The 66,092-nt window shown below is 35.8% G+C and overlaps 2 protein-coding genes and 1 long non-coding RNA gene across 9 annotated transcripts; 2 read left to right on the top strand and 1 right to left on the bottom strand.

Annotated features, from left to right (window-relative positions):
- Positions 1 to 14,360: 14,360 nt before the first annotated feature.
- Positions 14,361 to 27,603, bottom strand: LOC109000358. Of its 4 annotated transcripts, XR_004797596.1 has the most exons (7): positions 26,936 to 27,603; positions 23,962 to 24,000; positions 21,506 to 22,154; positions 21,154 to 21,382; positions 16,678 to 16,973; positions 15,718 to 15,766; positions 14,361 to 14,639 (listed from the first exon to the last, which is right to left on the bottom strand). It is a non-coding gene; the product is annotated as an uncharacterized LOC109000358 (long non-coding RNA). The 4 variants fall into 4 exon arrangements; XR_004797597.1 differs by lacking the exon at positions 16,678 to 16,973 and having other exon boundaries at positions 26,936 to 27,563; XR_001997508.2 differs by lacking the exons at positions 14,361 to 14,639; positions 15,718 to 15,766; positions 16,678 to 16,973 and adding an exon at positions 20,457 to 21,056 and having other exon boundaries at positions 26,936 to 27,558.
- Positions 27,604 to 45,749: 18,146 nt separating this feature from the next.
- LOC108995212 lies at positions 45,750 to 46,298 on the top strand. The gene has a single exon (XM_018970728.1). The coding sequence runs from the start codon at positions 45,750 to 45,752 to the stop codon at positions 46,296 to 46,298; it is 549 nt and encodes a 182-aa protein (XP_018826273.1).
- Positions 46,299 to 57,902: 11,604 nt separating this feature from the next.
- LOC108995222 (protein WVD2-like 1) lies at positions 57,903 to 62,787 on the top strand. 4 transcript variants are annotated; one of them, XM_018970739.2, is made up of 7 exons: positions 57,903 to 58,089; positions 59,402 to 59,888; positions 60,887 to 60,975; positions 61,065 to 61,158; positions 61,273 to 61,344; positions 61,567 to 61,677; positions 62,209 to 62,787. In XM_018970739.2, the coding sequence occupies exons 2-7, from the start codon at positions 59,406 to 59,408 to the stop codon at positions 62,566 to 62,568; spliced, it is 1,209 nt and encodes a 402-aa protein (XP_018826284.1). In that variant the 5' UTR covers positions 57,903 to 58,089; positions 59,402 to 59,405; the 3' UTR covers positions 62,569 to 62,787. The 4 variants fall into 4 exon arrangements, with proteins under 4 accessions (XP_018826284.1, XP_018826283.1, XP_035538955.1 ...); XM_018970738.2 differs by having other exon boundaries at positions 57,917 to 58,052; XM_035683062.1 differs by lacking the exon at positions 57,903 to 58,089 and adding an exon at positions 58,466 to 58,869 and having other exon boundaries at positions 59,384 to 59,888.
- The last annotated feature ends 3,305 nt before the right edge of the window (positions 62,788 to 66,092 follow it).

Genomic DNA, 66,092 nt, shown 5'->3' with positions numbered 1-66,092 from the left:
CGAGGAATCACCCTCTAGGTAAATGATAAAATGTCAAAAATTACATGATTAAATTGCTAAAGTGAGTGATTTGTTTAACCAAAATGTGAATGAGCATTTAATTATGTAGTAAATTTTAATTCTTGACTCAATATGAAATTTTGATATTTTACACTTGAAAAGAGTTGTAATGCAACCAGACCACATCATAAATTAATATCCCAAAATTTTACTCATATTATATTTGTGTTGCAGGACATTATGGAAAAAATATTAATTTACATGGGTATTTTTGGAAATACCCAACTGGTACAACAACATGAAATGGATCCATTCACGCACAGCAGCAGAAACGTGTACGGGTTGAAGACCACTCACAGCGGCTGAGCTCAAAACGCAAGAGAGGATGAAACGAAGCCACACTCACACGGGTGAAACGCACAGCAGAAGGGAGAGATGCTGGACTGGAACGAAACGCGCGGCAGGAAGGGAGAGCTCGAAACGCTGGGCTGCAGAGGTAAAACGCAGACACTCACGCTGCGCTGGAATGAAACGCGCAGCAGGACCAGAGAGAGAAACGCTAGGCTGCAGCTGGGTGAAACGCAGCTGAAACGGAAACGCACAGTATAAAAAGAAATTATTTTTGCTGTGCGCGGCTCTGTTCTTTTTTTCGGATTTTATTTTCCCACAGCGTCGTCTTCTTCTTCATTTTTTTATTTTTTAGTTCTTTTCATTGCTTCATTATTTTTTTATTCCGACTGTTTTTGTTCTTCATAGTTTCGGATTTCAGTAGATTTGAGGGATATAGTATATTTTCATTCAGTCATTTTCCTTAGAAACAGTAATTAGTAATGTTGGATTTTAATCTTTTTGAACATTTTGTTAATCTAGAGATGATAGGCTAGATTTTTAGCTTGGGATTCAATGAGTAACCCATGACTATTTGGGATTGGATTTTCTTCCATATTTAGTGCTTTTGATGATTAACTTGATGGATTATATTTCAATGTGCATCTAGAAAATATTAGAGTTCTTTGTTTTTGGTTTAGATCAATTGTAGACGTAAGGCACAATTGATACTTGAACAAGCAACATGACTTTGATGTTTTTCTTTCATTTTTCTAATGATTGTCATATAATTTGTCAAGTAGTTTTATTAAAATAGAAATTGTGGTTCATTGCTATAGGAATGAGAGAATGGTTGAGAGAAAATGAAAAGAGAAGTAAATCCATCACCAAATTAGTGGGCGAAAATTGCATCCCAAGTGTTTGTTTAATTGCTTCTTCCAAGTTTAAGTCAACTTCCACACGATTTCTTTAAATCTCTTTAATCTTAGCAATTTTAGAAAAATAGTTTCTCTTTTATTTTCAGCTTTACTTATTTTTGATCATCCCGACAATTTCACTCATAATCCATTCCACACTCTCTTAGTAAAGAGCCCCATTTAGATGTTAATATTGTTAGCGGTTAAGTTTTGAAATTTATTTCTCGTTTCATATTTTTTGTTCATTGCTAGCTCATTTAGTTTAATATTTTCTTATCATTTTAAACTTTCGTGTCACTCCAAATGGTAATATTTTGTCTTGCGAAAATGAAATGTTTGCTAAATTCTCATTGTCCCTGTGAATTCGATCTTGGGATTTACCCTTGTATTAATTTGACAGCTTCTACGCTTGGAAGTCAAAATTAAAAGCTGATCAGTAAAAACACAAGTATATAAGCATGGTGAGAAATCACCCTCTAAGGAATTACCATCTTTGCAAATCTCAAGTATACATATTTATCACCGAGGCTAGGAACCACCATTTTCTCAAGCACATAAAACTCGTCATATCTCATAATATAAACCCCACAAGGAATCACTTCATCGTTTGAGATATACATGACCGACTTGGGGATGCTTTCTACTAGGTTATTCAACTCAAAGACACACACATAATACGCCCAAAGAATCTCTTGACCAGTCTATCAAGTGAGAGTAATACGGAAGCATACCATCCCGATCATCAAGAGGACCCTTACTCCCCTTATGAAACTTGTGGTAACGTGTCATAGGAATGGCACAGGAACTTTTCTATCCATCCATGATAATTGACACACAATAAGATTCGTGCATCTAAAATTAGAACAGCATTAATCCAAACCATTCAAACCCAACATCTCAAAATTACAGTGTAAAGATAATCCATAAACATAACGAAGAAAATGTATATTAGTTTCATGAAAAGAAAGGAAGAAGTTACAGAATATGCAAGGCTAAATCTTATAATATACCCCCAATATTTACCCCACATTCTCAGTACTATTTTAGAAGCTAACCTACCTCAATAATATTTAAAATACTATGCCAGCATTGACATTGCTCCTCCCATTTCTCCCTTTGAAGTCACTTGCTTTCTTTGACGATTCCGACTCTAACTCTGACTCCGACTTCAAAGAAGCTCAAATACTTACGATCTCAAAAGTGATCTTTTCTCCCTTGTCCAATCCCTTTTATAGGGTGGGACCGTCACGTGTCCTTTTGACTCTAGGCATGCTTGACTAGGAGCCCTTTACGACTCATTTGGTTCATAAACTCATCTCAATTCATCATTATAACTTTTTTAAATTCCAACACAAAATATAATAAACAATTTAACTTTTTCAAATCTCAAAATAATAATAATAATAATAAATAATATTCTAACAATATTTTATCATCTCAACTCAACTCAATTCAACATTCAAACACAGCCTTAGTCTTAGTTGTCCATCTATAGGATGACAGAGACAGAGTGATGGGACAAGGCATGCATGTTCCTGCGGTTTGCCTTCAGTCCAATGCTGAGTCCTTCTCCAAATAAGGGTCTCCCACATGGCGTTGGACCATACCTCTGAGTTCAAATGATATGGCCTAAATATTCGTAATCTCCTTTTTCCACAGACTCACTCCCAATGTGAGCTTTCAAGTGGACTATGGGCCTCTGTGTACGACAATGCTGCCTTCTGAGCAAGCTCATGATATCAAGAAAATCCCTTATGTCCATATCGGATTTGTCCTTGACCGTTGCAACCTTAGGCTCGAAACTCATCCTCTGCACCAACCTTTCTCGCCTTTGTACTGTTGGTGCCTCCTCTTGCTTGACTGGTTGCGGGTGAGAAATATTTTGTATCACCTTGTGCTGAGGTATGTCAACCCAGCCTTCCACATAGTGCTACTCATCCTATTTAGACTAGTTGCATTCTGCAGGCTACCACTGCCTCAGCTTCCATCGTTCTAAGGAAAGGCTATTTTCTTTGCCTTCTACTTGTCTTCAGAAGGTGGTATGTCCCCTTGTGCTAGCTTGGTCCTCACATCGTCCCCTCAAAATTCGGTGAGGACCCTCCCTCAAGATGAAATTCCAAGAGAGGTGATCTAGGTGAGGTGTCCTTAAGGCCCCATTTGGATTCAAAAAGTGTTGCATATCATATCATCTCATCTCATTATTACAACTTTTTCAAATTCTCACACAAAATATAATAAACAATTCAACTTTTTCAAATCCCAATTCAACTTTTCAAATTTCAAAACAGTAATAATATTAAAAAATAATATTCTAACAATATTTTTTTCAACTTTCAACTTCATCTAAAACTATCTCATCTCATCTCTGAATCCAAACCAGCCCTAAGTGTTCTCTATCTACACCGCTTGAGGTGAGGAGCTATCCCCACCTCGATCCACCAACAGACTTCCATCATCAATGACTAGGACAAGAGCTTCCTCCTATCGTCTCCTTTGTCAGCTACTTGGTGCACCCAATCAGCACTACTCTCTTACATCCTAGATCCTCCGCTAGATTCAGCATCGTAGGGCATTGATGAATCCGCACCCTTGTCCTTTTTTTGTTCATCACTGTTTGAGTTGTATATTTCTCCCCATACTATGCTACAGCCATGCCATTGTCATCCAACATTTCCATTATTAAGGCCCTAGCCCTCCAAAAGTTTTCTTCATCTTGGCAACATTCCTACTCTACTTGCCAACATTTTTCTTCTAGCCTCACCGCTTTGCAACATTCTTCCATGAATCGACAAATTATTTATGGTGTAAGAGTTGCCTTTTTGTGTTGTCCTCTTATCTTGCACCATGATTATAGTTTGAGAGCTCTAGGCATTGTATTCTAAAGTGAAATCGAAGGCTTATTTATAGATGCACTCTTGCCTTTGAATTGCACCATGTAAACTCCTATTTCTCGCGTCTCCCCTTTGTACCTTCACTAAGGGTACAATTTTGGATTGTAGGCTTTCTTCCTCGTGTTAATCACTCAGGGTCTATGACTCGCATGAGTCTTTCCTCGTGTTAATCATTCAGGGTTGTTGGTTCTCAAAGCACTTTCTTAATGAGGAAACGGATAGCACGTTATGGATCCCTTCATACTCCTCTGGTAACACCACTCTATACAATACTAGGCCTACCTTATGCAATACTTGATAAGGTCAGTATATCTTGGGCTTAATTTTTCTCTTGGTCCGAATCTTTTTACTCCTTTCATGGGTGATACCTTAAGATACATCCGGCCACCTTCTTCAAAGGTCAACTCCCTCCTCCTTACATCAATGTAGCTCTTCTGCCTACCTTGAGCTGTAGCCATCCTTTCCCCTATCAGTTTGACTTGCTCCCTCATCGCTTGTATGATCTATGGTCCATTCACCCCACTTTGTCCCAACATAAAGGTGATGTATATCTTCTCTCGTACAAAGTCGTGTAAAAGGCCATCTGAATGGGTGCCCGATAGCTATTGTTGTAGGAAAACTCGATGAGTGGGATGTGACATTCCCATGGACCCCTAAACTCCGACACATATGCTCTCAACATGTCCTCCAGCGTATAGATTGTCCTTTATGATTGTCCTTCGATCTATGGATGGTATGCACTACTAAATCTTAGCTTAGTGCCCATCACTGGTCTCGATCCGACCCTATGATCTTGGGTAAGGGTGTAATCGGTCCAGTTTGGTCTGGTTTTAGACAAGAATTTGGATCAGTACTTCCGGTTTTACCAGTTCTGGTCTGGTTTTACAATTTTAATATACTATATTATATATTATATAATATATATATATAATAGTTTATTATAATATATAATACTATAGTGATAATATATTGTAGTATATTATAATATATATTATAATTGTATTCTAGACTAGAGTGATAATACAAAACTATTTTATATATAATTATATATTATATATAAAAATTTATAATATATATTAACTGGTCTGGTCTGGTTTTAAAAAAAGAAAAATTGGAACTGGACAAATTTTGACCAATTTAAAGAAAAATAAAACCGGTACCAGACCGAACCAAACTTGATACCGAACCAAACCCACCGGTTCGCTCTAGTCCGGTCCAGTCCAGTCCAGTCCGGTTTACCAGTTTTTTCTTACAACCCTAATCTTGGGCACTCCGTGGAGTTTAACTATCTCCCTTATATACAACCAAGTTAGCTTACTCAAGGCGTACATAGTAGTAACCAGCAGAAAGTGGGCACTCTTTGTTAATCTATCCACAATTACCCAAATATTACCCAAATATTACCCAAATTGCATCCTTATCACTGGGGTTCAGATTAACCTGACCACATACTCCATAGCTACGTCTTCCCACTTCCACTCTAGAATGGGTAAGGGATGTAAATCTCGGTCGGTCTTTGATGTTCAACCTTTATTCTCCTACATGTGGCACATTTCTCGATGAAGTAGGCAATATCTTGTTCAATTTATTCCCCCCAGAAACCATTCTTCAGCTCCCGAAACATCTTCATGCCTCCACGATGTACCAAATATGGCGAAGAATGGGTTTCGGCTAGTACTCTTTCCAAAATCTCCAAATTAGCCAGAACTACTATTTGCCCTTTAAATAACAACGTTTCATTCTCACATAAACGAAAATGAAAAAGTCATTTATGTGATGCCACCATACCCCTGCTTGGGATGGAACGGAAACTTGGAGTGTCAGGACATGCAACACATGGTTATATACCTCTGTTCATGACACTTAATATGCAATGCATCCTAGTATGCAACTAGCACTATTCAATAATCATAGTGAAATAAGGGTGACTTATAAAATTTTTATACCAGAATGAACTAAACATACCAAAAGATTTATTAACCATAAATAGATACTACATTTACTTAAGAGGTCCACAACGTAAGGCATAAGTTCAAACATAAAGTGGGAAACAGAATCTCCTTAATACAAAAACTACATCCATGTTCCATTGTCAAATAAAATCTCTCATCCACTATATGGTGTATAAAGTCATTGCTATAAATATTAAAATCAAATCTAGCCTCTTCTCAGGATCAGGCTCATCCTCAACCATCTAAAGCAAAAGGTTCATCTTGTTCGTCGTATACCGGTCCTAATACAACTTCTACCATCCTGGGGGAACTGGTGTGGCTGTAATAAAAGTTATTCTAAGTTACGAATTATAAGACTAAGAAAGATGTTCATAATTAAAAAGGGTCAAGAAAATGATATTTACAAAACTGCCCCTACATTTTTCAAAAATGCCACTTAAGCCCTAAATTTTCACTATTTACAATTTGACCCCAAATTTCACAAATTGCACAAAATTCATATTTTCCATGTTCCAAATTCAATATGACTTTAGAATTGCAAGAATCAGATAACTACTATGAAATTTCTACCCAACTCGGGGCATGATATTTGGTGACCATCTTAGTCATTCCGAGCCTATTACTTAAATATATGCATGTGTGATCAAATTTCATCAAGTATAAATCCATGAATATGATCGTGGAATATTTTTATAACCTAGATTCAGTTCACACGAGTTTATCCCAACACTTACGCATTGAATAACACCAAATCATCATAAAACCTTCAAACCTAGTGTATGCATGATGTTTCTAGCTTCTCTTTGTCAATGTGAGTCCTAAAGGCTAAATCCTAAATGAATCATGTATTCTAACTCTACAAATTATTTCTAGATGCTTATCACTCATGCTTTGGAAACTTAGCCAAGATTTCACAAGATAAACTTCAACCAAGTGTAAACCGAAACATGCTTGATGATCAACACAAGATATTGATTTATAAGGCTATCATGACATGTCTTTTTCCTCAAATTTAAACCTCCAATCAAACATTCAAGTCATTAGTAAAACATGTGAGATCATATCAAGACATGTCATGACTAAAATTTCATCCCAAAATAATTTATTCAAATACAACTTCAAATCTGAACCAAAATGCATCCTTTCAAGTTACACCTTATATAACTCAACCAAATCCTCACTCTCATGCCATAATTCAAAGCCTAACATGCCATTATAAAACCCATCATAAGATAAGGCAAGATTACTTATAGAAATCATGGCCCTTGAGTTCTCAAAACTCAACTCACTCTTCACTCACTCGGTTTCACAATACTCTCACACTAGGAGTATGTTGCTCTCATGAATGCTAGGAGAATGCTTGATGAAATTGTGTGAGGAAGTGAGGGGTGAAGGGGGGGTATTTATAGGACTCAATGGAAGGGTTAGAGGCAATGAGGGGCATGGCTTCGAAAGGTGAGGGTTATGAGTGGTGGATGTGGGCAGTGGAGTGTTGAGTGAAAAATTCAGTTGTGTCATGGCTTGGTCAAATGAATAGTGGCTAATGCTTCATAATTATACCATGTTCAAGTGCAATCATGTTTCGATAGGTGCAGGGCTGCATTGGTTCAGAATTGTGAGACAAAACAGACAAAGAAGCAAGTCATGGCTGATGGTTTTGGTTCCTCCCAAATTGTCCAGTTTTGATTCTTCTTTTGTCCCTTCTTCTTAGTCTGATTTGTGGGAAAAATTACCACCATTGAGTGGCCTTCCCAAGTGGGTAAAGAGGTATATGAGTGCTAGTCACTTGACTAGGTTTGAACAGAAAATGAAGGAAGGGGTTTGGTTGCACAAGTTTCAGTCAAAGTGATATTCATCAGCATTCCATTTGCCAATCAGTTTTGATGTTCATGGAAGGGGATTGGCCAAACATAAAATTGAGTGCTTTGAAGCACTTCCTTAGGGTGAAATGGCATAGGTGGTGGCGTGAGGGGGTGGCCAAAATAATTGCAGAAAATCCTTGAAGAAGCATGGGTACTCGGTTGGGACAAAGCTTCATTTCCTAGGTGAAATAGTTGTGATTTTGGCTTGTCTTATGGAATTGATTTTGGCCAAATCTTATGTCTGGTTTTAGGTGACATAATGAGGTTTGAATAGTGTAGAAAATTTTCATGAAAGCTTGTGGAAGACGCGGCTTTGGTGGCTTGTTGAAGGGTTACATTGTTTTGCACCAAGGGTGCCGATTGGTGGGTTGTGGTGGTATTGACACATACTTGCCTCAAGTGAGGTTGGATTAATTCTAATCTTCAATGGTTGTCTAAGAGTGATTCAAAACAAGTGTAAAAGAAAAAAAAAATTCAGATCTAAAATTATGAAGAAAAGGGTCTCAAGAAAACTATGCAAGTTATGATGCTTGAGTTACTATTTATGGGTGAGATGAATAGTAATCTTAACTCAAGTTAGGAGCCTTACTATGGTCGAAAGAGAATCCTAGGGGCGTGTGGTTGGCGCTTGGGTAAAATGGAAATCAATGGTATGGTGTATGTAGGTCTCATATGGAAGAGTGAAATGAAATGCAAGGCTTGGGCTTCAAATGTTGGGTCCTTTATTGGGCCACATAAACAAGTCTTTGTTGTGGGCCTAGAAGTGAACCTTTGCTTGATCTTATGTCCAGATTTATTGGGCCTTTCCTTGGCCTCAATAGTCCACTAGGTTGGGTCCTAACTTTGGGTATTTTCTAAATTGGGCCTATAGCATTGGATCTTAATAAGTTTGGTCCAGTAGTCTTTATGCTTACTGAAGTTGGGCCTAGTATCTTGTATCTAATAAGTTAGGCCCATAGTCTAGCCCTAGGGTTTCGGCCACCATACCCATCCTCACCCACTCACTTGCCACATGTCATTCTAGGGATTTAAGAAGGCTTTAGGTAGTGGGAGAGTCATTTAGGGAATATGCAAAGGAAGAAGAAGGATCCTCATGGGGAAAAGAGAGAGGGGGCGGCACCTTGCTGTCACCACAAGCCTATGTCACTTGTCATGCATCCACACACCCACTTTCTTGGGGAAATGAAGGGACTTCGAGGATTTTATGCTTTTGCACTTAGGGTACATTGAACTTGGATGGAATGGAAGGGACTTAGAGGACTTTAGGGTTTGGCTTGGGGCAAGACACACGCCACATGTCCAATGTGGCCCTTGATCTTCCCAAAGTCATCCAATGATATAAGAAGAGGAAGGGGTTTCGGCCAAGGGAAGGGACCACATGGCCTACATGCAATGGTCCATAAGCAACCAATGGGATTCGTTGGAAAAATCTATAAAATGGGGGAAAAGCCACACACCTAAGGGCTTTTTCTCTTTGCCATTGTCAGATTTCACTCTTTCTCTCTTCCTCTCCACACTCCCCTACCCGCCACTTAGAAGATTTCTCTTTTCCAAGTTTCAAACACCATTTTCTTACACTTTCTCCTCAAGCAAACAAACACTATTTTCTTCCCACAAGCAAGAAGTCATGACTCCAAGCAAAGAAGAATCACACAGTGAGAATCACACTTTCATCCATCTCTTTTCTCAAACACACATACACGCCTAACTCAAAAGTGATAGGAATCTCAAAGGGATTTGAGATCACCAAGAACACACTCACACGAAGGGTTGTTTCAACCTTTGAAATACTCTAGGTTTTTCCCAGTGGGGGGAGACAGAAAAATTGAGGACCCAAATCCTCATTTCTTCTTCAAGCCATCTGGCCATATCACATGCACACCACCCACACATTCATGACCTAGCTATGGTCGAATGAACTAAATGGTTTTATTTTCTAAAACCTCTAGACTAATTGCTTGAAGCACCACCATGAGCAAAATGATGAACCCTAACAACCACACACACACGTCAGATTAAGGTTTGATCCTTTGTTCTAATGAGTTACATCAACTCTATTTCAACTTGTTTATAATAACTTACGACGGATTTGTGGTGAGTAGACCCCCAACCTACCTCGGTTAATATTTGTATATGGTTGCGTGAACTTTGTATTCTAGTTGCTATGTATATACTTGTTACTCCATGATTACATGAATATATATATATATATATATATTTCTTCGATTTGTAGGAGAATATGACATGATCACATGTATATAGTATTTGGCTAGTGTAATGATTTTCCCTGATCAAGTGTGTATAATGATTTGGTTGGTATGATAGTTTTGTCATGATCTATAGTCTATAAGTGATTCGAGTTTGCTCATATCAAAAGACAATTTTTACATGCTTTGTGAACCTTGGAAGTTTCGGACATGTCTATGTGTATATGTTCAGATTGATCATTGTTATTTTGTTTATTATATGTTTTAATTGTTTGCCTACGTAACATTACGGGCATTAACATTGGTCTATGCATATGCATATGTAAAGTCATATTTGCATAATATGACCCTAAAATCATCCACATTGGCTTATACATATCCAAATATTTAGCTACCTATGAACAATGCTTATCCAAATTTGGATAACCACTATTCACCCTACAAATCATATTTTAATCATTATTTTCTCTCTCCTCCCACTCTCTCTCACAATCCTTTCATTTTTTATCTCCTTCAACAACACAACAAACCTTCACTTGCACATTCATTTTATTATTATAATATTTTTGTTTTCATTTTATTATATTTTTAATATAATATATATAAAATTATATTTTTTATTATTGCATTTGCATTATTAATGTCAAATGTATGTAGTGAATGCTAATTGCAAAATATATATAAAAAAATTGATTTTAGCAAAAAATTTATAATAATAAAATATTATTATTTTATTATTATTTTGTCTCAAATATATATAAGTCAATGTGGAAATTTTGCTTGAATGACAAAGTGGATATGCAAAAGAGATGATTTTGCATATGCATATACATAGACCAATGCTAATGCTCTGCATATAAAAGTTCTATTGTTGTCAAGCTATAAACATAAATGTGCTATGCTTGTTTTCATGCGTACACGGCATCTTATATGTCACATATTTTATGAAAAGAAAAAAATGTCTCAAGTCTCATGTCACATGCATTTGGATAAATTATGTTTTTCAAAAAAGGAGTCCGGACATGATTTTATCACAACCCCAAATGCTAGGATGGGAGAATGTCTTGGTGAAACATCTTTATCCACTCTAGAGTGCATATGAATAGAGTGGTAACTTCTAGGTCGACAAAGAACCGTCGGTGTACCACGAATGGATCTTTTTTTAAAAGATGCCGAAGCAAGGTAGCACCTAACCCTAGTGGGAGCCAAGAATAAGGCAAATAACACAACGAAGTACTATTGTGTTATAAAGAATATGAACATGATGTATTCACCACAGTGTACGGACCGTTGGCATACGGTAACTAGCAGGAATACATGGTGTATAGGGGAGCTATGATGTGTCCACCCATGTGTTATATGAAATAAACAAGTCATGAGCTCATATGATATGATATGTGTAATGATCAACATGAAAAAGATGTCAAAGATATTTTTCTGAAAAGTCTAAGGATCTTCATTTCATGTCCTGAAAAAGGTCAAGTTGCATAAGTCAAGTTTTACATCAAGTACATATCCATGCATTCATCTCATGGTTTACCACTGTATGCTTATGTTATATGTTGAATGTTGCGTGTTTATTTCCTGAGATTTCTCGAAATCTCATTGTGGTAGTTTTCACTACTATTCCTCATCTGGAATAGTAGAAGTTGTGACAGGACATGAAAAGATCCGACATGGGGGAACGCAAGAGGTCGATACCCCTGACAGTCATGGAGGTGCCGAAGAGCATTGAGAGCTCTTCTAAGCCCTCCCTAGTTCATAGACTAAAAGTCGCTGACCAATTTATGATTGAGATTTTACAACTCTTCGAGGAGCTAAGGAGGTTGCTTAATCAGGGCAAGGATAAATGAAAGGGTCAAAAAAAAAAAGAGTGGGAGAGAGAGAGAGAGAGAGAGAGCCCTGCTGTTTTGAAAGGGACCATATTACTTGTACTAGAAATGAATTAAGGTTTAAGTTTTTGGGAATGGTCCCTTGTTTTGGGTTGTTTTGAAAAATGTTATGACATGAATGACATTTGGGTTATGATTAGTTTTATGGTACCATGCTCTAATGCAATTGCGTTAAGCAGTACTTAGTTTTATTTGTAGTCTTGATTTATGCATACTGTTAGTTGAAATAGGTGTATTGCATCCTAACTGTCATGAATGGGGTATGTAGCCTTGAGTTACATGGCCCTATGTTTTAGTCTCTGTCCAATCCCTAACGAGGGCTGAGGGCGTCACACTCCGGCTCCGACTTCAACTCCAACAATTGTTTTTAGAGAAACTTCAACTCTGACTCCAAACTTTGAATTCTTTGACTTTGCCTGGAGTTTTGCTCACCCCTATGTAGTGCCATACGTATAAATGGTAAACCAAAAAAAGAGAATTGGACTGGCCAAAACAGGAAAAACCAAAAGTTTCAATTTCAATGATGAATTGGTCTGTATAGGTTCTTAAATATCCAAAATCAGTATATATCGGTTTGGTTTCAAAAAATTTCCAAAATCAGATCAAATCGGACTAGTTACACTCCTAAAAAAGATGACAAGGATTAAGCTGAAGTAATTTTTAAGCCCCACAATGTGAAGAAATAGTCTTTAGATCACACTATGGTTTACGAATATAATATGGTATAGAATCATTAGTTATGTTGCTTATAAGGTTTTTTTTTTTTTTTTTTGGTGCAGTTAGTTATCAGCCTAGGAATGGTTCGAACAAAATGATCTTACTCAATTGATGGGAACCACAGTTTGAGCCTCAAAGAATGCATCAAGCAAGATATGTGTGGCCAACTAGAAATATATGTAGGATTTTAGTGAGGCGCATATCTATGCCATCAACAAGACAATAGCCACTGTATTTGACTCTGTTGTACTTCCCACTTTTTCACATGATATATATCCATGTACTTCACTAACTTTATAAGTGTGTTTAAATAGATTCTTGGATCTAGAATCAAAGTTTCGAATTTCGTTTTAGAGACCGTCCTGATTGAAGTACTGGAATGGAATAATTTGATACTGGTACATTTTAGTGTACCGTTTCAAGATAGTCGTTATATAAATAAATTATACAAAACAATTATATATCAATAGAAAACAAATTTGGTTAACATATAAATATCATAAGAATAGGTCATACGCTTAACATATAAATAAATTCGATTAAAAAAAATAAAAAAGTTTGTACATGGCGATGAGCTTGGACCATCTCCCAGAGTTATCAACCCATTTATTCTAGAGAAATGCATGGGATCACGATTTTGGGTCCCAAGCATACCGAAACTTTTTTTTTTTTATTTAGTAATTAAGTGTCTTTAATGATTTTTATTTTTTATTAAATATTTAAAGATAAAAAAAAAAATTTAGGACCGAACCGGTATGCACCGATTTTGTATTTTCAAAAATTGATTACACAACGATTACCCTCCTAAATCGGTACCTCCGATTTTACTGGTTCCGGTCTAGTTCGGTCCGATTTTTCGATTTTAATAAAATATAAATTTATTATAAAAAAATCTGTTTTTTTCAAAAATAAAAAAAAATAAAAAAAAAAACTGCTTTAAAATGTTATTAGTATATATATTATGTTTAAAGCATATGATCAACGATACTTTTTTAATTTGGACATGATCTAAACATTTCGGATCGGAATACCAGAATCCGGCTGAAATAGACCTGGTCTATTTCTTAGTAAGCTAATCTTTAGCATCACAATTACTATCAACGGTACTTTTTTAATTTGGACATGATCTATCATTTGGACATCCTAACTAGCTATCTTTTCCCAATCAGAATTACTATCTGTCCTAAATTTATTTTGATATTCTTATAGCCCATCCTTGGTAGCTATCATTTGTAATATTCTATCATTTGTAATATTGCACTAATTGTCATGCTTAAGGACTAAAGAATATGTTGTATTTTCACATAACATATCATTTGTAATAGATTGGTAAATACAAATGTACTACAAGTGTGGATGATATAAGTTTTGTTGGTGTAAAATTGTTGTGCTTTTGGATTAAGTGCACCTGTCACATTATCTTTGGCCAAAATCAAGGACTTGTAGCAAAAACAATAGTGGAAAAAAAAATTTAAAAAAATTGGTTTTCAGGCAATAAACCCCTAGCAATTGCAATAAAAGAGATTATTACCTATGCTAGCAATTACTGATGTCAATCAGGAAAGGCATAAAAGTATTATAATTTCTACCGACAAGTTTCGCAAAAATGATAGCATTGCTAACAAGCTTTGATTCCTAGAAAATACATTTTCAGACAAAAAATAGAAAATTAGACCATTACTATCGACAGCACCAATTTAGGACTGTTCATCGGAGCCGAATTTTTTCTTGGCCCAGTCCGGAACCTGAAAACATTACTCGGTCCGGTCCGGGATGGAAAGGAGTACCGTGTGTCCCTACTCTGGGACGACTATCTAATAATCACCCCTCTGGTGCAGTTGTTGCAACAGTGTCTATCAGAGAGTCAGTTGTTGCTGTAATCAAATATCTTGACAATTTTAGCGAGTAAATGATATAAAGCTTTTTTTTTTTTTTTTGTCTATTTAATAAAAGGAACAACATTTAAATTGAGCATAGTTAGAATTAAAGGAACAGAACAAGAGAGAGTAATGACCCAACACATTTCGCTCTAATTTTTTGATAAAGAGGGACAGAAAGGAGAAAACTTTAAATATGCAAATAAGGAAAAACCAATAGACAATAGATATAATATCACAGAAATCCTTTTATTTCTATTATATAGCTCTATTTTGTCGTAAATAAAATTTTGAATCTCAAAATGTATTCCATAGGGCATGAAGCAGAGGAAAAAAAATAACGGTCTTTTTATTTCCTTTCCATTCCCCAACTTCCCCCAAAAAAAAATACATGTTTTCTTCTTTGGGGAACTAGTTTATTCGCATTCCTTCCAATTTAAATGCTCATTGAAACTTGTCAGAATATGCATAATGTAGCTGTCCTTCCTACAAATCTTTTTCACTTTTAATATCAATTAGGTTTTGTGCTAATATTCTATCAAGAAGTGCTAAGACCTTCCAAAAGTAAAACTCACAAACTAATGTGGTAAGCTTTACTTTTCACACATCATATGTTACAACAAAAATTGTTTTATAATTTAATGTACCATATTAGTTGTCCTTCCTACAAATCTTTTTCACTTTTAATATCTATTAGGTTTTGTGCTAAGACCAGAAAAAGATTTTCCAACGGTAAAACTCACAAACTAATGTGGTCACACATCATATGTTAGATCTACTTTACAACAAAAAGTGTTTTATAATTTAATGTACCACAACAAGCCATATTAGTTGTAAGCTTTACTTTTGTGAACTTTCTTTGTGAACCAAACGTTTCTCTATTCTTTCTTGTCACATAAAAATTGCATGTTTTAACCAAAAGTATATAAAAAATGATAAGATTAAATCATCTTCCCATGAATTGATGGATGAAATTTCTAAAAATAATATAATCAAATTCCCCTGCCGCTATCAAACATTGAGTAGAGAGAGAAATGGAGAAAGCTCAATGGGGGATAGTTTTAAGAACATGTACCCATTCCCAAAGCAGAAAGCTCAACCTCATTGTGTTGCTGTATTTACCTCTGCATCAAACAAAATATGAGTTACATTAAACTACTTGTAGAGGGATTATTATAAATAAAGAATTGCAATTGATAAAGTTCTTGTTCACTTACATGTCAAGCAAGCCCTATTTCTTATATTGAAAAGAACAGAGTTTTTACATATATGTAAACTACTTATAGAGAAAGAGAGGAAAAACAAATTTGATTCAATTTTTACATGTTTTCAGTTTTTACATGTTTTCCAGCATTTTGGCCAATTTTGGTTCAATTTCATGTTAAGCCTCATCTAATTCTTACGTTGATGTAAACCACTTGCATTGGCATGCATTCAATTCAGAGAGAGCCAGTTTTCTTTTCGTTCCACCATAATCATATTCAGTTGAATCTAAAACAAGATTTTCTTTCTACATATAATTGCAATAATCGTCACATTTACATAGATCAAGAACGATGAACAAAACGAGATTTTTTTCTACATCACATTTTCCAGCATTTTGGCCAATTCTGGTTCCAATCGTTGTTATGAAGCTAAGGCTGATGCGGTGCCGTTTGATGGCCAGCCATACGGTGCCGTTCTAATAAGGATAAATCTGGGCATTTTATTTTACGTTCCTTTATTATGCGTTGTAATAAAATGTGGTCCACATCTCTTTTAATTAGTAAGTTCTAGAAGTAGTTTTTTAAGGGTCAAGTGTGTCTTTTCCACCAAATTCCGTTAGGATGATGGCTGTAAAGGGATGCAAGGACTGTGTAGTGGGTATTCGGACAAACATTGAGCAGTACTGTAGTGTTTCTTTGGAGGAATTGGGACCTCGAATCCCCAAGGCGTGATCACCTTTTATCTTCTTCATCTTCCTTATTTTCATTTCTTCATTTTTACAAACAGTTCATACGCAAATCTACCATACACCATAACGATTACATCATACCTAGCCTCAACAGCACCCTAACAAATTGGTACCAAAGACAGCCGATCCAATGGCTGATGGAACACGGTCCAAGCACCACCAAGAACTTCTGCAACAACAGGTCGACACCCATGAAGAGCAGCTCCAGGAAATTCAGGAACAACTTGGTCAAATGGCTGATATGATGAGGACTGTTGTGGCCAACCAGACTCATCAACGAGAGCAGCATAATGAACGTGAGCTAGAACTTCATGAGGGATGGAGGAACTTTCACAGGGGAGTCCGCATGGAGTTTCCAAATTTTGAAGGTGGGAATCCTGCAGCATGGGTATTTAAAGCACATCATTATTTTGAATATCACCAAACACTACCGGCACAACGACTATTGATGGCATCCTATCACATGAATGGTAAGACACTCATTTGGTATCAAGATGCACTTGAGAGTGCTCTCTTTAATAACTGGGAAACTTTCACTCGAGCGCTTCAGATACGCTTTGGGCCCATAGCTTCTGATGACCCCATGGAAGCATTAACATGCTTAAAACAAACCACCACAGTAGCTGCTTATAAGGCTCAACTTGAGTCTTTGTCGAATAGGCTAAGAGGCCTTCCTGAACATCATAAATTAAGCTATTTTCTAAGCGGCTTAAAGGATGAAATCTGCCTCCCTATTCGGATGCTTAGTCCTATTAACTTGAACGCAGCCTTTGGACTAGCAAAAATCCAAGAGGAATACTTATTGAGCACTAGAAAACCATGGAGACCATTGGGTGATTCACATCAGTTTGCTCATAAGGAAGGGGGTCATTTTCATGGACAGCATAGTGGTAACTCTAAAGCATTAGTTCCTTATACACCAACAAAGAAAGTATCATCGATGCAAATGGAGTAGAAACGACGAAAGGGCTTATGTTACCATTGCGAAGAAAAATGGAACCCTACTCATGTTTGCAAGCAACCTAAGCTCTATTTACTTCAAGGAGAAGAAGAGACTACTGATGACAAGATAGAAGAAGAATTTTATGATTCTAAAGACATCGATGATAAGGGAGATCCTAACTCAGATGATGCCCCTGAAATTTCACTCTATGCAATAGCAAGAACCCCAAATGCTAACACCATGCATTTGGCTGGGCGGACTAAGGGCATTTCAATGGTGATATTGGTCGATTCTAGGAGTACCCATAACTTCCTAGAACCCTCCATTGCCAAACAAGCTAAACTTCAAGTGGAGGGATCGACCCAACTTTCAGTTCGCGTAGCTAATGGGGAAAGTATAAACAGCACTGGTCTATGCAGCAAGTTGGATTTGTCAGTGCAAGGTAACACGTTCTCCTCTTCATTTTTTCTGTTATCGTTGGGTGGTTGTGATGTTGTAATGGGCGTACAGTGGCTTAAAACTTTGGGCCCGATTATGTGGGATTTCTCAAAATTGTCTATGAAATTTTTCTATGACGGCAAGAACTTTTGCCTCTAGGGTATTCCACTTAGCACTTTGTCATTTGAAGGAAGTTCTAAATGGTGGAAAACTGAAGTGACTAAGGGCAGGGGGTTATTCTTACAATTACTCTCTGTAACTTGTGAGAATTCTCAAGATACACTAAGAAGAGACCTACAAGCAGTGCTGGACAGATTTTCTATAGTATTTGATGAGCCTAAGGGTCTTCCACCCTCATGGCTACAAGATCATAAAATAATTTTAAAAGAAGGAACCCCACCAATTTCTACTCAACCCTACTGTCACCCCCATTACCAAAAATCAGAAATTAAAAACATAGTGAAGGACCTTTTGAATTCATGAGTCATACGGCCGAGTTCCAGCCCTTTTTCTTCACCCGTTCTGTTAGTCCGCAAGGCGGATGGAAGTTGGAGATTGTGTATTGACTATAGGGCTTTGAACCAGCACACGGTAAAGGATAAATTTCCAATACCAATCATAGATGAACTGCTGGATGAGTTGTTTGGTGCTGTGGTGTTTTCAAAATTATATTTACGATTCGGTTATCACCAGATTCGTGTAGTACCAGAGGATGTTGCAAAAACAACGTTTTGCACGCACGAAGGACATTACGAGTTCTTAGTAATGCCCTTCGGACTAACCAACGCCCCAGCCACTTTTCAAGGCTTGATGAACAGGGTCTTTCAACCATTTTTTAGGAGGTTTGTCCTTGTATTTTTTGACGGTATACTCATTTACAGCAGGTCGTGGGAAGATCATTTAATCCATTTGCAACAAGTTCTTGACTTATTACAGGACAACCAGCTATTTGCCAAGCAATCAAAATGTAGTTTTGGGGTCAAGGAAGTTAATTATTTGGGCCATGTTATTTCCGTGGAAGGAGTGAAAACCGATGGGTTAAAGATTAGTTAGATGCTGAAATGGCCTATGCCAAAAAATCTGAAATCTTTAAGAGGGTTTCTTGGACTAACCGGCTACTACCGGAAGTTCATCTTTAAGAGGGTTTCTTGGACTAACCGGCTACTACTGGAAGTTCATAAAAAACTATGGCATCATTGCAGCACCTCTTACTACCCTATTAAAAAAGAATTCTTTCAGCTGGACCAATGAGGCAACCCAAGCTTTTAACCACCTAAAAGAGGTAGTTTCACATCCTCCTGTTTTAACACTTCCAGATTTTTCTAAGCATTTTACTATTGAATGTGATGCTTGTGGAGTGGGAATGGGTGCTGTTTTAATGCAGGAAAGAAGACCGGTGGCTTATATGAGTAAGGCGTTAAAAGGGAAAGCGCTATTGCTATCCACATATGAAAAAGAACTACTAGCCTTAGGGTACGTTTGGGTGTTGAAAAGTGTTGAGAAGTGTTGAGAATGTTTGTGAATAGTTATGAGTAGAGATTGGAGTGAGTTTGTGGGTCCCATTGAGAGTATTTTGAGTTGTTTGGATGTGTGAAGTATGTTGAGTTGTTGACTTTTGAGTAGGTAGTTGAAAAATGTGTGGGTCCCATAAATATTATAGTGATTTTATTTTTAGTAATAAATATTATAATGATTTTATTATAGTGATTTTTTAATATTAATAAATATTGTAGTGATTTTATTTTACTTTTATATATAATAAAGATAAATATTATTAAAAATAATATTTTTTTATTTATATATAATATAGATAAATATTATAATAATTTTATTTTCATATATATAATAGTCATAAATATTATAGTTTTGCTAAATTTTTATTTATATATTATAGTGATATTATTTTTTATTTATATACAATAGTGATAAATATTATAGTGATTTAATTTTTTATTTATATATTATTGTCAAAATATTGCTTATTTATATATAATAGTGATAAATATTATTACGGGTGTGCAAAATTCTAAAAATTCCGACTCCGTTCGTGACTCCAGAATTCGGAGTCGGACTTCGGAGTAGCTCCGAATATCTATTCGGAGTCGGAATTCAACAAAGGAATAGCTCTAAATAATAGTGATTTTATTTTTTATTATATATTATAGTAATTTTTTTATATATTATAGTGATTTTATTTTTTCTTTATATATTATAGTAATTTTATTTTTTCTTTATATATTATAGTGATTTTATTTTTTATTTATATATTATAGTGATTTTATTTGTTACAAATTTTATATATAACACAAGTGCCTATATCAAAATTATTTGAATGGACGACCGGGACAATAACATATTCAAAATTATTATGCATTTCGTAATTTGTTTTGTATCATAGGAAATTGTTTATATAAAAATTTATAAAAAAATCAATCTTTTTCTAAAAAACATGTTATGATGACAACTTGCAACTGCGCTATTATAATAAAAATTATAATTAGTTCATACATGCAAAAATCCCAAAATATAGAAAACATAAGAAATTCCAACATTTGCAAACATGTCCAAAAAAAATAAAAACATACAATACAATCAAATAAAAGCAAGTGTGAATGGGCCTCCCTATGTGCCCACATATTTATTGCGATAGAGTCTCTGGTACCAGCCATGGCTTGTGCTGAGGCAGATGACATGTCAGGCATATGTGTTGAATGGTCCGGGTTATCCTCAACAGTTTGTCCTTCAGCAAGATTCGGATTATTAAATTTATGCCATATCTTATCATTTGGTATAATTGATCGAATAATGTTATGCATGACACAACATGCAATGACAATATACCGTTGTCGTGTCACCTTGTATGGGTTCATTGATTTCAAAATTCGAAATCGTTTCTTTAGCACACCGAATGTACGCTCAATCACATTCCGGAGGGAAGAATGTCGATAATTAAAATAATCTTGATATCCAGATAATGAGCTATTGTTATGCCGGTCAGACCTATGATACCGCACCCTGGGGTACGGGGGCATAAACCCCCGTGTGCACACAAAGGCGGAATCAACCAAGTAATAATAACCTAAAAACCAAATCACAAAAAAACTATCATAAGGGAATCATACGTTACATCATGACAAAAAATGCTAACTCAATAAATAATGGGTAATAATTCTTACCCTCAGGAGGCAATGGGAAATCGATTCCTGGACGACTCAATGCATCCATAAATAGGCGTGCATCATGGGCAGTGCCTTCCCAGAACGTATATGAATGTGAATTTCATGTCGAAATCACAGGCTGCCAGTACATTTTGGCTAACTTGTTGATGACGAGACAGATACGCGTTAGTTGCCTCGGCAGGCACACTGCATCGATATAAGTACCGTTAATTGCACCAATACATTTCTGCAATCATATATTGAAAAATTGTGAGTTATCCCATTTTTAATAAAATTGGACCAACTATGGTCTCTTAATTTTGAACCATATATTTGATTTTTTTAAAACCAGAGTAAGAATATTTTTTACCTCAAACCATGGATAATGTTTTGGATTGCCTTGAATATATGGTGCTACCCCAGTAGTATGTGTAGGTGCAATTACATCAAGAGCAATATTACATAGGGCAACCATCACTACATACACATGCCGATTAACTGTTTCAGTAGAGTGTTGAAATCGGTCGGCTGTGATTTGTTGAACTTTGGCATGTGCGACTGTGTATGTAAACATTGCCAAAGCTTCCTCCACAGAAACCTCTCTTGTTGATGTTAGATATTCATTCGCCCGCAATGTATTGCATAACGCTTCAAATGCATATATCTCCATCCGAAATAAGTTCCAACAGTTATTCGGATGTCCATTGAGAATTGCAATTATATAGTCTCGTCCACGTAAGCCGATATTGTGTTCTGGCATTCGCTCAAACACTGGCAATGCGCTCTCCTCTGCTGCTGCGATTGTAAACATAAACATGTTATCCCAAATCGAATCATCACGCATCCTCGTACGTAGGTATTCGTCCCACATTGGAGGCTAGTTACTACTAGATGCTCCACGTCTCCGCCAAGCTTTGTAATCGTCATGGCTTGGAGGTTGGTTACCACTTGAGCCAGCTTCGGTGGGGTTATTTGCCTCTACTTACGGTTCATCATCTGACTCATTCCCAACATCCATTCTGTTGTGTGAAAATTGATTAATAATGATTTAACACTTGATCAATCCTAATAACTAGTAATTCTTTAATAGAATAACAATAAAACACAAGCCAAATAATTGAAGTTAATAAATTATAAGCATTCATAATCCAAGGTAATTATAACATGTTCATCTAAACCGTTGTCCATAAATCAATAAACAACAAGCACAATAAAAATGTTTACCTAAGCAGCTCATAAACAACAATGTCAATGACAAATAATATCCGCAAACATAAAAATATAATTTTCCCGACAAGAGACAAGCTACGTCACTGCAACCCCCAGATCCAATCAATTTTGCGGTTCGATGACATCATTAAGAATGCTTCAACTGCCTTGTCATGCATAAACTTTTCTACTGCTTTGTTATATTGATGTGCAGGGAGCGGCGGGGTAATCTCATCCAAAAACTTCATAGCAACACCTAACTTGCTATATGATGCATCCAAACCAAACTCAGTCTCATCGCCTTTGCTTCGCTTTCTACTACATTCTTCTAAAAACTGCTTATCCAACTCATTTCTCATTGCGGCGGTGGCGGCCATAACTTCCAAAGTTTTGCTAAATTGTGGGGATATGCTACTTCGAACCGGCTCCCTTCTTCGACGATGAGCTTGTCTGTCTCCCAGCTGGCGCATCGATGTTTGGCCCATCGATATCTATCGGCACGTCCGTGGCAGTTCCCAGTACGGGGCCCCTTGCCCTCACCTCCTCCTCAAGTCGGTCCTCCTCCTCACTCGTAGGGGGTTGCTGCGTCGACGCAAAATGGCAAACACCCGTCGCCACCGGCTGCCCAAAAATGGTGCATAGTAGATCGTAGTCTCGACAACCATTAGTCTTGAATTTCCTCCATTGACTACGCACCTAGCCCAAATAAAAAACTTATATTATAATTGTCATATACACTAGAAAACAACCTGAAATCAATCGAAGCATATAACTCGAACATGGACCCAACAAATTAAACTATTCTTCATAATTGTTTTACTTTTATTACGTTAGCCCAATGTTCGTCGGTGGCAATTACAGTTTTTGTATGTGGATTCCAACCCATTCCTGTTTGGCCCATTAAATCCGTGAACATTCGTAGCCTCTGCCTCAAGCGAGTGATTTTCCCCCTAATTTGTGAGGCATCAATTGCCTTCCTCCCAACTCAAGACAGCTGTTCTGCAAGTCTCAGATGATCACGGTTGGTGATCTTCGACCCAACCAATTTTCCTTCAATGGTCTCTTGGTAGAGAACGTCTACGAACATCTCCTCCAATCCCTCGGTCCACAACTCGTGATCACGCTGGACCTCAGACTCATCCATGGAGTGCTGCTCATTGCAAACATAAGTATGCGAGCTAATCCAATAAAATCACATATTCTCTAGGTAGTAGTTGACTAGTTAAAAGAATGTTCATAATATTTCTTCCAAAATGTGAAATAATAATAAATATGGTTTCACTAAAATATTCACATACAACTTTAACTCACATATTGGTACCATGGTAAAATAACATGGTACCAATGTTCCCTTGATAGCACTAATTAGAATAGTAACATACTTGTTTTACTAATTAGAATAGTAACCTAATTGTTTCACTAATTAGAATAGTAACATATTTGTTTTACTAATATGGTACCAATGTTAATTAATAGTCCAATGTATATGGTAAAAATCATGTGTACAATTAATAAGGCAAAAATACAAATTAAAATAGTCTAGTGCTTTGTAAACATCATGGCAACTAATAGCCCAATGCGCATGGATCCATTTTTAATAAAAACAAATATTCATACCTCCCTCGAAGCATGCGTTGAAGATCTGAGATAGTATCGCTGTAATAGATAAACCGCAAAAAAAGTCAGGCACAAGAGAAGCAATTTAAGTAAAATGAAATGCTAAATTGATGGTTTACATTTGAAACCAATATGGGTTTATTGAATTGAATGAAATTCTAAACCCATATTGGGTTTATTCAATCAAAATCCAAATAAAAACTGGTGTTCCCAATCAAAATCCATATTGAAAGCAACAATCCTATATTAGTCCAAATTGAGAGAGGAAGGGGGAGTCCACAGATAAATAGGGCGGAGCAAATAGTACCATTCCAACTAATAATGTGTAGGTGCAGATTTTTTTTTAGACCAAATAAAAACCGACGTTAATCAAATTGTATGCCATAGTAGGCAATTGGACAGATATACATCTGAAACTAGATGAAGCAGAATCTGTTTGCTTTAAAAACAGCATACATACAGGAGCAATTCTGTTTGCTTTAAAAACAGAAGCCAATTGTATAATAAAAAGTCCAGAATTCTGTTTGCTTTAAAAACAGAATCTGTCATCAGTGAGGTTTGCGCCAACTAGACTTGCACAAAGAGCAGCTGAATACATCTTCAATTCAGTATATTTCGAACTTAACTAAAAACAAAGAAAAACCAAGTAATGAAATGCATATAATTTTTTTTATTTTTAAAAAGAGAATCTGTTGTCAATGATGTTTGCAGCTTTCTTTATGATATATTTGATAGGTAGTTGGTCAATATGAAATCTTTACAGCAAACAAAGCTCTATATAATATATATATATATATATATATAAATTACCTATATATATATATATATAATATGACAATTTTTCGTAGATTAGGTTTTGGAGGACCTGTGTTGGGATAGGCAAACAAGGTAGTTGGTCAATATGAAATCTTTACAGCAAACAGAGCTCTATATAATATATATATAAATTACCTAAATATATATATATATATATAATAGTTAATAAAGCAACATTCATGTTCTGAGTTCACAGTGCAGGGGAGTCCAACAAAAACAGATTCATTTCAAACACAACAAACCAATATTAGCTTGATTTCATGTCATAAAGCAATATTCAAACAAAAACAACATTCAAACACAACAAACCAATATTAGCTTGATTTCATTCAAATCAAAAAAATATTTATGTTCTGAGTTCACAGTGCAGGGGAGTCCAACAAAAACAGCTTCATTTCATTCAAATCAACATAATCTACGATTGTAAAAAATAAATTATCTCAAACACCATAGATTAATGTTTGGCTTATAAGCAGTTCCCACTCCTATTCTAATGTACATATCACTATATATAGTTTCGAATAAGGAGGGTTTGAGTTTAAAGTAAAATAGGAAAATATCTCATGGATCAATCTAAGATAAGGGTTATCTAGTTATGGATATATTAGTGGGAGAATAATTCGAAATAGTGTTTTTGGGTATGATGTTCTTGAGGGAGACAGTAAAGTTGAAACCAAATCTATAGGCTATAGGGCTATATATATATATATATATGTTTATATATATATATAAACATGTTTAGTTAGAATTAGTGGAAGTGGCCATGACAGCCATTACCGAGGCACCGAATGGATTTTCCATCCATTATCCACCACTAAAGAGCTGGCTGTGCACTTTATGCTCTATGTATTGGTTGGAACAATGGAACAATGGACATACTAATTCTGAAGTTAGACATCAGAAAATGTGTTGGTTTAAGGGGAAAAAAAGGCTAACAACAATTGGGCAGCTAATTGTCTATTAAATTCGAATGTTAGGAGCAAGATAGTAGAGCATAGAGCATCAGAAAACATGTTTTGTGCATGTTTTGTGCAACAGCACAGAGAAATGAGAAATGATTGGTTTTCAAATAAATGAAGAATTTTTAGTTATAACAACATTACAAAAAAATACAATAAAAACCATTTCATATCATCCTTGTGGAGGAAAAGACAAGCAGCTTACTATAAAGAGTTATGCTTAGAAGCCGTGGTGTAAACACACTTGTTGTGGGATTCATTATAATTATAAAAAAATTTCAAACATCAATGCTTTTAGGAAATAACTAAAGAGTTATGCTTGCAAATAGACTTACTGCTATAAATCTACATTTACCATAAAAAAATTCCAAACCTTGTGTCTATTTTATCTCTATGAAGCCCAATCATTCATACCCAAAAATTACATCTCTAAGTTCTAAGGTGAAAGGTTCTGTTAAACTTCAATAAATTATTCAAACACTCCTAGGAAAATAGTAACGATCATGGAAAATGCTCAACCCAAATGTCCAATCCCTTCGTATTTTCACTGCATATATCAGTAAGAATTAGAGGGAAAAACCTCCCAACTACACCTGAGTTCTCCTTATGAAATGTAGTATATGATATTGTCCAATAGGAAACATATTTCTGATACAGCTTTTTTGCCATTGTCCCTATGGTGCAGAAGTGAAAATAGCATTTATACCACATGTTTCCTAACTCCATACTAGTTCTAACAGAATACTCAAAAAAATGCATGGCCTATCTACTCAACTAAGGCCTAATCCCAACCCTAATCTGATCATCTGTTTTGGCTTGTTTAAACTGAAGTAAACATGGCTTTATCCATCCGAAATAAGTTACAATACAATAGTAAGCGGGGTGCTTTATCTCTTCCCTCCCAATGTTATTATTTTCTATGACTAGCGATATAAATCCTCAAATAAACAAACAAATTACAAATCCAAGTTAAGAAATTTAACAAAGCCAAGGCTCAGTTTTCTTGTGTTATCGTTAATGCCATAACACAAAATTGAAAGCCTACTGAACAATACCCAAATCAGTAAGTATAGAAATAGTTCAGTGGCTCATAATTTCTGCAATCATAAAAATTTCCAAATATCTACCAAATTAATAGAAGACATGCCCATGGAAGCAGATTCAGTAAAGTAGAGAATAGGGATTGGATTTGTAGTTACCTTAAAGGATCACGTCTGAGGCCCCGTGATGAATAATGTGGTGGGATGAAATCTTGAGTGTTGTTGCTTTCGAACCCTAGACTTCGATTGGCTGGTACGTAATGTGGCTTTGGCCATGGGTGGTTTATAGTTATCAGGAAAATGTGGGATTCTAGGGGCACGGGTTGAGGAATCGAATCTTCCTCAGACAAAATACCCTGCCAAAACCCAGTGATATCGAAATCGTTCAGTAGAGATGGGATGGAGCATGGAGCACGCGTTCGGTGAGGGAGCAGCGAATCACGATGGAGAGATTCGATTCCCAACTCATCAGGTTCGCGTACTACATTGTGGACACAGAGAGAAAGGGAGAGACATGAAATGGTATTGCAGAGAGGGAGATAGAGGTCGAGTACGGGTGAGTCTTTGGTTCACTGTGGGGGGATTCTCTCCCAGCTGTGCGAGGACGACTCGGGTGATTTGGGGAAGAAGACCCTGCGAAGGATGAGGGGATGTTGTCCTCGGGGGCAGACTTTTTTCTTTTTACCATTGAGCTCAGTCCTTCGAAACACAGTAGAGTCACATGGGGTTGAAAGTTATTTACAAATATTCTAATCTGTTTGGATGGTGGAGTATCTCTATCCGTACAAGAACTATCAAGAATAGCTGAGAGTAGTTGGACACCCAAACAGACCCTTAGTCACGGCAGTGCAACGATGGAGGCCTTACTTGTTGGGTCAGTCTTTCATTATTAAGACTGACCAACAAGTCTTGAAGTTTTTACTTGAGCAGAAAATAGGCACGGCAGCCCATTAAAAATGGCTTACAAAGCTCATGGGGTATGATTTCTCCATTGAATATAAAAAGGGCAAGAAGAATAAAGTTGCGGATGCCCTTTCAAGAAGGGATGAAGATAAGGAACAAGGGGAGGGGTATTTAGCCATGGTATCATTTCCCATACTAGATTGGCTGACGGAACTAAAGTTGAGTTATTCTTCCTCAGCCGCGATGGTGACTTTACTGGACAAGTTGCAGAACAAGTTAGAGGTGCCTAAGGGATACTCTATTCAACAAGGTATTATTTTAAAGCGAGGTCGTATTGTGTTGGTACATGATTCTGATTTCAAAAATAAAGTCCTCCACTATATTCATGTTAATCCTCATGCGGGCCATACGGGTTACCTCAAGACATATCAAAGGGCAAAAAGGGATTTTTTTCTGGCAGGGAATGAAGAGAGACATAAAGCAGATGATCCGAGAATGTGATATTTGCCAAGTAAACAAGACTGAAACCGTGCCTGTTCCTGGACTATTGCAACCTCTACCCATACCTAGCCAAGCTTGGTCAGACATTGCACTAGATTTTATTGAGGGTTTACCCCTCTCTAATGGATTCAGTGTCATCTTGGTGGTAGTGGATCGCTACACCAAATATGGACATTTTTTTGCCCTAGCACATCCCTATACTGCGCAGCAAGTGGCTCAAATCTTCCTGGATGGGGAATTTAAACTTCATGGTCTCCCTAAAACGATTGTTTCAGATCGTGACACAATATTCTTAAGTTCTTTTTGGTGGACTTTATTTACACTATAGGGGACCACACTGAGTTTTAGCTCAGCTTACCATCCTCAGTCGGATGGTCAGACAGAAGCACTCAACAAGTGCCTTGAGACTTATTTAAGATGCTATATTGGCACTAAACAACTGCTGAAGTCTAGAGAAGCACTCAACAGGAACCTCTTCCACCGATGTTGTTGATCAACTGCTGAAGCCTAGAGAAAACATTAAGGAACTGTTAAAGGAAAATTTAGAGTGGGCTCAAAATCGCATGAAGTTGTTTGCTGACCGTAAAAGAACCGAAATGAGCTTCGAAGTGGGTGATTGGGTTTACCTGCGCTTCCAACCCTATCGCCAGAAATCAGTGGCCCTCCGCAGGAATCTGAAACTTTCGTCGCGATTTTTCGGGCCTTTCCAAGTGTTGCACAAAATCGGAACTGGGGCATATCGTCTGGACCTACCACCATCTTCAAAAATCCATCCAGTATTCCACGTCTCATGTTTGAAGAAAAAGCTAGGGTTTCAGATCCAACCTTTACCAACCCTTCCTCCAGTTGATAAACATGGGGATCTTCAACCTGAGCCGGAGATCATACTCAATCGACGCCTTAAAAGGCAAGGGAACAGAGCGCTGACCGAGGTACTGGTGAAATGGTCGAGGGCTTCCTCCGAGGATATTACGTGGGAACCATTGTGGAAACTTCAAGAACTTTATCCCCACCTTGTGGGCAAGGTTCTTTAAGTGGGGGAGAATGTTATGGTCCAGCTCGGGTGGGTTAGAAGGTGAAGACCCAGAGTAGGCGAAGGTGGAAGAAGCAACAGGTGGTGTCGGGCAGAACTGAGAAGTGTCGAAGTGAAGTCTTGAAGTGATGAAGCTAAGGCTGATGCGATGCCGTTTGATGGCCAGCCATATGGTGCCGTTCTAATAAGGATAAATCTGGGCATTTTATTTTACGTTCCTTTATTATGCATTGTAATAAAATGTGGTTCACGTCTCTTTTAATTAGTAAGTTCTAGAAGTAGTTTGTTAAGGGTCAAGTGTGTCTTTTCCACCAAATTCCGTTAGGATGATGGCTGTAAAGGGATGCAGGGACTGTGTAGTGGGTATTCGGACAAACATTGAGCAGTACTGTAGTGTTTCTTTGGAGGAATTGGGACCTCTAATCTCCAAGGCGTGATCACCTTTTATCTTCTTCATCTTCCTTATTTTCATTTCTTCATTTTTACAAACAGTTCATACGCAAATCTACCATACACCATAACGATTACAAGCCATTAATTCACCATCCTTACTTACATCATACCTAGCCTCAACAGCACCCTAATAATCGTTTACTGAATTTTGAGCATTGTCTTCCGCTGAGGAAAAAAAAAAATTGTTGGTGCAAAATCATAGATTAAGAACAACAAAAGAACCAAAATTAGATGGCATCTCACTCATCTAGCACAGATTTACTTCCCTTTAGTATCCTACATTTTCCTAAAAGCCAAACAAAACCAAAATAAACAATAAAATAAATAGATACATTTAAAAAGAACAAAACAAAGGAGGAATTATACCTTAGCTAGATTGACGTAGAGGAAGAGTGGTTTCTTGGTGTTGGAGACCTAAATTTTGTTCTTCTTGTTGGGCTCTGACTCTGCGGGTTTAGATATTGCAATTGCGGCCATCACGATTCTCTATCTCAATAATCCTCTTTAGTCTATAGCTCTCTCTTTCTTATCGAGCAGGAAAAAAATGGAAAAGCAGAGGGAGGACGTTACGGGCTAGTGCTTATATAGGGCGAGAGTGTGTAGGAGAGGTGGGGCCAATAGGGATGACACGTGGTGGGATTCTAGTGGTTAAAGTCTAGTTCAAAAAATAACGGAAAACTTGGGTTGTTCCTTGTGAACAAGTGGCTGTTATTTGATTGAAAAATGATCAACACACATCACTTTTTACAACAACACAACTATATTTTAAAATGAAAGGTAGTTTAGTAAAATACTTTATAAAAATAACATCACTTTATAAAAATAATCTCACTTTAAAACAAGTGGTGTAAAATATATTGTGAAATATATTGTGTAGATATCATTATTCTATTTGATTTGAGCAACTTGACGCTATATTGCTCTCTTTCAAAACTTGAATTGAATGGTTCTTTTGTTATTCCGATAGGAAAAACCTTTTCATCATCTATTTCTCATCATCTATGATGTAGTCTTAGATGATAGGTTCTAATGCAGCACAAGAGATATCAGGGAAGGATCAGAAAATTCAGCCATGAATGGTGGAAGATTGCAGTAGCTTTCCAAACGAGATCAAGATAGCCAAGTCTTTATTTTTTGCAGATTTTATTTCCATTCAAATAAAGTTTCCTTAGTTGTTAATTTTACAGCAAGCTCGTTTCCATTTTGAATAAGTTTCCTTAATTGTTCTACCTTCCTTTATATGAGGACTGAGTATTGTAATCGGGATATCATTGATTCAAAGCAAAAAGTATTACTTTGGTGTTTTTTCCAATTTATTTGGATTCCATTGTTTGTAGGAAACACAGATGTCCTATTTTTTTTTTTTTTTTTTGTCTTTGTTGCTTTCCACTACGCCAATTTGGCATCAGAGCATGGTTGTGGCTGGCTCAATGGCAAGAAATGAAAACAATCAATCCCAGAATGAGGGTCCTGGTGCGCAAGCCCTTTGGGAATCTATCCAAGCACAGAACCAACAAAACCAAGAACGATTTGAAGGGATCGAACGCATGCTACAGGAGATTCAAAGGTCTATCACTAATGTCCATATGGATGGCAATAGGGACCACAACGAAAGGAGGCTAGGAGGGGGCAGAGGATTTAGACCACCACGGCAAGACCATGCTGGAGATAACTCCTCCAGTGATGAAGAACTTGAGAACTTGGTGGGAGGAGGAAACCAAAGAGCTCGGGATGGTAATACCAACTTTAATATTAAAATTGACTTACCGTGTTTTAACGGTCATCTCCATGTCAAAAGTTTCCTTGATTGGCTCCTAGAGGTAGAAAACTTCTTCGACTATATGCAGATACCAAAGGCTCAGCAAGTTAAATTGGTGGCCTATAAGCTATGCGGTGGAGCATCTGCTTGGTGGGAACAAACGCAGAATAACCGAAGGCGCCAGGGTAAACAACCCGTCCATGTGTGGCCTAAAATGAAGAGATTGATGAGAGCACGATTTCTTCTGCTAGACTATGAGCAACTTCTATATCAGCAATACCAAAATTGCCGACAAGGTGCTAGGACCATCAATGAGTAAACTGAAGAGTTTTATCGCCTGAATTCTCGGAACAACCTTGCGGAAACTGAGGGGTAGCAAGTGGCGAGGTACATTGGTGGGTTGCACGTCACCATACAGGATAAAGTTACACTGCACGCCGTATGGACCCTATCAGAAGCAGTCAACTTAGCCATGAAGATTGAATCACAGCTTACCCGTCCCCCTACCAGAGCGCCGAGTGTCACTCCATCAACTAAAGGGGCCGAGCTGCCAAAATCCTTACAGCAAACCAATAGCCATAAAGTGTTTCCACTGCAACCAACCAGGACATCTCTCCAACGAGTGTCCCACGCGTAAGTCTATCAACCTGGTGGATGGTGATGATCCAACTAAGGGGATGAAGGGGACCTGGTGAACTGTGTTATCCAGAGGCTACTCTTGGCGCCGAAACAAGAAGATCATACCTAGAGGCATGTTATATTCAAAACCCGCTGCACCATCAATCAAAGAGTTTGCAACTTGATCATTGATAGCGGGAGCTACGAACATATCGTATCAAGGGTGCGGGTTTCCACCTTATAGCTGAACACACAGAAGCACCCTAAACCGTATGAAACTAGTTGGATCAAGAAGGGTGCCGAAACAATGGTAACTACCACCTGTCGTGTCCCATTTTCAATCGGTAAATTCTATAACGACGTGGTAGATTGCGATGTTGTGGAGATGGATGCCTGTCATGTGATACTCGGAAGGTCGTGGCAGTACGATGTGGACACCACGTATAAGGGGCGCGACAATACTTATACATTTTGGTGGCATGAACGGAAAGTAGTGTTGCTGCCCACAGGAGAACGACCTCATGATGCTACGGTGCTTGAGAAGAAAGCTAATTTCCTCACCATACCAGAAGACCAGTTCTTAATTGACGCAAAAGAGTGTGGGGAAATCATAACGCTGGTTGTGAAGGGTAGAGCAGAGGAAGCAGTTTTTGAGTCACCTCCACTTGTTCGGCACTACTAGAGGAATTTTCAGATATTGCTCCACAGGATTTACCAGTTGGATTTCCTTCCCTACGTGACATTCAACACTACATTGATCTGGTACCAGGCGCCAGTCTCCCCAATCTACCTCACTACCGTATGAGTCCCAACGAGGACAAGATCCTACAAGATCAGGTAGAGGACCTCATCCGTAAGGGACTCATTCGAGAAAGCATGAGCCCATGCGCTGTCCCAGCGTTGCTTACTCCAAAGAAAGATGGTAGCTGGAGGATGTGCGTGGACAGTCGCGCCATCAATAAGATCACGATAAAGTATAGGTTCCCTATACCACGGCTGAATGATATGTTAGATATGTTTGCAGGATCGAAGGTCTTTTCAAAGCTCGACTTGAGAAGTGATTACCACCAAATAAGAGTTCGGCCTGGCAATGAGTGGAAAACAGCTTTCAAAACAAAGGAGGGACTCTACGAGTGGCTGGTCATGCCCTTCGGTTTGTCCAATGCACCCAACACCTTCATGAGAGTCATGCACCAAACTCTCAAACCTTTCATCGGCAAGTTCGTTGTCGTGTATTTTGACGATATCCTCCTATACAGTCAAGATGAACGGCAACACATGGAGCATTTGAGGGAAGTACTTTCAGTTTTGAGGGAAAATAAATTGTACATCAATTTGAAGAAATGTAATTTTCTCACCAGCAGGTTGTTATTCCTTGGCTTCGTTGTTGGCACGGAAGGGGTGCATGTAGATGAAGAAAAAGTCTGAACCATCCTGGAGTGGCCTTCCCATCCACCATTACCCAAGTCCAAAGTTTGCATGGGCTAGCCACCTTCTATCGGCGTTTTATCCGAAATTTTAGCACACTTGCTGCACCTATCAAGGAATGTATGAAGAAGGGGCGATTTCATTGGGGCGAAGACCAAGATGTGAGTTTTGCTATCATTAAGGAGAAGTTGTCTACAGCCCTTGTTTTGAGAAGTTGTTTGAAGTGGAGTGCGATGCTTCCACCGTTGGTATCGGGGCCGTTCTCTCACAAGAAGGCAGACCTGCTGAGTTTTTCAGTGAGAAGTTAAATGAGGCACAATGCAAGTGGATTTTCAATGAGCTAGAGTTTTATGCAATCATCAGGGCATTGAAACACTGGGAGCACTACCTAATCCAATGCGAGTTTGTACTATACAATGATCACCATGCCCTGAAATTCTTCAACAATTAAAACCATGTGAACCGAATGCATGCAAGGTGGGTTACATCCATACAAAAATTTACCATGGTCCTTAAGTACAAGTTTGGGCAACACAACAAAGTTGTTGATGCTCTCAGCCGACGGGGAGAGCTTTTGATCACCCTACAGACTGAGATCACTGGTTTTAAACAGCTTAAAGACCTCTATGTGGAGGATGAAGATTTTGCAGAAGTATAGAGGGGGTGCAAACTCAAACAACCTGCAACTGACTTCGACATTCAAGACGAGTACCTATTTCAGGGCAACCAGCTTTGCCTACCACGGGCATCCTTACGTTAACTCTTAGTTTGTGAATTGCATGGGGGTGGTCTAGGAGGTCATGTGGGAAGAGATTAAGACCATAGCCTTAGTGGTCGAACGTTACTATTGGCCCCAATTGAGGAGAGACGTGGGAAGATTTGTTCAAAAATCCCCATCTGTCAAGTGGGGAAAGGGCAATCGCAAAATACTGGATTATACACCCCCTGCCTGTACCAGAGAACATTTGGAAGGATGTAAGTATGGACTTTGTGCTTGGTCTCCCACGAACTCAACGAGGAGTGGATTCTGTCTTTGTAGTTGTCGATCGGTTCTAAAAAATGGCTCATTTTATTCCTTGTCGAAAGACGGCCGATGCATCTAACGTTGCCCACATTTTCTTTAAGGAAGTTGTGCGACTTCATGGAATTTCGAAGTCAATCACCTCAGATAGAGACGTCAAATTCCTCAGCCATTTTTGGATCACCCTCTGGAAGAAGTTTGACATGAGCCTTAAGTACAGCAGCACTTGCCACCCACAAACAAATAGTCAAACAGAAGTGACCAACCAAACATTGGGCAACATGGTCCGATGCAATTCAGGGGACAAACAGAAACAATGGGACGTCTGCCTTCCGCAGGTGGAATTTGCTTTCAATAACAAGGTCAATCAATCAACTGGGAAGACGCCCATTGAAATTGTTTATACTCGACCTCAGAAGCACACCTTAGACTTAATTCCTCTTCCTAAGCTCCCTGGACTCAGTACAGAAGCAGAGAGCATGGCAACAAGAATCCAGCAAGTTCGTTCGGATGTTCGTCTTAATTTGGAAAGAGCTAACTCACGCTACAAGCAAGCAGCGGACAAATATAGGCGGCTAAAATTTTTCGAGAGGGGGACTTGGTGATGGTTCATCTTCGCAAACAACGTTTTCCTGCAGGGACCTACAACAAGTTGCAGAATAAAAAGTTTGGCCCATGTCGGATTGTCAAGAGGATTAATGATAATGCGTATGTTGTTGACCTCCCTGATAATATGTCGATCTCTTCTACTTTCAACGTGGCAGATATCTTCGAGTACCATTCACCAGATGAGCTACTCTACCCTAAACACAGCTGGAGGTCGAGCTTCATCCCAAGTGGAGAAGAATCTGATGTAGAACGCGAGATATCAGAGAAGGACCAGAAAATTCAGCCAAGAATGGTGGAAGGTTGCTACAGCTTTCCAAACGAGATCAAGATAGCCAAGTCTTTATTTTCTGCAGATTTTATTTCCATTCGAATAAAGTTTCCTTAGTTGTTAATTTTACAGCAAGCTCCTTTCCATTCTAAATAAGTTTCCTTAATTGTTCTACCTTCCTTTATATGAGGACTGAGTATTGTAATTGGGATATCATTGATTCAAAGCAAAAAGTATTACTGTGGTGTTTTTTCCAATTTATTTGGATTCCATTGTTCGTAGGAAACACAGATTTTTTTTTTTTTTTTTTTTTTTTTTTTTTTTGTCTTTGTTGCTTTCCGCTACGCCAGGTTCACAAGTGAAATATCATATATAATCTTCAATCATCTAATGACACATCATAAAATAATTAAAAGATTATGAGAATTAAGGTGATAAGTAGCATTACTCATTCGGATATAGGTCCAACTTTCTCACCACTTAAAAGATTAAGAATTATAGGATGAGTTAGCTTAAAAAGTGAATATATGAGATCAAATTCTTTATGTATCAAAATTAATCCTATTCACTCATTTTTTTATAAGATAAATCTAATAATTTTTAATATCATTAATGTTTTCATATTTCTTTCATTCAAAAATGAAATAACTCAAATCTTCTCGTGAGTTTTTCTTAATGACTCTTCATCCAATCATTACCAAAACATATAAATCAAAACAACTTTTACAAATCCAAATATAAAATTTTCCTTAAAAATCATATTCAAACAACTTTCAATTTTATCAAGATTCTTCTCTCTAATTTCTTAGAACCAAATAAACAATACATCTCAAAAGCATTTTTAAATTTATCGAAATTTCTCATAACAACGTGACGATGGGTACAAAAACAACGTTAACATCTATTTCGTTAGGTGTAGAGTTTAGTATACATCATGTTCACAAATTTACGACTCATGTGATAGAATTTTCGCAAGGGATAGCATTTTTTGTTGAAGTTAACATGATTATAAACCAAGAATATGTTACTTGCCTAGTAGTATTATTTACCCGAAGCTTGTTTTGGAGGGGGAAGAATTTTATATTTTTCCCTTAACTTATTGCTTCAAATGCAAAACTTTTAGAGAAATATTTTAGTCACAAAAAAATTACATAAAATTAAACTTACAAACTAACGTATTTTGATATTGTATGTTAGATTGTAAAGCTGTTTTTTTTTTTTATAGGAAATCCAACTCTTCATTCATATGATAAAACGGTTTACAAAGAAGAATCAAGCCAAATGAAATTAGCAATTACATCCGGGTAAGAACCCCACCATAAACTAATTTCTGAGACACCCAAACCAAGATTGGCAAGAGTATGAGATACTGTATTGCAGCTTCTATTTGCATGTTTTAGAACACATGTTTGAAAACGATGCATTAACTTCCTGACTTCACTAACCATGTTCCCCATTGTGCCCATAAACTATCCATTACGATTAAACTCATTTACAACCAAGAGAGAATCTGATTCAATTGAAAAATGATAGATGCCAAGATGAAGACACAACTGTAGCCCCCTAAGGACTGCTAGACCTTCAAGCTCAAGAAGATTTAGACTTGCCCTTTCTCTTATCGCTGCTGCCATTATAACTTCACCCTTTGAATCTCTCAACATAGCAGCTATACCTGCCACAGATCCATCTTGAGAGAAAGCTCCATCTACATTCAATTTGAAAGTGCCAGGTGGTGGCACTTCCCATCTGCAGTGCTGCCTAATTACAGATAGAGGTTTGTTCCTCAATTCATGAAACCCTTTTTGCATAGCCAAGGCACTTCCCAATATATCTTCAGCATGAACATCTTTTCCCTAAAAAATCTTCCTATTTTTTCTATACCTGTAGCTCCAGCATATTAAAGAGAACAACTCCTACAGCTCGGCATAGTTATAGAGTTGCATTTTTAAAGCAGCATCAATAAAGGAGCTGAAGTCATCAACTTGTAACTGCTTTGGGAAGTTTCTAATCCAGACTTCTTTTATCGATGGGTAGGAGAGTAGCACATGCAAAATATTTTCTCTACTATTATTATAGAAAACACAATTTTCTGCAATATTTACATGTTTCTTCCAAAGATTATGCTTAGTAGGTAAAACTCCTTTGACAGCTTTCCATGAAAACACTCTTATATTTTTAGGGAGTTTCATATTCCAGATAGACTTCCACAATTTCCTTAAAAGAGCAGTATTTGATGCTTCACCACTTTGTGTCACCATATTAACTGATCTAAAAAAACTATAACATTTCTTGACTGTGTATCTACCTTGAGCTTCAATCGTCCAGCAAGTCACATCTGAATTTCCTTAACTAAGCACAATCTTCATGATCTGAAGTGCCATTGCAAGAGGGAACATGGTTATAATTTTGTTAACATCCCAAACTGTCTGCCCAGGGAGAAATAAGGAATTCACAGTGGCTTCCTCTGCACCTATAACAGACATAGAGTTCATATCAACAATCCTTTTAAAACCCGGTACCCATACATCAGTTTATACTTTCCCTATGTTCCCCAAACCTATTCTCCATCTGCACCCTTCCTTCAGCTTTGAAATTGTGCCCCAAATTCCTCTCCAAACAAAGGAAGGATTGCTTCCCAAATCAGCTTCTAGAAAGTGGTTCTTTGGAAAATATTTTGCCTTAAACAAACTGTGTAGCAATGAGTCTATATTTGTCATTATGCGCCATCCCTGCTTGGCCAAAAGTGCATCCTTAAAGATCCTCAAATCCTTGAATCCCATTCCACCCTCCTTTTTTGTTTCACACATCTTCTTCCAACTCGTCCAATGAATTTTCTTCTCTTCTTTTTTCTACCCCCACTAGAATTTTGCCATCATTTATTCAAGATCATGACACAAAGAAGATGGAAGCTTAAAACAGCTCATGGAATAGGTAGGAATAGCTTGGGCTACAGCTTTAATCAACACCATTTCCTCCAACCGAGAGTACCTTTTCTTTCCCTCCTTACAGCTTCTTCCACATTCGATGCTTTATTTCAGAAAAAGCTCTTGTCTTTGACCTCCCAACAAAAGATGGGAGTCCTAAATACTTTTCATACTCCTAACTTTGTTCTACTCCCCAAAAGTCCATAATTGCATCCTTAGTTGGTTGTTGCACATTTGACCTGAACACAAGGCCTGTTTTTCTTTTATGTTAATCACTTGACCAGAAGATGCTTCATAAAAGTTGAGAAGTGATTGAATTTTCTGATTTTCTTGCATATTTGCCTTACAAAATAAAAGGTTATCATCTGTAAAAAGTAAATGAGAGATCTTGCGAGCACCTCTACAAATCTTCACAGCTGAAATTTCCCCTCTTCTCTCAGCATGTTTGATCAATGAGATCAAACCTTCAGTACATAGTAAGAATAAGTAAGGTGAAAGAGGGTCACCTTGTCTCAAGCCCCTAGATGGAACAAATGGACCTTTTGGCGCACCATTAACCATAACTAAAAAAGAAACAGTTTTAACACACATCATAATGAGATGGATCCATCGAGCATTAAAACCCATTGCCTCCATAACCACTTGTAAATATGGCCATTCAACACGGTCATAAGCTTTGCTAATATCCAACTTAATGGACATAGATCCATTCTTGCCTTGTCTTTTATTCCTAAAAAAATGCATCACCTCATATGCCACTAGAATATTATCAGTAATGATCCTTCGCAGTACAAAAGCACATTGATTTTTTGAGATAATTACATCAAGTACACTCTTAAGCCTATTTGCAAGAACTTTAGCCACTAATTTATACAAAAACATTGCATAAACTAATAGGCTTGAACTCAGAAATTTTCTCAAGCTTGTTTTGCTTTGGAATCAGAGCTATGAACGTATGATTAAGAGAGCAAGGAAGAGTACCAGTTCTGAGGGAGGACAGCACTCCATTTGTTACCTCATCACCCACAATATGCCAATATTGTTGAAAGAAGACAGGCGCCATTCCATCAGGTCCAAGAGACTTCATTGGGGCCATTTGATTCAAAGCTGTCTTGACCTCATCTCAATGAAAATCTTTCAGTAACTAAACATTCATTTGTTCAGACACTCGACCACTTAAACCTTCCAAAAAATCCCAATTATTATTTCTAATATCAGATTGGAACAAATTCCGGAAAAAGCTTTCAATCAGCTGGTCTCTCTCCTCCTCAAATCTCCATATACCCTGCTCATCCTTTAGTCCATTAATAAGGTTCTTTTTCTTCCTTTGTGAAGCCTTATGATGGAAAAATTTTGAGTTCATATCACCCCCTTAAGCCACAAAACTTTAGCTCTTTGGTGCCAAAGAATTTCCTCCCTCTCTAGCCAAACTTGCACATTATTCCTTGCTATTGCCAATTCATCTTTTGTGACTTGTCTTGGATCTGTCATTTGCATTCTATGGAGAGTAGCTCGTGCTCTCCTCAGATTCTTATGCACTTTGCCAAATTTCTTCTCATTCTAGACTTCTAGACCTCTGCTACAAACCTTGATCTTTTGAGATATTGCCATTAAATCATTGCCTCCAACAACTTCTTGCCAATGTCGTGAAATAACTTCTTCACACTCATCATCTTCTATCCACATGGTCTCAAACCTGAATAGCTTAGTTCTGCTTCTAGCCAATCCATCACTTAGAGAAAGTGATATCGGTAGATGATCAGAATATGCAGCAGAGCAGTGGAATACTTGAGCTTGTGGAAAACATTCCTGCCATTTCATATTAGCAACAAAACGGTCAAGCCTTTCACTCATCACCTGTTGATTTTGTCTCCTACTAGACCACGTGTATTTAGTACCTTGAAACCCCAAGTTTAGCAGATGGCAGTCATCAAGAGCATCTCTAAAGGCATGCATCAACCTCTCTTGCCTTGGTCTTCCACCCAACTTTTCATAGTTGCTCAGCACCTCATTGAAATCGCCACAGACCAACCATGGGATATCTTGAGGTTCCCTTAAAAGTTGAATTAAATCCCAGGTCTCTCCTCTTCTTTCAGTTTTTGGATGTCCATATAATCCTGTAAACTTCCACTAAATTCCTTTACTCGGGTCCTCTAGCTTTGCATCAATATGAAAGAAAGAGTAGCTCTTGATACTCAAACTAATCTCATTCTTCCACATGAGAGCCAGACCTCCACTCCTCCCTTCACTCGGTACAACAAAACAGCCGTCAAAATCCACCCTTATTCAAATTCTTTCCATAGCAGTAGCTGCCAACTTTGTTTCCAGCAAGAACACAACCGTGGGGACTTCCCTCATGATGAGATCATGAAGAGCTCGAACTCCCCGTGGGTCCCAAGCCCACGGGAGTTCCAACTAATGAGTTTCATTGTTTGCGGCGGGGCTGCTTAGCAGCCTCCACCATTATTCTTTCATCAAACTCAACTATATTTTCTTTTGTTTTCTCATTTTTCAAACGTTTTGTTTCAGACGAGGTCAGTGTTATGGCCTTTATTTTTCCTTTAGTATCTTGGAGCATAGGAATTATTATTGGGCTTCCAAGAGAATATGGACATACACGAGTCCATTTCCTCCATGGTCTCCCTCGTTTGGGCCGGGAAGTTGGATCAACTAGACCCAATTCATCTACTAATTTAAGCCCACCTCCAGACGTATAAAGGGAACCGTCATTCTGGACCAAAGTTGATTTTGGAATGGACTCATCTTTCAAACTCCTGTTAGAGTCAATATCAGTCAGAGTGTTTATTTATTTACCCGTGATAGCCTCATCCCTTCTTGACTGTTCCTCCTGCAGGTTTCCCATTCCCCCATCTAGTCTAGCTATCGTATGAGGTAAGGCCTCTTTTCCCCTCATTAATCCAGCATGGCAGTCTGTACTTGTGGCCTTAGTTGAGTTGACTTCGTGTGCCACAGTGCCTTGAATCATGCTTCCACCTGCACTCCCAAGATAGAAGGATCTGAGATTACACCTGTTTTTTCCGAATTTGCTCCATTACCTTTGGAACTTGTACAAGGTGGCAAAACAAGAACCTCTTTGCCTTGCTTGACCTAGTGGTTTCGGTGGTTCACAGAGGAGGCCCCTGCTCGGAGCCATGGCCCATATGGATAATCATCTTCCTTCTGTGTTTCACTAGTTTTCATCCTCTCTTCACAATCTTTATAACTGTGACCCAATATACCATAAATATAACAGAATGTAGGTAACCTTTCATACGTGAAACAAACCCAGCAAACACCTTGTGAAGGTATGTTAATGCATTTACTTCATAGCAGAGGTTTTGTGACATCAAAGCTAACCCTGATTCTGATGAACTCACCCCATGCAACTTCATTTTTCTCAATATTGATCTCCTCTACCGAACATATGTTGTTATCGATTTTCCTCACCACCCTCTCATTCATGGCTCCCAAAGGTAGGTCGTATAGTCTTATCCAGAAAGAAGACAACATTATCTTAACTTTGTTTGCCTGTAAGCCCCCTACGAAGTGTTTCACCAAGACTAGATGCCTATCAAAAGGCCAAGGGCCTTTGAGTTGCACCCTGGCCTTTTCCTTCTGATCTTTGAATTCCACCAGAAGCAGTTTAGAGCCCAGCTCCTTAATCCAAATTCTCTTTACTGGTCTCCATAGTTTCAGCAAAGTTTGTTTAAAAGCCTCTCGGTTGTAATCTTTCTCTGTGAGTAGAGACACTAGGAGACAATGCTCTCCCCTTTGGTTCGTTTTGTCGAGCAGTTCCTCTTCCACTATAAGCTCCTCATTTTCTTGTTCCGACAAAGACATTCGTTTACATAAATCTTCTAAAGACTCTTCCATGATGGAAGAGTTTTGAGACCTGTACTTGAGACAGGGAAAAAACCTCCACGATCGTAGGAGCTCTCGAGATGAGGGAACCTAAAATTATGCAAAGCTCATTGTTTGATTATGTAAAGCTACTTTTATTGTAAAGTAGATCTAACATATCATATGAAACCATGTCAATTTATGTATTTACTTTTATATGATCTTTTTGTGACTGTAACAGTTCTCAAACTTTTAACCACTTGGCTTGATTTTTGTAATCAAAATATATAAATGGACCTCTGTTAATACTAAACTAAATAAATGGACAAAATCAAACTGAATCAACCTACTACAATCGAGTCTAAAATATTAAATACTAATGATTTTGTGCACGGACATAGACCGTTGCATGAAAAACTGCACAAAACTGGTTTGTGTCCCAATTAACTTGGACCGCTGGTGATTGACATTCTTAATAGGTACGATTAATCCTATAATTCTCATGCAACCAGTCCTAAAATCTTAAACTTTGAGGCCCCCCCCATATACACATTTACATCTTCTCAAGTGTACTCTAGCCCAATAGTGTTAGTCATGGAAACTAAGTCTAAAAATAGAAGTTTTGAGAGTTTGAGGAAGAGGTTACATTGTGAAGGATGTTTTGTGGTAGAAGTAATGGGGAAAGGGGGAGGAATGGTTCTGTTATGGAACTCAAATGTGAGGATTGAAATTTTTAACTACTCACAAAGGCACATAAATGCTTGGGTAGAATATGAACGGGAGAAGACATGGCTGCTCACTTATTTCTATGGGCAACCTGATACTACAAAAAGAAATGAATCATGGCTACTTTTGAAATGCTTTAAGCCTTTAGATGATGTAGGGTGGTGCATAGTGGGGGGTTTCAATGAAATCCTCACTAATGATGAAGGGGAAGAGCAAGACCAGAAGGTCAAATGGTGTTGTTTAGGGAAGTTATGAATTAAGGTAATCTCTATTATCTTAGCTGGAAGGGAGAAAAGTCCACATGGAGTAACTCACATGGGGATGAAACATTTACTAACGAAATGTTAGACAGGGCAATGGCCAAACCCTGAGTGGTTTGATATTTACAAGGAGTCGTGGGTGGAAGTTATGGTGGCAAAAACCTCAGACCACAAGCCTTTGCTAGTGCATTTACTAAAACATAAAGAAAAAAGATGGGGAAGGCAGAGAGCATTTAAATATGAGGCAAGTTGGGCCCTTGAGAAAGACTGTAATGTGGTTTTAAAAGAGGCTTGGAAGAGAAAAGAAGATGAAGGAATTCTGCCCAAATCTGTGGTTGGTCTATTGCAAAGAAGTAGGGTAGCTTTTCAGAGGTAGAGTAACCAGAGAAGAATGGGGGTGAAAAGGAGATAGAAGCAAAAACAAAGATGCTACAAAGATTGCAAACATAAGAGAACAGCAGCAATATTGTTGAGATAAGGAGAGTAAAAGAAGAGTTGAATCTTTTGCTAGAGAAGGAAGATCTTAGATGGAGACAAAGGGCCAAAAAGAATTGGTACAAGCATGAAGATAGGAATACAAAATATTTCCATGCTTGTGCCAATCAAAGGAGAAGAAAGAATCTTATTAAAGAAGTGGAAGATGAGTGTAACAAAAGGGCTAAGGGGCATAAGGAAATTGAAGCAACTTTCAGGAAATATTTTGAGAAACTGTTTTAGTCTACAAATCCCAGTATTGAGGAAATTGAGGAGTGTTTGGTGGGTTTGGAAACAAATGTCACAGCTGAGATGGATGACAGATTGATGAGGAGTTTTTCTAGAATGGAGGTGGAAGAAGCTATGAAGCAAATGGCTCCACTAAAAGCCCTTGGACCATATGGGTTTGACCTATGTTTCTACCAGAACCACTGGGAGGTGGTTTCATATGAGGTCTATCAAGCTGCTATGTCGTTTCTAAATGGTAATCCTTTGGATCCCTCACTTAATTACACTTATATAGCCTTGATCCCTAAGTGTAAAGAACCAAAGAAAGTCAATGAGTATAGGCCAATAAGTCTTTGCAATGTCATGTACAAAATAGTCTCCAAAACAATCTCAAATAGGTTCAAGCTAGTTCTTTCTGACATAATATCCCCAACCCAAAGTCCTTTTCTACCTGGGAGGTTGATAAATGATAATATTACGGTGGCTTATGAGTTGCTAGATTCAATGAAAACTAGGAAGAGGGGGATGGTGGGGACCATGACCATAAAATTAGATAATAATCCCTATGATCATGTTGAGTGGGGATTTTTGGAGGTTGTGATGAAAAAATTGGGGTTTAGTGAGAAGTCGGTGATGCTTGTCATGAACTGTGTCAAATATGTTTCCTATTCAGTTTTGATTAATGGGACTCCAGGGTATAAGTTCTGGCCTAAAAGGGGTTTGAGCCAGGGTGACCCTATGTCACCCTATCTCTTTATTCTCTGTGCTGAAGGATTAAACACTTTATTGAACTCCTATCAAAAACAGAAACTTACAAGAGGGGTGCAAGTGTCTCATGGGGGCACTAGCATTAATCATTTGCTCTTCGCATATGATTGCATCCTTTTTGGGAGGGCTAAGATATAAGAATGGCATAGGCTCCAAGAGGTGTTGAAAAAAATATGAGAAGGCCTCAGGCCAATTTCTGAACAAGGACAAGACTTCAATTTTATTTAGCAGCAATACAAAGGAAGTGGATAAGAAGGTTATCATAGAAGCTGACAATTCTATAGCTTGTGGCAGTTATAAGAAGTACCTAGGTCTCCCTACTATTGCGGGAAGATCTAAGTTTAACACCTTCAGAGTTTTAAAGGAAATGATCTAGCAGAAGATTACAAGCTAAAAAAACGTTTTCTTATCACAAGTTGGCAAAGAATTAATGATCAAGACAGTATTACAGACCATCCCAACTTACATTGTGTGTGTTTTTAAACTCCCTAAGAAGTTGTGCCAAGAGATAAACATGTTACTTTTGAAGTTTTAGTGGGGTAAACAACAGGAAAGCAAGAGTATTCATTGGAGAAAATGGGAGAAGATGGGAATGCAAAAAGGGAAGGGTGGCTTGGGTTTTAGGGACCTAGAGAATTTCAATATTGCTCTCCTAGCAAAGCAAGGGTGGAGATTGCTTAAGAGTCCTGGTACTTTGGCAGCTGTGGTTTTCAAAGAGAAGTACTTTATGCAATCTAATTTTATGGAAGTTAAGTTGAGTTCACAGCCCTCTTTAATTTTGAGAAGTATATGGTCAACTAGAGACCTATTAAAAGAAGGTATAAGGTGGAGAGTGGAAGACAACTGTAAGATAAAAATTTGGGGATCAAAATGGCTACCAATTCCTTCATCTTTTTCCATGCAATCACCAGTTTCTATTTTAAAGGAAAATGCTAAGGTTGAAGAGTTAATTATCAAGCATAAGGGGGAGTGAGATGAGGAAATGATTCGAGAAATTTTTTCAGAGGAAGAGGCTGAGCAGATACTGAGCATTCCCCTGAGCAAAGGCAAGGCTCAAGACAAACTGATCTGGGGTTTATCAAAGAAGGAAGTGTACTCTGTTAGCAGTGTCTATTTCTTGCAAATGGAAAGAAATAAAGAGTAGCATAGGAGATTGCTCAATGGGGGTTAAGATGGATGATAGGTGGAGAAATATTTGGGACCTTGAAGTGCCAAGTGTGACAAAGTTGTTACTTTGGAAAGCTGAGAATGATTTGTTGCCTACAAAAAAGAATTTGTTTAAAAGAAAGGTTGTGGAGGATAAAAGTTGCCCAATTTGCAAAGCAGAGGAAGAAACACCTATGCATGTATTGTGGCAATACCCAACAACAAATGACATATGGGCAGAAGATGGAAGTTGTGTTCAAAAATGGGGTAGAACAGAAGATGAATTTATGTTGTTGTGGGAGAAGTTGATGGGAATGTTGAGTAAGAGCAAGCTGGAAGATAAGGCAATGTTGTTTAGAAGAGTGTGGCTGCAAAGAAATGAGTATGTTTTTTTGAAGAGGTTAATGTGTCCTAAAGTTCTATTGAAAATAGTAAGAAAAGCTCTTCTAGACTACCAGGCTTCTCAGACAAATCAGAAACATGAAAGGCAGGTGCAAGACAATGCTGCTAAGGGCTCACTAAAGTGGGAAAAACCAGGATGTGGATTTGTAAAGGTGAACTAGGATGCTTCTTTAGACATGAAGGGGAAAAGAATGGGGTCTGGTATCATGATTAGGGATGAGGAGGGTGAGGCTTTGGTTGTTGTTTTTGATCAAAAGGTTAATATGGATAGTCCAGTAGTGGCAAAAGTGTTATGCTTTGAGAATGGCTTTGGAGCTATCAGTGAACTCAACATTTAGAATGCCATTTTTGAAAGAGATGCAAGAGCTGTTATAGCGGCAGTTCAAAGTGATGAAGAGGAGCTGTCTTTTTTTGGTTCTTTAGTAGAAGACGTTAGATTATCTTTAAAAACATATTAGATTAGAAACTACAATTTGCTTATAGAGAGAAAAATACAGTGGCACATACTTTAACTAGGAAAGCTTTAAGCTTAATAGAAAAAACAGTGTGGATAGCGGATGTCCCGGACTTCTTTGTAAATTGTCTAGTTAGTGACGAAAGTTGTAATTACTTATTCCTTATTAATGAAAAATAGAGACATTATTTTTCAAAAAAAATACAAAATTAAATAAATGGACGAAATCAAACCGAATCAACCTACTAGAATCGAGTCTAAAATATTAAATACTAATGATTCTGTGCACGGACATAGACTGTTGGCCCAATTAACTTGGCCCGTTGGCGGCTGACATACTTAATTCTCATGTGATCAATCGAATCTTAAACTTTTGAGGCCCCATATACAAATTTACATCTTCTCAAGTGTGCTCTAGCCCAATAATTTTAATTCAATTGTGGGCTTATACGTCCATCTACGGGCCTTAAATAATTTAAGCCTTCCTCCTATTTGTTTGTAATGATGTTTCTGATGACTATGTATTTGCTTTTGTTTATGAATGAATTTGTACTTATGTTTTAGAAAAAAAAAAAAAAAAAACCTTGGTGTTGGTAGTTTTGGAACCCCATATTTTATTTAAATAACAGTCACTTTTTTTGTGAGAGATTGTCGTAGTAAGAAGATTAAACATCTTGAGGGTTACAACCTGTCAACTCAAAACTTGATAGTAACTAACCTCACTATATAAGGAGCGGATTTGAATCATTATAAACACTAAGAACTTCCTATTCTTAAATAATGTGTGATCCTATTCACCATTCTTCTATAATCAATCTGGGTGTTACATATTAAATAAATAAAAATTTGAGGAGAATAAGGAAAAGAAGGAAACCATAACTTCAAGCTTTGAGTATGTAGGAAAGAAAAGAAATTGGTCAGCAAAAGGTCATTTAGATGAATTGAGTTCTTTATAAATAGTAATGAATTGAGATGGTGGAGTGAGTTTTGTAAAACCTTCCTAAAATGAGTTTAAATGTGTTTGAATATTAAGATAAATTAAGATATATTTATGTATAGAAAGTTGAAAAATATTATGGATCTCACGTGTAAAGAGATTTTGAATTGAAATGAATTTAATGACTTAAAAATTAAATATTTAAATATTAGATTTTATTTAAAATTAGATTTAACTGAACTCATTTCACTTCAAATTCAATCGCCATGGTCTATGTGAAGGCTCGACTCTCAATTATTGAGACATTGCAGGCCTAGTGGAAGTGGTCCAAATCTAAATCACTTTAGGATCCAACAAAGATTATTCGCTCTGAACCTTGCTTCCTTTGTGCGTAACATACTTGGATGATTTTTTTCAGTCTTTTATACCACGTGCAATATTATAGATGTTGAGTGAGATCGGAGTTAATTAAAGGAATTATTCAACCTTAAACTAATGGGACAGAGTAAGGACTCATTTTGATGTTGAGATGAGATTAAATGAAAAATTTGTTAATAAGAGTTAAATAGTTTGTAAATAATAGTGAAATAGTTTAAGTGAAAATATTTTATTATGTTTTGAAAAATGAGAGAAAAAAAAGTTGAATAAAAATATTATAAAATTTAAATATTATTATAATATAATTTTTTAAGATTATTTTTATTTTGATACTTGAAACGTTGAGTTTTTTTATGTTTTTTTTAGAAGTTTGTAAAAATTATAATGATTAGGTAATGATTAAATTAAAAAATTAAAAATCTAAAATTAAAAAGTGTTTATACTTTAATGATATTTAGAAAAAAAATGAGATGGGATGAAATCGATTGAGATAGCTATCTGAATGCTAATTGTTCTCATGATGGAGCCTAATTAAGATTTATTTCGTATACATAATCTAGGCCTTACATTTTCGATCGACCAATTGAACATTAGATCAAGCCTAAAAAAAAATGAATTATCTATTAATAAATAAATTAAAAAATGACTAGAAAACGTTTAATTAGCGCGTGGGAAATTGAGAGTAAGAACAAAAAGGGGATTAATGTAGTAATGATGCTTGAACATTAGAACATGTAGTAATGATTTTATTCATCCGAAAAAGCTTGGTAGCCATTTATATAAACTTCATGTTGAAGTTTAATTAATCAACCTATGTAAAAGCCAAAACATGCATCTATCACGTACAAAGAAAAAGTGCTATTAATGTGATTAGCATGAATAAAGCAGTTCTTCCAAACCCTAGCATTTATGGAGTGGCCATGATTAAAAAGGATGTTTCAAGTCAAAGAAACAAGTTCTAGATCCATATTCTCTGGGGTAGATCTAATTGATTGGCGCAGTAATAGGAAGTTCGTCTTTCTTCCTTTTCTTCTTTCTATTTTTTTTTAAATAATAATAATAATGCTAAATACAGTTTAAAATTAAATTTGTAAATTTCTTATATTTTTTAAAAAAAGATAATTTTTTTAAAAAAAAAATTTAAAATCCTATTTAGATGTTGAACTGAATTGAAATAAATTAAATTTTTTACGAATAATATTAAATTGAGACGGTGTAATGAATTTTGTGAAGTCCACTTAAGATGAGTTTATATATATTTAGATGTATTTACGAGAAGTTGAAAGAAATTATGAATCCTACATGTAAAGATGTGTTGAGTTAAAAAAAATTATAAATCTTATATATAAAAATGTTTTAAATTAAATAATATTTAATAATTTGAGAGTTAAATATTTAAATATTAAATTTAATTTAAAATTAAATTAAACTGAATTGATATCTTTCGAATATGAACCTTATGGTACCAAAATAAAAAGAACCTGTCAAATAAGATTTTAATCATTCTCAAAAAAAATATTATCCAAACGCGTTACAGTCCAAATTTCATATGATATTTATTAGAAAGACCAATAAAATAATAATTTCTTTTAAGTTAGGACAAAATGAAGTCAAATCAAGTTGTATCTATCTTGGAAGAGCTGGATAAGGTACGGATGGCAAAGCAATGGTCACATAAATTATTATTATTAAGAACAAAATTTCATGTTATTTATGATGGTTAATTTAGTAGTACTCATTATCAGTGGTGTAAAATACTAAAATAGGCCAGGATATTATATATATATATATATATATATATATATATATATTTTATGGAATATATATAGTGACATTGAGATATATCTAACTTGTCATTTTCTTTAAAGAAAAATAAGTACTTTTATATTAGTTGGCATGGGAAGTACCTTTGCTGTCTCTTTCTACGTTAGATGAACAACCTATATTATATATATATATATATATATATATATATATATATATATATATATATATCTTGACTAATCCTTAGTTCAACATCTAATTTAATTCACCGCTCTTCTTGGCCTTCATCAAAAGCAAAATTGAAGACAACTAACATTGGTTTTTTTTAAATGTTAAGGTCAAATTTCGGTGATTAAGGTATGAGAAAGCAAACATGGCCCATCATGTTCGACTTTAATGTTGATTAACATGTGATTTGATGAAATTAATGTCCCTTACGACCGACTAATTAATATAATGCATGGTTCGTCAAAGTACAAATCCTGGCCGCTAATTATTATTATTATTATTATTATTATTATTATTATTATAAGCTGAAAAATTAAGGAGATAATTATTCTTTTCAGTAAATTTCAACCTCCCATGTTAAGTCATGAGTTTCTTCAAAATGCTATTATTATGATCCCACTAAGCCGGAGTGCTTCATTCTATAATCAATCACCTTTAAGAAATACAGCTTGGGTCGAAGTATAAAAAGATTTAAATACACAAATTAAGACCTTCCCAACTTCAAAGATTGTATTTTTCAGTTAGTTTTAGGCCTCGTTTATTTTTGTAAATAAGATGAATTAAGATAAAAATTAAAAGTTGAATAAAATATTAGTATAATATATTTTTTTAATATTATTTTTATTTTTAGATTTGAAAATTTTGAATTGTTTATTTTATTTTATGTGAAAATTTAACTTAAGATGTAATAATTAAATGAGATGAAAATAATTGTAAAAACAAACGAGGTGATCCCCAAATAAATTTTTTTTAATGCAAATAATTCCAAATAATGATCCCAAGTATAAGGGATGCCTTGTCTCATTTTGTATTTTAGGTTTGTTAAAATTATAGAATTTAGAGTGGAAAAACAAAAGGACGTTGTTATTTGACTATTTGAGTTTACCGCACAGACCACTAGATCCAACAGCGTCATGTGGCACTACTATGTCATACTAAAAAAGGACTCTACTACACCCACAGAGGATTAGAATCCTCACCGACAGGCTTTTTTTTTTTTTTTTAGCTGTTTTTCAATATTTTTGTAAATACTTTTAAATATTTTTAAAATAAAAAAAAAATCACCAATTCATTTAAAAATAATAAAAAATAAAATAAAATAAAATGCAAATTCGGTAGAAACTCTATGTTGGAATAGTATTTTCCATTAAAAAAACTCTGTTTTTTTTTTTTTTTTGTCTATTATTACCAATATTCAAAAAAGTAACTTGGAAATCAGACTTACCAAGAAAACTTGATGCCTAAGTTTGTAGAAGGAAACCATGTCAAAGGTTTGATTGAATGAAATACTTGGAATTATATTTTTGTTTTTAGTAATGCTTTTAAAAAGTGGGTTTGACTATAGATAGCCCACTAAAAATGTGACCGAAAGTCGATAAGTATTTTTAATATAATTTTCTAAGATCCCGGTACTTTCTTGATGTACCGCACTGCCTCCTCTACTTTCTTGATGTAGTGACGTCCATTCGTGCTCACATATTGCTTGACAATGTAGTCCCACTCCAACATCTTCCATTATTTAAGAGAAAATATATTTGTGATTTTGAATTGTTTAACTGTCATGTAATCATTTTAAATAAAATAAATAAAATATGTGATTTACATAAAAAAAATTAATTTTTTAATAGTAGACCCCACTCTTTTTCAAAATGATTACGCGACGTTTACGCACTTCAAGATTGTAAATAGAATTACTCATTATTTAATTCACTTCAAGTTCAAAGAAAAAAAAAACTTAAAAATAATAATGACCAAGAAAGTTTTTAATGTATATGTGATAATAATATCTACAAGTTAAACAGGAACACAGTTAGTGGACAAATTTCAGAACAAAACAACATTTTTTGAAGGATTAATTGTAAAATCAATACATGAATTTTCACAATTTTGCAATTTGAGCTTTCTCAAATTTGATATCTTAACTTTTTTTTTTTTTTTTTTTATAAGAACAAACATCTTCATTTGTGATTAACAATTACAATCATTTATCAAGTTAAATGGCTTGAGAAAAAAAGTTTAGAATACAATCTCACCACATCTCAATACTATCAACCCTCCAAGTATTCCTAGCAAGCTAATGAGCGGCATTCCTCTTCCTAAACACATGATTAAAAGAATAACTTCCAAAACAACATTTCAACCTCTATACTTCTGCAAACAGAATCTGGACGGAGTCTCCTATATCATTTTACTGTAAGGATTGCACTAGCAGCAAACTATCGCTTTCAATTAGAATATTCGAGATACCCATAGTATAACACAATTGAAGACCCTTGAAAACTGTCAATAATTCAAGAGAAACACTACTTTGCCCTTTCATTTGTACCGCTCCATTTGACCGCTTGACAAATTATTTTATTTTTTTACTTAGTGATTAGGGAGTGGTTTTAAGTATGTTGGTGTATTTTTTTATTTTTAAAAATTATTTAAATGTATTAAAAAAATGTGAAAAAAAAACCACTAGACAGTACGCCTAGCAGTAAGAGTGGGGCGACAGAGTAGCACCACTCTTTCCTGATACATCTCTAAGAATTAAACCTACCCTAGCATTTTGAAGATTCCCAAATAGAACCTCATCTGTGTTGAACTTTAAGATGCTTACAATTAGAGATATTTATTTGCTTATCTCTTGTTAGAAAATAAACTTGTCAACTTTTAATTGGCTGACGTAAATATTAATGCCACGTGTCAATCAATAAAAAATTGACATGGCTTTCTGTTAGTTTTCTAAAGGGAGGTTGATTGGGTACTTAATTGTGAGTTTGATATTGAGAATCATATATCAATTTAAGAAAAATTTAAAAGTAGAATCTTATAATTATAAAAATTTAAAAATTCGTATACTCGTTTTTGCAGTTAACATTTTTCTTCTTTTAATAATAACTATCGGGAAGACTTCAAAATAATCACAATAGAAAGCATTCATTTTGAAAGCAGACGGGCTGGGCATGTCAAAATGTCGGTGAGTTATATAACTTTCTCATTTAGACAAAAGAATCGGAATAATAATAATAAAAAAAACATATTCAGATATTCCTCTTTCTATTTTTGTTCACTTTGGTGGGAATGTGGTCCATCTATGTCTCATATATATGAGATCCACTTTTTCTTTCTTTAGGCAAGGCAGAATAGACGGAGGGAATCATTAATTATATAAAACATGATATCATATATGTTTTTTCTTTTTTCTTTTTTTTTTTTCTTCTTCTTCTTCCTCCTTAACAAGTATGTGGTATATAGATGATAAGTAGAAGAATTCAATTAATTTAATAGAAATAAAAATAAATTAAAAATAAATATAATATAAAAGATGACGAGTAGTAAAGTGGATCGCATATTATTTGGACCACATTTTGCCGTGAGGATGACCGAAGGTGATAGTGATATTGGCCCAAGGCTAACGATACGAAGTATTACTATTCATCATCGTTTATATCATTATCTTTTCATGTGATATTAAATAATTAAAAATTATTTATTATATCTTATTTGTGACTTATTATTATTTAAAGTCATGTATTGGGAGGTTAATAATAAAAATAAAAATAAATAGATTTATCGGACGATTTGTATTCAATCTTTCAAGTCTATGTTACAGCGGGAGTCACCATTCTTTTTAGTATTTACACTCTTCGTAAGCATGGACACATATTCTAATAATTTTTGTTAAGGTGCCACAAAATAAGATTATTCTTATTTAATAATTGGTCTCTTTTAGTTTTTACAACTCTTTTTATTCTTTTTCTTTCGTTACCATGTAAGTAGATTCTCCAATTTATTTTACAATTTTCGTTTCAAGTCTTGCTAGCATAGTTTGACTAGTTCTGGTAATTACATCTATACCACCATTAAATTAATAAATAGAGTAAGGTAACAAATCTCTAGTGGCTAATGTGTCTATTCCAATCTATATATAGGTTTTATGAGATTGGTCTCGATTGGTTAAACAGATGATATGAGATGATAAATATGTAAATAATAAAGAGATAATTTATAAATAGTAATAAAATAATCTGAGTTAAGATATTTTATAGGATTTTCAAAAATGAGAAAGAAAAAGTAGAATAAAAATATTATTATAATAAAATTTGTTAACATTATTTTTGTTTTGAAATTTGAAAATATTGAATCATTTTTTATATTTTGTTTGGATGTTTGATAAATTTTTAATAATTAAGTAATGAGTAGGTAAAAAAGTTAAAAATCTAAAATTAAAAATTGTTTGTGCTTGAATAATATTTAAATGTTGAGATGAGATAAGATAGGATGAATTTTTTGTAATCTTAATTTTTATCTTGATCACTTGTGCATTATGATGGATTTGTTAAACATTGTTGATTTTTTTTATAAATTTGATCATTTTCAAATGAGTTTGATAATGATTTTTTTGCTTGAGATTTTTTAATAGATCTTTAGTAATGCACGAATGCTCGTATAAAAAAAATCATATAAATCTACATATTTATTTACATTAGCGGGCCACCCAACAAAAGATTCTTGTTTCCGGTCTATTCATGGGATGTGAGATATTTTTTATAAAACGTATGGAATATGAGATAATGAATAGTAATTTATGAAAATAATTTTTTTATATATATATATAAAATTATGGGACAAGTGATGCAAATCCCATAGAGTAATACGGGTGAACCGGAGGGAAAATATTTCTAAAGTAAAGGGTAGAAGCTTTTGACTTCTAAAGCTTCCGGGGTCTTGGAAGGTGGGAAGAGGGCATGGGTATCTTTGAAAGACGCGACAAAACAAGTTAAAAAGAGTATTTGAAAAATTTTCCCACCAACTTCCGCCAGCTCGGAATCCTTAAAAAAATTGGCTCGAAAGGCTGTCCGCTTTGGATCTTCTTTATACGTGTAAAGCATAGGCAAAAGTGGACTTGGAACCTAACATTATTGAAAAATACTACTCTTATTGTTAATTTTTATTGCTATGAGTTTTTTATTTTTTTATTATTTTTTACTTAATAATTAAGTAAATATTTTTTAATAATATTATGATTTTTTTATTTTTTTAAATATATTTAAATGTGTTAAAAAATACATGTAAAAAAATATATATATTTATTTTTTTAAATATATTTCGATTTGTTGAAGAATAATCTCACATTATTTGTGAATAAAGTCGTGGGAATATTTATAAAGAATGAACAATTATCTCTTATAGAACCAGTTTTATGAGATGAGTTAGGCCCATAAATGAGGACCCACACTACTTACCCTGTCACAAAGACAAGAAAAATACTAACTTATAAGTGAGGGAGGGTGTTAAAGAATAATCTCACATTGTCTAGGGGTGGGCAACAGTGCCCCGTACCCTGCTACCTTGCCCCCGTCTGCCCCGCATGGAGAAGGCTTAGCGGGGGTGAGGGGTGGGATGACCCCAGCGGGGTCCCGCCCTGCCCCTGCTTTGCTCCATATATATAAAAAAATATTTTTTTTGTATATATATATAAATAAATATATTGTATATAAATATATCCAATTTATTAAAATTTGAAATTGTATTCAAGTTGTTAGATTGTCTTAGCCTCCTAGGTAAACTTTTATATAGGAAGCTAAAGTAATACAATAATCATACTTAAGCAATGATCTCCTATATAAAGGTTGGTCTAAGAGGCCAAGACAATCTAAAATTTAACTCTAACGAATATAAGGTTTTTTGTATTTATAAATTTTAATTATATTATAATTTAGGTCCAAAAAATATTTTTTTTAGATTAAAAAAATCTTTTTTAGACCCGATGTGTTGGCCTAGGTGGGGGGCAAGGCAAATGGAGTTACCCCCCCCTCCCCAGGCGGTATCGGGGCAGAGGAAAAAATCCCACCCCCCGTATGGTGCGGGGTGGGGTGCGAGAAAGGGTCCCCCTACCCCGCAACATGCGGGTAGCAACCCTAACATTACATGTGGACAAGATCTTGGATATATTTATAAAGAATGACCATCCCGTCCCGTCCCGAATGAGACCGGACCGAAATGAGTCTTGTATATTTCAATCCGGTTCTGGGTGGAAAAAGTATAGACCAAATTGATCCAATTCAATCTATAAAATCATCTCAAAATCGATTGGATCGGATCGGACCGGACCGAACCGAATTCACAAACTAATGGTCACGAAGTCTCCTTGACGCTGGAATTATCTTCTGATAGGGAGAGTGCATGCATGCATGTGGTGCACAAGGTCACGTTGACTTTTTTGTGTCAGGAGCATCATGAGTTCGTACAAGATTGTAATTATAAATTTCACATTTACACTCTTTCATCAGGACTGAAAAACAAATATGTGGTGCGATTTATTTATTCACTGTACATTCTCTTTAAGTCATGTCCGTCACTTTTTTTAAAGCTATGCTTTCATAGATAGAATTTCTATAAGCTTGTTTCCTAAATGAATATGATAGTAATTATTATATTTAGCATCTTCCACGATTCGGTACGTGAAATGATTAGTTTCATGATATGTAATTATCATCATAAATAATCATATCCTCTACTAAGGATATGCTTCATGCAAAATCACTTGGACTTATTTTTCATTTCCAATAGTGGTGGTATCAAGGATATTTTTAATGCATATTAATAATATGTAGCAATCCTTTCATGTAACCGAATATTACAAACAATATTATATTTTACTCTCTACGATTGAAAAAATAATTTTAATTTTCTAATAAAAAGTTAGTTTTACATTTTTTACAAATTAAATTTTACTATCTCAATAATAGAGACGGAGCTTACTTGCAACTAAAAGTACCTTTTTTTTTTTTAATAAATCAATGCAAAAACATTTGGTGCAATATTGTAGAGTTATACTATTTTCAAACCAGTGTAAGTATACCATCTAAATTACTTAAATAATAAGATTTGATTTGTAAGATTTAAATTTTATAACTTCTTTTTTAAATCAAGTTATGCCATAATTTACACACTAACTTAAAAATAGAGTACTTATTGGTAGAACTAGGCAATCATTTGAAAAAGAAAAATTTTACTCATCATTTCTACACCACATACCACATATGATTTATTATATTTTTTAATTTTTTTTTTTAGTAAGTATATGGTATAGAGATGATGAATAAAAAAAATTAATTAATTTAATAAAAAAAAATATATAATAAGTCGTGCCTAGGATGAAGAACTGCGAAACTCTTTAAAAAATATCCGACAAATGTTTAAAAATAATTTTTTTTTAAATGTTTAAAAGATTTAAAAAAATATTTGAAAAAAAAAAATTTACCTTCTCGGTAAGGATACTCGGTAGCTGAAGCAGGGTGCTTTGGAGTATAAGGAAAAGTCTTTAAAACAGCACCGTCAATAGACGCCGTTCAAACCGCCCAGCCCGAACCATATAACTGCATATATACATAAATAAATAAAATCTTCCCGTTACGGACATCTTGTTAGAGGTAACAACCACTGGTGTCAATCATCCTCTGCCCGTGAGGGGGTAAGGTATGTTAGAGACCTAAATCATCCTCTGCCCCTAGTACATTTTAGAGACCAAAATACCCTTTTGAAAATATTTTTTAGATATTTAATTGGTATGTTCTCCTTTTATATTCTAATTTTTTTTTTAAAGAAATCCTCCTCTTTATAAAAATAAAAAAAAGATAGAAGTCGTGGATTTAATTGTCACGAGTGAAATGAATGTAATTGACACGTGTGAGACATATGTGCTATAGAAAAATATAAAAAGGTTAAAGAAAAGAGAAATGTACATGTATATTATATTACCATGATATTGTAGGCTTACAGTACATCAGAAGATGATGGTTAAAAAAGTAAATAGTATATTTCATTTCCGCCAAGAACAAATCTTATCACTTATTTTTTAACGGAGGTCGAGCCGTTGGCCTTCTTTACCAACATTATTGTTGGAAGTTACCTAACGGTGTCAAGTTTTCCATCTCATCCTAATGAAAAAAAGTTAAAAAAAAAAAACAATAAAACTGATTATGTATATAAACAATTTTGAGCAAGCTTCGCTCTATAGGAGAGAAAAATCATAGAAAAACATTTTCCGCGTCTTTGTTTATTTCTCTAGCCCAACGACACGGGGAGCGAGAGAGAGAAAGAGAGAGAGAAAGAGAGAGAGTGAGAGGCTGTTGAAGAAGATCTTGTCAGATCGGACTGCAAAGTGTAAGCAAATCTCTCTCACATTTCCTGCTAATTTGAGGTGCGTTTCAAATATTTGTTTTTTTTTTTAAGTGCAATGTGGGTGTTCTTGATTTCTCAAGTCGGTGGCTCTCAATTCAGCTGCTTGATGCTGAGCTAGGAGACCTCTCTCTCTCTCTCTCTCTCTCTCTCTCTCTCTCTCTCACATGCATATTAGCTATTGGGTTCCCTTTTTCCTGTTTTCTCAACGTTTTCAATTCATTTCATTTTTTCTAGGTGAATGTTTTTTCACAGATTGCAATATTTAGATGAGAAATGAAAGTTTTCTTTTTTGGGTTTTTTTTTTTTTTTATATATATATTTTAATTTGAGTCTGCTGATGTTTAAAATGATGCCTCTTTTTGTCACTCTAGTTAACTGAGAAATGAAAACTTTTTGTAATGCTTTGTAAAATTACTTACTTTTTCGCCTCATACCTATCAATTAGATTACGGTTGTAGTATATATGTTTTTATGTTAGTAATCTTTCTGTATCTTTCTCATTGGAAACATGCAATTTTGTTTGCTTATTTGGAAATTTCCTTGGGAACTTCCAGATGATGATACGGCGGTTTCTTCCTGTCAATTGTACTTTGGAGTACCTGTGTTTTCTTTCCCCTTTTCAATGTTGAGACAAATTGAAAAGAAAAGGGAAATCTAAACGGCAAAGGAAAAAAATGACGAGTATTCTTTATATACACACCCACACACACAACTAAAACTTAAGTTGTCTATTGAAGTAATCCTTTATGTGCTTCTGAATTTTTGCGGTTTCTCGGCATGGTATGGAGTTAACAGCCATGTAAGGAAGCATGCTAATTACATATTTGTTATAGACTACAGTATCAAATTAATATCAGCGCATTTTTTCTTTTCATAACTTGAGTTTCTTTCCTTTTGATGGCCCTTTTCTTTTAGCTTCATGTGTGTTTCATAATAAGATCTCATTTTCTTTTGCGTGTTCTAACTGTAGTCTCATATGTTCTTATGAGTTCTTAGATGCGTGTATCTAGTTTGCAAGAGTTGGTGAGCCCTTTAAAAACCAATCTAAATAAAGTGCTGGTCATTGAATGTTCTGATGAGGAAAGGGAAAGATTCCTAGAATTATTAGCGTGTCTTGTCAAATCTAAATGTTGGGCAGCTGTTATTTTGTTAATTGAGAGATATTGCTCTGTACATATATTGAAACTACAGATGAGCTGAGCTGCTCTATTATTTTGTGGGGTCTTCTTTTTTCTCCTTTAGCATATAAAAAGAGCGTTTGTGATTTTCTTGACGGTAATATTGTCACTTTCCTGAAGCATCGTGATGCCCAGCTATAACCTTTTATGCAGTGTAATGGGAAGGGAAGTTACAGATCTACACAAGGAAAAGAAGCCAAATGGCGTCGTGGTGGCTTCAAATGGAGTTTCTCATGATAAAGTTCTTTTTGCTCCAGAAACTTCAGAAGATAGTGTTGAAGCAAAGGACTATGAGGTGAAGGAATGTACTGAAGAAAACTCAGTTGCTGACCAATACCATGACAACCAAGAAGTTTTAGGGGTTAAAAGCACAAATCTTGATCCCGGTGTGCTTGAGGGGAAATCTGATAGACCTGGGGCTCCTAAACCCAATGACAATATGAAGTTGAGCCCGCATGCATCAAGATCTGCTGCTGTAGGGAACGGGCGTATCTACACTATTCCGCAGCCATTTTATCTGGCAACTGAAAAGCGTGGTGTATGCACACATACTGTTGGGTCTGAAAATCCTGTTAATGGTGTGACCTATTCACCAAAAGCTAACAATGCTCATTTCCCTCAAACTATAAAGAATTCACAGGTAAATAAAAAAAGATTCTAACTTAGTGTTATTTTTGCAGTTATCCCTTTCTTTGAGATGGGATACAAATTCTGATTTAGTGAGTTTAATGAGAGTCATATCCGTTGATGTGGCCTAAACCGAAAATTTTTTCTGGTGGTAGGTTGTCTGGCAAACTCAAACATGGACACGTTAGAATTAGCTTATGTCTATTCCATCATGCGGTAGCCTGTAAATATAGATTTACAGTTTGCTACTTTCGGTTCTAGTTTTTTCTTTTGGTTTTAACTTTTAATCTGTAGTCTGTAATATTGGTTCTCTTCTACCTGCAAAATTAAATTCAACATCGTTTATATCCAAAAATAGGTGAAATGTTCTTTCCTTTCCATTTCAATGCATCTTTATTTCCACTCACCCTGACCCTCGTCTTTCACATCTGGAACTCTATAATACTTTCTTCAAAAAGTTTTAAATGGGTTTTATATTGGCCCTCAAATTAGAGACTCGATTGTTGATGTTTCTAACCTGATTTATGACCATGGACTGAAAGGAGAAAAAATAATTTATGGCTCTTGGTCAGGTTTGATTTCCATGTTTTAGGTTGTGTTTGGATGTTGAGTTGAGTTGAGTTGAGTTGAGATAATAAAATATTGTTAGAATATTATTTTTTAATATTATTATTATTTTGGGATTTGAAAAAGTTGAATTGTTTATTATATTTTATGTTAGAATTTGAAAAAGTTGTAATGATGAGTTGAAATGAGTTGAGATGAGTTAATCAACCAAACGAAGCCTTAAACTTCTCGTGATTGGTTTAATTTGAATTTAACCCAGCAGAACACTTATCTTGTGGATCTGATTTCATACTCAATATGTATATCTTGTCGAAGTAGCTGTTTGTGTAGTGGGATACGCAGCTAGAGACTTGAAAGATCATGGATTTTGTTTGGTAATGTTAGCATTACAGTTGTAGAGTTAGAGATGGCACTAATTGTGGAAAAACTTGCATTTATTTTCAGCCAAACTCACCTCTGTCACTAAGGAAGCCCTTGCAATCTGATACCAGCAAGCATCATGATGAAGAAGATAGTTGTTCTGTCGCTTCCTCGTATCCTTTTATGGCTTTAACATTTTAAATTTGACTGAATTCTGAACTTAATACGTGTCTTGGATTGCATTATCCTTAGCCATGCATAGTACTGCTGCATCTGTGCGAACAATTAAATCTAGGGTAACTATTGGAGCAGCTCCATCATTTAGAAGTGCTGAACGTGCAGAGAAACGAAGGGAGGTATACTTTAATTGAACTAGTAATTCTGTAGTGCACTGTGTGATCTGCTTTTAATCAGTGATTTATATCACATCCAATATGTCATTTATCTTTGTTATTTTCCCCTTTTCCTAGTTTTACTCAAAGTTAGAGGTGAAACACCAAGCTATGGAGGCAGAGAGAAGTGCGTATGTGGCAAGGACCATGGTGCATCTCTTTCTTTTTCCTTTTCTTTTATTTTTTTTTTTATTTTCGTTTATTTATTTTTATGTAATGGTACATCTCTTTCTATTATATCTTTAATATGCCATTTTGCATGCATATACAGCTGCATCTTGTTCTGCTCTTTCCTTGTTCTTGTTACACGCTTGAAGAGGTTTTCAAGAAATAATCACCCTTTATTCGAACAATCTATTGTAACATTTCTAGGAAGAGCAAGAAGCAGCCATCAAGCAACTTAGAAAGGGCCTGGTGATCAAGGCAAAACCAGTACCTAGTTTCTACTATGAAGGCCCTCCACGGAAGGTTGAACTCAAGAAGGTACCTTTTTTTTCTTATATCTTTCCCCAGTTATTCACAAGACCTTTAAGGTCCACAATGTGTATAAAACTAGCAGAAATTTTCTGAATTTGCACAATTTTTAACGGAATAGTAGATTACCAAGACTGGAAATCATGGGACCTGCTGAACTGAATCAGGATGCGTTTTGCTTTATGTTCAGAGACTAGGATTTAAATATGCTATTTGAGGTGATTTTCTCCAGATTTAGTAGAGTGATCGATATTCTTTGATGCGACCCGACTTATATTTTGTGATTTATAGACATTTTTTGGCTTTTGGCACTTTCTGGATAACTTCCATATTTCTACTTTATAAATTACTTACTGAAAAACAAAATGTAGACCTGCTGCCGAAATCTTCTAATCCTATTGCCTTATAAAATTCGTGATACTTACTATTTAGTGCTTCCATGTTGTAAATATTTCTGGAAACAAACTCTGACTGACTTTTTACGTGCTCCTTTTGTTTGGAAATATACAATCTTTACCCTCCTTCTTTATTAAATGCCAGTTACCATTGACACGGCCTAAATCACCGAAACTAACACGGAGAAGGAGCTATGGTGATGCAACAAACTCAACAGATGAAAAGGGAGGAATTTGCAGCCGAGCACACCGCCACAGCCTTGGTAGTCAAAATGAGCAGCCTGCTACACAGAGTACTCCCAAAGGTAAATCCCGCCATAGCCTTGGTGGTCATGAGGAGCTTGCTACCCTGAACACTTCCCTAAGTGATGGTCAGATCAATGGAACTAATACAAATGGAATTTCTTGCAAAGCCAAACACCGTCCTGGGCAGGAAAAGGAGACAACAAAAACAGTTCTTCCTAAAATCAAGGAGCAGACGAATGCAGACATTGCCGTTTGTTAATATGTACTTTGAGTCCTTCCTTTTTGTCTAATTTCTAAGCGGGGGGAGAAATTCTTAATTTTTCTATGTTAGGTTATGGTTGTACTGAAGAGAAACTGCCTGTTTTCTTTCCATCATGAGGAATGACTTGTGTTTAAATGGATTGCATTCATGTGAAATTGTATATGCTTTGTTAACTTTATTGGTACATGTCTTGTTATATATTGAAGAGTCATCCAATATTCTCTGAGTAGTTATCTTAGATTTATTTTAAATAATTATTAATAACAAAATTAGATATTCTTACTAGTAGTAGTTGTTAATAAGGAATGAAATACGGTTTCTATTATTTGTAAAATATCATTTCGTATTTATGTTATTTTCCACCATTCAAATTATTTTATGATTCGATTCTTGAGTATTTTGGTGACCGATTTTTTTTTTTGGTCTATTGTGGTGGTCACCGGTGTACAGTTCATTGGTATTTTCTAAAAGCTGTGGTTAAATCCAATTTTTTATTTTTTTTATTAAAAAAATGGCTGCCGAGGCACCGACAAGAGCCAATAATGTCCTCATTTAAATCCCATCGTCGAGACCCACTGGAAACAATGTCTCGTTGGCTGGAATAGTGGCGGTGGCTTATATTTTGCTACATTAAACTATGGGTGGCAATTCGTGTTTTCGGATCGTATTTGTATCGTGTCAAATCATGAACATTTGACTATATAAGTTAACTAGAACCTAACTTATTAAGCTAAATGTGTCAAACTTTCAAACTCTAACCCAACTCCTTTAGAAAATTGGTTATGTCGTGTTACTCGTTTTGACCTGTTTAATAATTAATTAGAAATAGATTAACACGAGACGATTTATTTTAAACTTGTTTCATGTAAATGGGTTGAATTAACACGCATAACTCATTTGACCTAATTAACAAAATTTCATATAAAATTTAAAATCTATATTTATTTGTAGACACAATATCTTTAAAATAAAAAATTACTAACAAAAAATATCAATATATTAATATTACAAAACTTACAATAACAAGTATGAGCATAGATCCAGAATTACAATCCCAACAATAAAAGCATAAGTATACCGAAAAATACCAATATTACAACTCAACAATAATAAAATTTTAATTTTGAAATAAAATCTAAGCGAGTTGACCCGTTTATAAATCGTGTCTTAACGGATCAACCTGTTTTGACCCAAACCCGTTAACATTAAATCCAAATTTGTTAATTTCGTATTATGTTTGTATTGAATTCACGGATCGTACCATATATTGCCACTCCTACGTCAAACCATATTGTACTTAATATTTTCGGGGTCTTTTTTAATTTGGGTAGGGTTTCCTTTTAATTGAATTTGATTTAAGCCTTTATGTAAGGCTTGGGCTTTGCATTAGTTGTCCCAGTTTTGGGTCTAGCTTTTGATATGATTTAAAGTGAACTGGGTTGATAAACATTGGGCTTGCAATGGTATGCCTAGTTATTGGGTCTAACCGTTAAACTATTTGGGTTTCTCTATTGGGCAGGATCATAACATAAGGCCCATACCATGGGTTGAACCTGATCCATATGACCATTAACTTTGACTTGTTTAATAGGTTGACCTTGACCCGTTTGACCAGGCCACCCAACTTGACCTGAATCCAGATCCCGACACAGAGCCAATAGAATAAAATAATATTATTTATTATTTTAATAATTTAAAAAATAATTTTTTTTTTTTCTAAATATCTCTATCATAAATATGTTATTTAATATTTTCTTATTTATATACATAATTATTTTCTTTGAATTTTTCTGTGACAATTCTTACATGTGGCTTAAAGAAATTAAAATAGTACGTCGCATAAGTGACTTCCATCGTGGAGATTTTCTTCTTGGTCTGAAAATGTAAAAATTTAATGAATTGCATTTAGTTACACACACAAACACACACACACACACATATATATATATATATATATATATATATATATATATATATATCTATCTACGTGAATCATAATCAGCCCAAAAGAATGTTGTTATTTAGTCCGATCATTGATGGTATAAGGTAGTTACGTGTAAATTTTATAATTTTGGGATTAACCTATGCATACAATAGTCAACTCAAAGGAAGGCTATTGTTTGCTTTGTCCCCAATTTATAATATTTATGCTAACTAGCCTTATTGGGAGAGGACCACTTTTTTTTTTTTTTTTCTTGAAAAATAACATATTCCATACTTCATTCCACATCAAAAGAGATACAAAGTTTTTCTAGTTGGATACACGGCTTAATCCAATTAAGACAATCCTCTAACCAGACCACCTCCTCACATTGCAAAGCAAATTTAGCTAGTTTATGAGCTACCACATTACATTCTCTAGGGGTGTATTGCAATAGCCATTTCTGACCATATCGACACTTCAGCTTAATGTCCTCACTTACTTGACCATACCATGCATAATTCTCTTCATTGGCTTGGACTCCCTTGATGACTGTCATAGCATCCCCTTCCAAAATAGCAGCCTCAATTCCAATCTCCTCACAGAAAGTAATAGCTCTCCAAAGAGCATATGCTTCAGCCACCTCAGCATCCTTAACAAATCTCCCAGGCATGCACAGAGCAGCTATAACATCTCCTACACCATCCTTGATTATAATCCCAGCCCCCATTTTGAGAGAAGATTCATCAAGCCCCGCATCCCAATTCACCTTGTAAGAGAGCTGTCTTGGTGCTTGCCAAATACCATTTCACTTCACAAGAGGTGAACCAAAAAAGTCAACTTGGTTTGCACCCTTAGCCAGATTAAACTCCTCTCGATCTGTCATAGCAGCAGTGATGACTTCAAATGGACTCTAAAAAGAATTCTCAAAAATCCAATTGTTCATTCTCTACCATACCTTTTTGAAAATAAAAGCCATGCTTTCAAGTTCATGCTTCTGCAACTTTTGTGATAATTCAATCCAAGTCTCAAGAAAATCTTCTTCTTTGCATATCATTTTCTGAGCTTTACTCTTGTTCTCAGACCACACATCAGAGGTAGCCACACAGCTCCATAATACATGTCCACTTGTTTCCACCAGCTGCTCACATATGGGACATAAACCAGACTCTATAATCTTCCGTCTATGCAAATTATCTTTAGTAGGTAGACAATTGTTTAGAGCTCTCCACAAAAATACCTTAATATAATTAGGTATATTAAGCTCCCACATTTGCTTCCACACCAGGTTTACCCCATTCCTAACAGATTGCTCCCCTCCTTGCTGCCTTTTAATCTCCATTGCAATATAATACGCACTTTTAACAGAAAAAAGTCCATTCTTAGTAGGACCCTAATAAATTTTATCCTCCAAACTCATTCTACTTACAGGAACAGTACAAACAGTTGCAGCTTCTTCACTGTTAAAAGTCTCTCGAACCAAATCATACCACTAGCAGCCAGTATCCTCATCTATTAGCTTAGCCACAGTTGCTTCCCTGCCCAGAGATGAAACAGGAGATTGAAGTATGTATGATGTAGGAGTTGGCATCCATTTATC

The sequence above is a fragment of the Juglans regia genome, chromosome 11 (genome assembly GCF_001411555.2).
Source record: "Juglans regia cultivar Chandler chromosome 11, Walnut 2.0, whole genome shotgun sequence".
NCBI lineage: Eukaryota > Viridiplantae > Streptophyta > Magnoliopsida > Fagales > Juglandaceae > Juglans > Juglans regia.
Note: the sequence above shows the minus strand (reverse complement) of the source record. Positions and strands in the feature narration are given on the sequence as shown.

Bases quoted from the DNA above. Each gene is read 5' to 3' on its own strand.
- LOC108995212 (XM_018970728.1), top strand. From the start codon at position 45,750: ATGGGGGTTAAGATGGATGATAGGTGGAGAAATATTTGGGACCTTGAA.
- LOC108995222 (XM_035683062.1), top strand. The intron at 59,889-60,886 runs GTAAATAAAAAA...ATTTATTTTCAG, and splicing joins AAACTATAAAGAATTCACAG to CCAAACTCACCTCTGTCACT. The intron at 61,678-62,208 runs GTACCTTTTTTT...ATTAAATGCCAG, and splicing joins GGAAGGTTGAACTCAAGAAG to TTACCATTGACACGGCCTAA.